Source organism: Hirundo rustica, chromosome 4 (genome assembly GCF_015227805.2).
Source record: "Hirundo rustica isolate bHirRus1 chromosome 4, bHirRus1.pri.v3, whole genome shotgun sequence".
Lineage (NCBI taxonomy): Eukaryota > Metazoa > Chordata > Aves > Passeriformes > Hirundinidae > Hirundo > Hirundo rustica.
The window spans coordinates 23,810,902-23,882,990 of NC_053453.1; positions in this window are offsets into that span (position 1 = coordinate 23,810,902).

Here is a 72,089-nt window from a genome sequence, read left to right on the forward strand (position 1 = left end):
TGAATATGATGCATAACAAGAGCAACCCAAGCTCCACCTAAAGATAAAGAAATAGTATAAAAATAGTTAAGAATGGGGAGAAGTTAGAGAAGACTTTATCATAACTTCTAGGATTGATCGACAGGTTGAACCAGTCTTCTCTACTATAGGGACACCTCTTGGATAAAACCCATGATGAATGATTAGTGATTAGAGCATGTCTGCCCATTGCTTTGAATATGTTTTTGCAGTTAGATACTATCACTAGCCATCTTCAAACCTCACCCTGTCACAGTGTTGCAACAAAGAGTTTTATTAATAAGAATCCTTCAAGGACACTGACATTCGCTGGCAGCAGCTAACATACTCAAATAAAAGTGTGGAGAGCAAAGAGGGGGTATCTCCTACTCCGTTGGTCTGTGTCCCCTAACAAGTCAGTCAAACTGTTCTCTGATCCAGCACATTCCTCGGTGGAGAGTCTCCATAACAGGAAGTTGACAGACTGGTTCTTGGCTTTCCCAGGGCACTAACAGAGTAATCGAACACAAAATGTTTGAGGAAATCTCCCCTTTCACATGACAAAGAAACACCCTGACAATACATGTAGCTAACCATATTTGCACACAGCATGAGCCAAAGAAGAATTTAGCCCTGTAGTTAAAGTTTTTGCTCTTGTAGGCAGAAGAACTACTTGTGTTTGGCAGCAAGCCAGACATAAGCAGTGAGACTATACAGAAGGGCTAAAGCCTAAAAGTCTCTGAAGATAGGTGGGACGCCTGAAAATTAAGATTTGCTGCTAAAATAATATATCTCTGTACCAGTTTGCAGTTGAAGTGTAATTAGCTGTGGATACATAGAAAGAGAGATATTATCATGCTCAGCTAGGTAGCTGCCACTTCAAGTTTGCTGGTCTTAACATTCCAAAACAGTTACTCAGAATCACAAAGATCATTGTAATCTGCAAAAAGTAGACTTTTAGAATAACATGCACATAGTAAATTATGTATTGGTATTTATCCATGTGTTCAGACACATAGATACCACCCATAGTTTTTCTGAAATAGCTGAAATGTTTGCATTGAATCTTTGCCATTTTTTAGTCTCAGTGTGTTTCAAATTTTAAAATTTTAAACTTCACTGTCTTCTTATTTTAAACTTTTTTTAATATATATAAATTTCCAAATGTATAACAGAGGTGTGTGGTGGTGCAGAACTGTTTTATTAGGTTTTTATAAGAAGTTTATGTGTGGTGGTTTCAGGCAGATTTTGGGAGAAACCCTCCCACGGGGCCCCCCTCCCCTCCTCCAACCGGTTCGGGAAAAAGAACTCCTCAGAGAGAAGTGGAAAAAACCTGTTTATTAAACAGGCAAAGCACTCCCAGCACAATACCCGATGACAAGAGCTTCGTGCCACTTATGGAGGGATAACAAACTTAAAGAAAGTCTCCTCTTGAGGGTCGTCACTGTGCTCCACCGCTCCGTCTCCGCTGACGTTGGGAGAAAAGGAGATGTGCAGGGCTGGTCTTGGTGGGGTGGGTCCCCTGTGGAGGCCCCTGGTGCTTCCCCAGGTCCTTAGTCTGGAGAGGTTGGAACAGTTCTGAAGAGAGGGCAAAAAAAAGCAAAAAGGAAGAAAAAAAGGGAAAAAATAAAAAAAAAAGAAAAGGGAAAAAAAAAGCAAAAATCTTCAGCTATTCTACAGCGTCTAACTACGCTAGCACTAACTAACTAACTGCCGGGGAAAAAAACAACAGAGCTTCTTTCGTCTTGCCGTGTTCCAACTCCCCCGCTTCAAGGTCACTCCGAGGAGCAGAGTTTTCCTGGGGAAAAACAAACCGCGCTTGCCCTCCCCTTTGCACCCAATAGACGACTGGGGATACACAGTCACCCCAGGACATCTGTTATGGTTCATTTCACTGTAACCCCAATGTTGTAACCCTTTTTGTGTTGTCTGTATAACAAGGTGTTTTGTGTCAGTCCTCCCACCCCACTCTCTGGGGCAGCCTGTCTATCACTTTGAGGAACCCTCCCAGGTTGCGAAATCTCAGGGAGAGGCCTTCAGGTGATAGGCCCCCTGGGGGGAATTCCTTTAGCTTTGGATTTTAGGGGTCCAAGACTTGGGGGTGGGCACACCTTGTTACCCCCTGAATTCCCTGATTTGTTGTCTTGTGGTACCCCCCTGGAACCCCTCCCCCGCTTATAAGGGGTAGGAGGGGGATTCAAAGCCTCTCAGCATCTCTCTCTCAGCGTCTCAGCCTCAGAGCTCTCAGCTCTCAGCTCGGAGCCTCTCTGCTCCTCAACTCTGGAGCTAATAAACATCTTTTAACCTGCTAAGCTGAGAGCCAGCCTTTTCTCTTCTGCTGCTGTTGCTGTCACAACACTTTTGGGGTCCAGCTGCTAAGCCGAGAAGCTGAAACGAACCGGGACCATTCTGTGGCTGTGTTGACTCGAGCTAGCCAGAGGTCATCTCCCGCCCGGTGCGGGACAGAACCAGACACAGAGGAGTAACAAAACCAAACATGGAAAACTTCAGCTGTTACAGTGAGCTTTTCAGAGTGCTAGAGTAACAACAGTCAGAGAACAAATGGAAGTTCCAACAGATTCTGAACTTTATTGCTTATTTAACACTGTAACAAGCTCATTTCAATTATCAAGTGGAGATCTAAAATTCAAAACAGCAACAAGAAATTCAATAGCTTTTAGGAATCCTCCTAGGCTATTTTATATCATGAGGCCATTAAAGTATTCCAGGTATGAAACCATGTGTTCACAATTCAGGTGAAATAATTTCAAGTACCTACAAAATTATAGCATTAAATAGAAATGCTGCAATGTTTTCTTATTAATTTTGTGTATAGGCAGAGCTCTTTTGTACAACCTATCATATATCATAAATTAATGTACTTCTGTATGAAGGAAAAATGCAGAAATCATTTGATTAACACTTTAGACTTATTTATGAAACTGTCATTGACTCCAGTGTTTATAATTTGTCTACCTCCATTTTTACTTAGTTATAATCTGACAAAAACTAAACAGGGTTTCCTGTCTTGCACTTTCACTAGGAAACATGGCTTCTTTAAAGCCTCTTTTTCTGACATTATAGAGAAATACATAAAGTCTAAGACATGACACAAATATTGCCAGTCACAGGAATACCATTAGGCTACAATCTTGTATCAGCCCTTTAAACATCTCTATTCATTTCCTATCTTCATTTCATTATAGCAACACCTTGAAAATAACGTGCCACTGAAGTCACTGTGTTGGTTTACAGAAACTAAGTGTAATATTAAAGTTGTTCCAAATGTGAATTTTCTTACGTCTGATTTGCAGTCCATTATGGAAGCACCTAATCTTCTTCAATGTATCACTGAGTGGACACTCAGTCAATAGATGAACAATAACTTACGGTTTGACTGTGTAAGGCCAGTGACATTCTAAATACCCAAGCTGATGGGATCTGAATATTGCCCGTTATGTCACACGGTCTTTACATTAGGCAGAACTAAGCAATGGATTAATGGCTTAATTTTATAATTTAAGAGAAAGCTAACTACATAACAAAGAAGCAGGTAAATGACTCACAGAGAGTTATTCATCCACATAGTAAAAGAAGGAATGAGATTCAGATGTCCTTGTTGTTTTACTCTACAATACTACATCTATCTAGATAAAAATATTCTTTGCCTTTTCATCTCTAAGGAATTCAAATTCTCTCAGGCTTTGCACTAGCCTGGTTTCTGCTGTCACAGGATGCAGATCCAATCCTTTGGAAGTAGAAAATCTGCTTGCAAGCTACAGCTGTCTAATACATGTAAAAGGTGTTCTCAGAGATGCCAACAACTGTCCAGCATGGCTCTGAATTTGTATTTGCTGCACAAGACTTGTAGTTAGCTCAGCTAAGAGATGCAGCCATCCATCATTCCTCTAGGAGGAAGCTGAGTCAGTTATTCTATTACAGAACGTATTTGCTTCTATTTATTCCTTCTTGATATATAGAATGTTATAATTCTGATACTCATGCTTTAGTGATCTATCCTTCCCCATAGGCTCACATGTATATACTTTTTCTGTTTAACTTTCTTTTTTCCTGTCTGTTTTCTGGTGGCTTTTGATAAAGTCAGACTAAAGTAAAGAAATAATCATTACTGCTTAGAGCAAAGGAAGAGCTCAAACACAGAACATTCCCAGACTCACTGCAGCGGTTTGCCTTCTGCTTCTTGTATTTATTCCCAGATTTCAGGCTCCTTCAGCTTTTTGTTTTCTCATTAATCTTTTGTCTTTTCTGTAGTGATGCATTCCATCTCATCCCCATAATCTGTCAATCTTTATTCTGTTTATCCCTAAAAAACCTGTCTAGTAGTCAAAATTGAATAGAAAATTAAAAAAAAAAATTAAATGCATACACTTCGGCACAAATATAATTGTTATAGCCCAGAATGGCCCTTGTGCACCTCTGTGAAATGCTTCAGTTAGGACTGGTCTCTTCAGAAAATCTTTGTATAGGCAAAGAGCTAAAAAGGCACTTTGAGAGCCCATCAATGGTGTGATTCTCTCTCTGGAGGTACTCCATTTTCTGTTTATCACAGGGAGAATGGTAGGGGTGACTGTGCAGTAGTAGTACTTCTGGCAATGCCTTAACCAATTGGGAGCAATCTAGTCTCATTCCTAGGTAAATGACAGGTTGAGAGATAAGGAGATAAGTAATATTGTTGTTTTCAAAAGAGTATCTTGCTTCTGACGACCTCACTAGTCCCCTGCAATGTGGTAGCAGAATTCTCATAAGCCAGTTTATCCAGCTAAGCAGAAATTTGCCTGGGTGTGCTTCCCTTTTGCCTTCCACATTTATGGAATGAAACTAACCCTAAGAAGCAGTCAAACCTGCATTTCTCCAGAAATATGAGCTGACAAATCATGTTTGTTTTTTGTTACCAAATTCAGAAATTAAAGTGGGAGAAAAGTAGGCTTGGGTACTTTTCAAAAACAATTGCTCAACAACAGTAGCAACTACATAGCATTTCTTCAGAGACTGAACACGTACTTGCATTCTAATGGAAAGCATTACGTATGTAACATACGTAACATTGCCATCTAGAGATATCAGCTGTAACAACGTGCTTGAGCAGCTCCCAGATGTACGCACAGCCACCACCAGTCACAATAACCTCCCTCCTTCTTCCTGGTCTTCATGATTTATTATTTGGCACTCATATTTATTATACCTTCTCCTACATTTAAACTGGAATTGCATAAGAACCTTTTGAATGGGCATCTAACACAATTTACAGGTTTGTCAGTAAATGAATAAGGAAGTTACTTAAGGAGGCTCGGAATAAGCTCACTTTACCTCTAGAAAAATGAAAAGGTTTGTTCTTATAGATTTTTGGTTGGATGTTACTATATCTGCTTGCTGTGGTTTACAAATTGTATTCAATTTAGTAGTCCCACTAAACCCAGCTGCCATTCATTCCCCCTCCCCCTCCAACTGGAAGCACAAAAGGCAAAGATTGTTGGTTGAGATAAGAACAGTTTAGTGGACACAGAAAAAAGATAAGAAGATAAACAATAATAGCAGTAAATTAGCAGCAAAAAGTGTGGGATGAAACAATTTACATGAAAAGCCCATGACAACAGTTGATTGGCTCTTCCCCACAATGTTTCTCTCTACAAGAAGGAACACCCTCTTCACTGGAAGTGAGAACCCCTTACTCCTGCCCCTGGCAATGATGTGAGGTGGAATAGAACTATCTCTGAGCCACGCCCCTCAACCCACGCCCCCTTCCCACCACTGAAAAAAAATTAACACTGTCCTGGACAGAACCAATGCATCATTTTGGTATTTTTGCTAAAAGTTTGTGGTTTTCCCCAAATCTGCTTCTGGAGAGCTTTCGAGCTTGTACTTAAGAAATAAAAATAAAATAAAATAAAATAAAATAAAAATCAAGGACTCAAATAGATCCTAATATTAGTCAGTAGTGGCACTAATGCAAATGGACATAAACAAGGGATATGGAACCATGTCACACCCATGGAATCAATCTCTTGAAAGGGACATAATTGCATGCTTAAAAAGAAATTGAGTTTGGGATAAGTGTAGGTTATAGAAGATGAAATACATCCTCTATCTTCTTAAGGATCTCCTTAGACTAGATGCCAAATTTTAGACCATAAGCTTTAGACAAACACATTTGCACACAGGAAATTGTAACAACATAGGCATTCAGAAAGCTCAACAGATCTAGTCTTCCTTAATATTTGGCCTCAGCACTCAATTTATTCAACTGTTTGGACAGCTTCCTTGACTTCCTTCCCAAAGTAGAGGGCTTTTCAGCATAGAAGAAAGAGACTGTGCAATACCTCACCTTCTCACACACAGCCCAGTGGTGCTCACTGGCTAGATGGCATTCTGGGGAAGCAGGCCCACACCATAAAGACATAATTCATACATCTATGCCATGATAACGACACATCTGCTCTTGTGGTACACTAAAATAGATTGAGAAAAATAGCAAAATATTACAGTAATTTATTAAGATATCTACTGGCTCTGTAGGTTCTGTAGGCCCTCCTATGACAACTTGATACACACAGGTGAAGGCATTTGTTCTACTCTTATATACGACAATTGAGGAAAGGTCTTGAACTTTGATGACATATTAATTATATGCTGAACTGAATGTCACCCCAAGTAATTTTCATCCAAGTGATTTTGGCTTTTTTAATTAGATTAATGTTTACTCACACTTTCTTCCTGTTCTGGAAAACACCAAAAATGCCTTGTACTTGTTATATATCTACCATTTTGAAAAATTTTTGATTGAACTGGAATAGGAATCATAATATCTGCAGAAGCTATAAACTCCTACAGTCTGTCTTAAAAGTACAGTGTGAGTGCATTGTCTTACTCCAAAATGTTTCTTGTTCCTCAGACTACTAGAATGCTAGGTAAAGAGCTTTAATTTTATGTTTAAAGAAGGCTTTTATATAAAAATGTACAGTTTCATAAGGCACAATTCTTGTGAAGAGCTAGCAACTTGAACTTATTCATGAATTGTAGTGCCTGGAATGTTAAATAGAACAGCATTTTGTTTGGTTTGCTTTATGACTTACAGGGACACTTTATGGAAGGTATTTAAAATGTCAGCTATACTTATGTTTCTACAGAAATATATGAGCATTTCCTTTTGTATTGACTTTAAGGTTTGCAAAAAGAAAAAAAACGCCAATCACAATCAGAGACTTTTTTATTAGAAAAGGCAAGTGCATATTTGCCTGATAAGTAAAAAGTACTGGGAGTTGATCTTGAAACTTTAAATTCCATTTCTTCCCATCAAAATTGTACCACGTGTTGAAACACACAAAAAAAAAAAAAAAAAGGGCACCCTAAAAATATACAGAAATTTTTGATCACAAAAAGTTAGGGGATGAATTACCATACATTGTGCTTTACTGCACAAATAAATGAAGTGAAATTAAAATAAATTAATAATAAGAGATACGAAAAATGTAAATGGGCACTTTTCCCTGTAATCTTTTCCGAAAAATGCTCCTGGATCCATTTATGGTAGTGATAACTTTTAGCTAAAGCAGCCAGCTTATATTCAGGCAATATTACCATTATTCAAGGGAGAGAATGATATATTCTGGGAATTGGAGTGCATTCACAAAATTTGACAGTGATGTAAATTATCAAGCCAATGTCCAGAGGGAGCATGCTGTAAATAGGAATCATATCTTTAATTCAATCCTCACTGGTATCATGGCCTGCCTCTAAAACAGATGAAATTAGAAATTTTGCAGAACAAAGTGAAAGTTTTAACTCTAGTCTCAAACAAAGGTTTGTTCATCCTCCACAATACACAGCAGTGTGCATCTACCTTTCTCAAGACATAAGCCTTGAGTGGATAAACACAAAAAATTAAGAACCAGTCTCAGAAACTTCCCAGTGAAAGAAACTAATTTAAACCTCTCTCCTGCCTTACCGGTGGATAATCTTCTCCATCCAGTGTCTCTTTTCAGCTGCATGGATGGTTTCTTTCTCTTCTAAACACTATCTCTTTCTTCTAATGTATGCACCTTCTTTCAGGTGTAGATGGTGGTTTTGGCAGAAAATCTTCTGAGGACAGCTGACAGGATCTGTGCAGTAAATATTGCATGACACGGAGGTGTTTCCCCCTGCTGACCATGACTAATGATGAATTTCAAAAGGTAGAGCAAAGAGGTAGGAACCCAAACCCATGAGTAGAAATTTTCTGTAATGATGTCCTGGATTCATGCACAATGCATTTTACAATTGAGTAGCTATATCCGTCTGTCTGCACATATCTACATGTAGGGTTATTTTTGTTCATTTATTGCAGAAACCCTTTGAGGCCTCAGTCAAAACGAAACCTCTCTCATACTGGGCATGATATTTGCAGCAGTAAATACTGTGAATGCAAATGTTGTCACAAAGACCTCCATCAGACTAAGAAAAATCAGCACTACTATGAGAATTTTACAGAAAGAAAATTGAGAAATTAAGTGCCTTGGTGAAGGCCTGCAGGAATCCTATAGAAGACTGTTTGTCCCTGAAGAGCACGTCAGCATGAAATCTCTGCAATGATGAAGCCCAGTCAGCTGACTGCACACTTGAAGATGTTCCGTGAATATGTTGTTCAAATAACACCTTTTGCTAGCTAAACAGTGATAGTGTAAAAAATTAAGCTTTTATCAGCTGTATATGAAACATTAATAAATACAAAAAGAAAAACTAGAAGAAAAATGAGATGGTTACTTCAAATAGTAAGTAGTTTAATCCAGAAAGACACTGACATAAATCCTTTCCTGAAAAATTCTGATGTTCACTAGAAATCAAGTTTTGTTTGAAGCCAGTACTATACATGTTACTTTAATAAATACCCACAGCAATGAATATTTATCATTTTGTAGCTTTAACGATCCAGAAAACATGATGTGTCCGTGCTTGCAATGTTATTACTAAAATTCACATATAACTACAGGCTTTACAAATAATGTTTTTGAAAGAACAGAACTCTAAAATGGTGCTAATTAAGGTAAGAATATTGTGTTGCTCAGAATAGAAGATTGTTGTGAAGTAAATTATCCTTAAGAAGGAAAGTTAATGTCTTAAAAATGAAATTATTGCAAAGGCAGAATAGAGAGAAATTGCCAGTTTCAAAGATAAGATACACAATGTCCAAAGCACAGCAGATCCAAAGATATTTTTGTTTACCATTTGGAGGTACAGAGTAACATGCAAATTCAGAGCAAACAGATTCCATGAATTATTAATTTTCTAGCTTTATGTACATCAGCTCTTCATTTTGCAAGGGTCCGGTGAAAAGGAAATACTATTGAGTCCTTCTCTGGCTGTCAGCCGTGCTCCAAATGATGGCTAATAAAATTACACCAACACTTGAGAGATTGTCTTAAAAGTAAAAAAGAATATTTTAAGGTGAAAATCTGAACATTTTATCTTAAGAGTTTGTATGCATCTAGAAGTTACTGCTTTATTACAGTACGAATGTTCTGAGGTTTGACTTACTTCCTATAATGTGTTTTCTGTTAGCTGTATAAATATTTTAATGTCCTGTTACTTACCCTTATGCAGTGCAAGCTATTCGCACATTTAAAAAAAAAATCAAAACCCAGTGTTTCTATGCTGAAAATATCACTGTGTGGTGTTTTGACTAAGTAATGAATCAAACTTTTCAATTGTGATTGGTTTTAATTGAAAAAGAAGTAGGGAGCAACGAGAAAGCATTGAAAGGATAATTAATATTAGATGCTGTTCTTTATTTCTTCCATTATAAATCTCATAAAATCATAGGAATTATGAATGCATCCATTCAATATCATCTAGCAGCAAAAAAAAAAAAAAAATTCATCAGTAACATTCAAGGATGATGGAAAAAAAGCTCTTCAATTTTTAGGTGCAAAATAGCTACCTTCAGTTCTTAAAGAAAAAAAAAAAAAAAAAAAAAAGGTAATTTCTCAGATTATCTTGTATAAAGGATTGTTGCAGAAAAATGATCCAATCAGTCTCCTAAAAAGCTCTGAAATAGTGGAAATTCATCACCATCAATGACTATATTCAAGGCACACAAGGCTGTCTACTCATTTTTTGATGCACATCTACTACCCAAGAAAAGCATCCCAGCTGTAGAAAATGGTTGATGACATAACAGCTAGGCTGCAGATCCTGGTATCCCTCAAATCAGAATTTTGAGATGCAGCAGGGAGTTTTCACATAATCAAATTAATGTCTCTGCAGTTTGTTATATTAGAGACTTCGTCTATTGAAGAAGCCCTATGGGATTCTGTGGGATTTTTGTGTTTCACTGATGCACCTACACTCCATAACAAATAAACTTTGTAAAAATGAAAACCAGAAGTGTATGGGCTTGTCAAATAATTAATCATGTCAGTCAAATGAGAATTTAAAAATCAAGCTCATTTCTAAATGTGTGCTGCTACTAATGTTATTTTCTTTAAATGTATTTTAATAAATAATCGTTGTATAGATAATTCACAAGAAGGAATGAAATCTATTTCACATCCTCATTATTTTCACATCAAGAGCCAGAAGAGCTACATGCTTGTCAGCAGAGTAAAAACCTGGAATGTAAATACATGGGAAGCATAATCATGTAGATATGACACTTCTACAGAGCAAGTGAAATTACAGTTTAGAACTGTACAGACATTAAGAATATTATGATTTTTTTTCTTGTAGTAGTAGAGCACCTTACTTAAAATATCCCTCTAGCCCCCATAACACTGTAAAACTGTCAAGTGATATACTGCAACATACAGTTCTGCAATTCTTTCTCCCTTTAATGAAATAAAACACTTGATTGTAAGCTCTTTAGCCTAGAAAAACTCTCAAACAACCTATCCCCATGAACAAATTAAGGGATTATCTCTGAGCAGCATGACAAACCCAAATGGCCAGGTGCCGTAATTGACTGAACTGCTCTCATGCTGGTGAAAAGCAGAGAGCTGAGAGTCACATGGGGCATTTTAGTAACACCATAACCTGTAGCTCTGTTAAGTGATAACATTTTTTTCTGTTGTTCTGAGCAGCACATTCATTTGCTACTGTACATTTTACATAGTGTTGTTCTCTTTCTGAAAGTGCCAGCAGTAAGAAGACAATGAGCAGGGATTAATGGCAGGGAGGCAGGTGGGCTGTATGAAGAAAAAATTCCATCATTGATGAAGAGACCTGAAATGCTAGAGCTGCATGTGTGCAATTCTCATCTCTTCTTGCTCCTGAAACAACATAACTCTAAGGGATACTTTAGCTGAGAAAACTAATATGAGCTAAAAGGAAAAGGAAGAAGGTACCCTAGATTGAACAGCTTTAATAGGTATGGGCAACAATGTAAGTTTAAACCCTTACCAAGACACATAACAGGATCTTATGTTAAATACATTGCTAATGTAGAAATTGCCTTTCTCCTATATTATTGTTTCTCTTTATTCATCTATCCTTTATCCCCTTAAATTTCTTTCCACATAAATCACTGGACTCAGTATTGGCAAATGGAAAAAATTAACATGATTTAAATATGTTCCTTTTTTATCAGGTTTGAAGAGTGGCTGAAAGAATTCATCTGTTTTTTTCTGGAAAAATTAAATAAGAAATGGTGAAATGGTTATTTACAGAAGCCATATCACACCACCTAATATTACTGTATCTTGTCAGTAATACTCCTATTTAATACAGCAGTGGCTGCGTCTTCTGCAGAGGTCAGGATATTTTCAGCCTCCCTGTAGAGGCTGAAATGAAGATGTGCTGATAGAGTATTCTCTGCATCTCTGAAGATGTACTACTAAGGCAGCCTGTGCTTTTGTTCTAGACCACACATGAGTTGTCATCATTCCCTGCATATTTGTCTTTTTAGCAGTGGGGGAAAAGATTGCAGCTGGCATATATTTCAGTCTAAATTTAAAACAATGTAAGCCTTAGTATTTTTACCTTAATATTTCATTTATTTTGAATTGGAAGATTCAGAAATTTTAAGTACCTGTCAAGATATTGTCAAAGCCTGTGGATGGACAAGGTTCAGAACGTTTACATCTGCATTTTCACAAAGCCTTCTGCTCTGTGACTTATCTTGTTGGTTTGGGCAGTGGTTTCTGTCCTGGCTGCTCTCTTCTGAACATGTAAATAGTCCGTGTATGGAGTTAGAGGTATGAAGTAACAGACGTAACAGATAACTTCTGTGATCTATTGATTCATGCATTTTAAGTATAAAAGGTATCACAGTGATGATCTAGTCCAGCCTCTTAAATGATGCAGGGCAAGGAGTTGCAGTGGGCAATTTCTATAAAAATAATCTCTCTTTGACTTTCACCATATATTTAAGTTATCCAATCTTACTTCTTCACATGATGAAGAACTCACCTTATCCCTTGCTGAGTTTTCCCAGTGATTAATTACTGTCACTATTAAAATTTCTGATTTATTTCTAGATCAAATTTGTCTAGCCTCATCTACTAACCACTGGATCTCATTTCACCTTCCCCTATTAGATTAAAAAGGCATCTACCACCAGAAATGTCTTTCCTGTACAGTTACTTAAATAGCATAATCGAGTCACCTTTTAACCTTCTCTTAGATAAACGAAACAGATTGAATTCAATTAACAAGCCTCCATCCTGCCTTCAGGGAAAAAGAGCAGTGGTACTCTTGAGAAAGGTTTCATGAAATAAACCACATTAATTCACCAGATTTTTTTTTTTCCCAAGCTTTCTGTACAACTGCACATGATTTTGTTTCACTTACTAATGTCTGGCAGAAACAGCAATAAAATGTCTTTTTTCTTTCCTCAGCTCCACAAAAGCACTTCTAAAGCTGGTTGTTCCCAAAGATAACTTTATTCAGTCATCTTCAGGAGCAGAATTTGTTTGACATTGCAAGTTGGACCCTTGAGATCTGGATGCTATTCAAGGAGAGAGTTGGACATGTAGAACTGGGGCTCAAAGACTCAAGCAAGCTGAGTAAGAAGAGAGACAATAGAGAAGCACATTTCTACAAGTTGGCTTTTAGCGGATTTGCAAACTTAGTGGAGACTGGGATTCTTAACCTGTAGCCTCTTCTGGATTTAGACATGTCAGTCCTCCACTTAGTCTTTGAAGTATATAAAACTAAATTCTCACTTCCAAGAAGAAAAAGAAAAAAAAAATCTAATCTACTACACTAGAGAAAAAGATAACATCCATTCTACTCTAAAGAGGATGAAGCTAAATATTCAAACTTCACAGAGGCTGAAAGAAATTAAATAGAGTATGTGCATGACTGATGGAGCCACTCATCTGGCAAAGAACAGTCAATGCCTTGTTTATGAAAGTTGTTCAATACAGGTTTAGTACAAAATGCTTTAGCAGGCTCAGAAGCAGAGTTAATTCAGAGATAACTGCCCTTGTTAAGGAATTACAGTGTCTTTCTCCTTTTCTGATCATGTATTTTCCTGTTGATTATATATTATATACATTATATATATACATACACAGTATTATAAAATTAAATTATATAATTGTATAAATAAAATTTGTAATAAATTGTAATTTATTAGACATAAATATAGAAATCTCACTTAAAATTCCACCACATCCTACTTTAACCACGTCAAATGCTTCTGTGAATTTTGGCAACGTGTTTTAAGCCAAACACAGGCATTTTTCCAGCATCTGTCATTTATGATCATCAATGTAAGCTGTGAGTACTTTTACGTTAGGTGAGTGTAATGCAAATCAAGGTTGCTCACCTAGTTGAAACTGATGCTTTTAACTGATGTTAAAAACTCTGTTTTGTTAATTTGAAGTTTATGTTTCTCCACAGAAATTTCATAGAACATATATGGTGCATGTCATCACCTTCAAACCCTCTGAAGGCCATGAGCATGCTTAAATCCTGGTGGAAGCACTATCAAAACTTCTGTCACAATGGTATGAAGCAAACAAAATAATTCAAGTCTAAGTGGTGCAATTATTTGGTTCCAGTTATAAGGTTCTGGTTCTATAGGTCTTCCTATGATGTTGAAATCAAAGCTTTTTACTATGGGTAGAAAAATCTATTAGACTAAGTTTGTCTGTAATCATTTATTTGTATACACCCTTGCTGTCCGTATAATGTGGCTGCCGACTACACAAATAAACATAGATATATTTTACTTTTTTTCAAAGAAAACAAATATGAAATTTTTCTGTATTGAAAAAAAGGGGTTTTTCTCAACAACCCAATTGATTTTGCATTTACTACTTGTAACAAGCATTTTTATTTGTTTTGTCATCTCTGGATATTTTAACAGTAGTGCACTTCCAAAATGTGTAGTCGATGCCACTCTTCCATTAGGATTAGAGTGTATGATAAGAAACTTTGATATTTAAGCATGTGGAAGTAAAACCAGGGGATGCTAGAAGGAGTGAAAAATAAGTTCAGAGGCTCTGTGCTGCATAAGTTATCACAGAAAGGAGAGAATGGTAGATAACACCAGTGTGTTGCTGATGTTCGTATCATGAAATTGAACACAGGTGGCAGATCGTTCACAGGGAAGTTACTGTCACTCTGAAACATGTATGACTGACTAGTGTTCATGAAGATTCCCTGGTAATGGATGAGATCTTGCAGTATTATGGAATAATATTTTCTCTGACTGTAATATTCCTAAACCCTATTGACTGGACTACACTTTGATATGTGCATCAGGAGCACTGGAACATTTGGGTATGTCATTCTTTCTGAAGACCACTGTGCTTTTCAAGAGTTGCAAGGGGCGGCCCATTTGTGGGAACCTGACTGCAAGGAGATTTGTACATAGCACATTGTAAAGGATTTGAGTGTGCTGAAATATGGCATAGTTGTGTTCAGTCTGAAGCAGCTAACCTCCTATTATTTATAAGTATTTCTGTACCCAGAAATGCTTGAGATGCCATCTCTTAGTGTTTCAAGAAAAATTTGCACTGAAATACATATATGACCTGTTGTGTTTGACAGTCAGGATGGTTCTGTAGAAGATGTGTCAATAAAGGATGTTTGGACAACAGGTGGCTCTTCAAAATGCTGTTTATTGCACAGACGACATTACAGCAGTCCTGGGTCGTGGGTGACAGAGCTAGGCCTAGAGCTGCCAGCTACAGCTTATAGGCAAGCCTGAGGCCATCTTAGTTCTGGTTACAATGCATTATATATTTTTCTTTGCTGAGCATCTTAATACATCATGGCCAATCAGCATCATACACAATACCTTTACCATTGTCTACAGCCTATCATAACTACCATGTTGAGTTAGAAGGTTACAGTTTAAGCTTAAAGTTGTTTTTCTGTTTTCTTGCAGTAGAAAATTTTTCTTGGTAAAGATATGTTTTTTGTTTGCCTGTGGTATCTTTTGTTTTTCTTAAGACCTGTTTCTGCTTAGTAAAAACATCTTTTTGTTTGTGGTCAACATATCCTTTGTTCTATCCACAGAATCTCCTTTCAGCTCAACTTAACCTGTGACTTCTTACTTGTCCAGTAACAACTAGTTCAGCAATCCTTAATTTAGACATCTTTTATTCTTCTATATCAAAACTTGCTTCTGTCTTTATTCCACTTTTAGGCTCCACATTCAGAGAGCCTTCTGCTAAGCATACATATCTATGAAACTTTCTTGTCAAACTTCCATCTTTCCCAACAGGCTCCACCAAGAAGATTATAATGGGAGCACAAGAGAGCCTAGGTACAGTGATTCTGAGAGTTATTAGAGACTATAGGATCTTTTTAGGTTTTTTCATGGTGCAAACAGTGGCTACTGAGAAGGGGGCTCAGGCTAGTTGCTGTGACAACATTGTCCATGGTATGTCCACTCACATTTTCATTCAGTCATCACTGACCACAAAACAGCAGGTACATTTTTTTTACTCCACAGTTATTTGTTCCCAACCTGTTCTTTTTTCACTTCCTGTGGACAAGGCTAATTCCTCTTTTCAAATTTTAGATAACTACTGCTGACATAGAGTCTTCACCAATGTTATTGCCAGAGTCAATGTAGAAAATATGCCAGTGCATTAGAAATAACTTGCATTTCTTTGAAAGTATAGGTCACATATACAGTGTATTTACACTGAATTTACACTGTATAGAGTCAGTCTACAAACCCTAAAGCTAAGCATTTGTTCCACACTTTTATTCGCTCAGGGAAGCAGTAGGACCCTGAGTTCAGGTGTGTTTTTAATAGAAGAACTTAATGAAAAAAATGTTTCCTAAGAGTATTACAGTCATTTGTCTAAATGTCATAGATGTTCCACAGATTGTACAGTCAGCTTCTTCAGGGAGGACAAAGAAGATTGACTTTTCAGATTATCATTTTGCCCTTTCTCTAAGATGCTCACATTAAGATGAATTAAATGATTGCCTAAAAAGCCCTCTGAAGCTTGGTGGAAGCAAGCATCTTCTCAGCAATTCTGTAATTCAAAATCTCTCTCCTTCTATACTGTAGCTTTAGTTAGTCCCATTATGATATTCAACAGTAATGGATTCAATTAGATAACTGGATGACCATGTCTTCTAAGAAAGTATGAATGTTTTCAGCTAAGACAACTGTAGGGGTTTTAGTAATTGTTCTTTTTTTTTTTTGCTGGGGGGGAGGGAGAGCTTAGGAGAAAAAAAAAATCAAAGCACGCTTAAGCTTAAAAATGAACAAAAAGTTTTATTAACATACACTAAAAGAATGAAAGAAAAAAAATGAGAAAAAGAAAACAAACTAAAACAGAACGACGCTTTAAAACACACTTCTCTCCTTTTACAGACTATTAACTTTCTTATTGAACAACATAGAAAGACACAACTGAAGATTTTCAGTCAGTTTCACTATTTAGACATAATTACTCATTACTATAGAAGAGTCTTTCTAAGATCTTTTATGAAGATGCTTGCTACAAGACAAAAATTATCAACAAAGCTTCTCAGTGTATTTGGGGTACTATTTACGAATACTTCTTCTAGTCTAAAATCATTTTTGTCTCAAAGGCTGAGACCTCCTTTTAACCCAGGAGTGGGAGCTTTAAAGTTCCCAAATAAATCTCTATTACATCAGTCCTTAATTTTGATTAGAATAGCATTCTACCCAATGACACTAAGATGCTGCAAAGAACAGTTAATTTCTCCATAATTTACCTTAGAAAAGCCCAGTTAAAAATGTCCACTTCTTCAATCCTATTCTAATATTATTAGTTCTTTCACTTCTAATCTAACTGACTTCATGCGGTGTCTTGTATGTACTCTCTGTTTTTCCTTCTTCTTTCTTTTAAGAAAGAATTGTGCTTTAAAAGTTCTCTCTTGCTAAGAAAGGGTTACATCCACCTGGGCTTGCAAGAACCACGTGCAAGCACTGAAGCTGCAAGTGCTGAAGAAAATGCAAAGCTGTGCTGATAGAAGAAGCTGGTGGATGCCCCTTTTTTCCACCCCTCGGTCTCATCCAGGGCAGCTCAGGTCAGAGTTGTTATGGAGCTGCAGGCTTTCTTTCTCTGCTGCCAGCAGCGATTAAGCTGGGCCATGGTTTGGCCCCTTCTGCCGCGGTTTGAGCACGTGGCCAGCATTGTTGAACTGTAGCCGATTTCTTCCCTGCTGGCAAGCAGGGGAATGAGCTCAGCCGGCCTAGACCCTCTCTGTGAGGGCAGTGGCTTTCAGGGGCCCAGCCAGGCCCGGCCCAGCCACCCAGAGGGGCAGCAAGGCCTGATCCGGGGCTGGCTCAGCCGCCTCCGATGATACCTCATGGCTGATTCCAAAGCGAGAGAGGCCCATCAGCAGCAGATTAGTTTTAAATGTCCCTTCCAAAGTTGCATTGACATTTCCCATTGGTCAACCTAGCTGCTAATATCCTGGACAGCTTTTTGATAGGTCCTTGTCCTCCTCTCCCTGCAACCCACTCCACGGTCAGGGCAGGGAAAAACATTTTATATTTCTCTAAACTAGAAAACAAAATTGTGCCAACCGATGAAAACAACCCATGTGCTGACTTTTTAAAAGTGAATGAAAAGGTTTCTAGTGGATTAATTCTTATGTATAAACTCTTGCCCTAAAATCTTCAATCTGCAACATTTATATGGAATGTTCACACATTAAAAATTACCCCAACAGTTTCCCTATAACTCTTCAGAATATTTTCTTCCCATACGTTATTTCAAACTGTATTTTTGTAAATGCTCCACAACATATAGTGCCTGTGCTAGTAAACGTGCTAAACTGTCAGCGAGTAAGTGACTTTGGAAATTAGTTGGAGGTTAATTTGCCTCATTGGCCCCCCCAAAGTAGCCAAACTGTAATTGATTCTGATGGCATTCACAAAGTGTCGTGGCCCATTGAATAATGAAGGAGCACTTACAAAGACAGCCACTGAATATAGCAACAATTATGCGGGGTATCAATGAGACATCATTAAAAGTTTAATGCTTCCGCACTTAATCAACTTTGCCCTACCTTTAACAGCTTTGTTGCTTTAGGAAATCTGCAAAGTTTCAAGTGTCAGTGTGTTGCACATGTTTTACATCCATCAATTCAGAGAAATGTTAGCTTAGGGTAAGCATGTCTAGTCCTGACATATTTAAGGAGCTGTTAAAGCATAAAAGAAAAATGATAGACAATTACTGGCGCTGCAAAAATGTCAGGCCATGCATGTGTGTGCTGAATGGAGCATTTGTCACTCACATGGTCACAGTGCCCTAAGGACAGCATCATATTACTCTACTTTTTGATTACTCACAGGTAACAAAAGAAATGTCAGGTTTTATTTTTTTAGTCCTAACAGATTCAGCCAATCAGCTATCAACTAATTAGTCTCCAGGATTTTTAGCTGGTTTATGCAATTTTTTTTATGATTGACAGTGGTGATTATAGCTGTGTCCTAACAGCAATTTAGTGAACTCTCTATGTTTGTATTAAATAACTACTGAAGTAGAAATTGTGAGGACTTTAAGAAGATAATGAACTTATGCTATGCAGTCATGATTTGAACACACTTGCTAGCCACCTCAGTCAATGTCCAAGGAAAAAATGCCTTATTTACCTTGCATGCAGCAGTCAACTAAACAGTAATGAATGGACACAGGCCACTAAAGTGACACTGCTATTTAAAAATACCATATACTGCAGAATGAGAAGGATTTTTGAAAGCATGTACAATATCATTCCTCTAAAGAGAGTTTTGTTATAGATCATTAAAGTTTTGGGATAGTAGCCCTGTGTCTGAATCCTGAGCTGTCAGTCCCACGTACTTCAAAAACCATAGCAATACCCCCCCGCCCTTGCAGTAAAAAAATAGGGTAAAGGTTATGTTTCCTGACATTAGCGTGGAATCTGGGATCTCTGTGATTTAAGCAAGGTGTCATCTTTTGTCAGACTAGGTCTGGATAGCTCCCCTCAGTGTTTGCTCTATACATCCCATTAAAAGCCAGGCCTTACCTGCATTTTCTGATACACTCAAAAAGTACAGATCTTGGCACTTACCATTTAGAGGTTACTCCAAGACATGTTTCTGCCTCTAGGAAAAGTACTTGGTCAAGATTCACCTATGTGTTCCTTTTAAAATTATGATCCTTTTTTCAGCATAATCCCTTTTTAAAATATCTTCAAATCCTGTAAAAACATGGAATACACCTCTTCTGCTAATAAAGGAGGAGGACTGAGCTGGATATCAAAATGAAGCAACATGACATGACTTAAAATACTTAGATCTAGTATCTACTACAGCAAACTTGTCTTGGTGAGAGCTAGCTGGAATGTGTACAGTACCAAAGAATGGATTAACGCATAAAACTTTTGAACCATTGAGTGTGGATTCTTGAATTCCATTTCTGTATGTTCTCCTCAAAGTCTTTAATAACCTTTAGCCTATAAATTTGTCAAAGGCTTTTTGAAAATCCAGGTATATTGTGTATGTGGTTCCTCTTTTCACATCCTGTGACACTTTTGAAGAACTCCAGTAGATCACTGAGGCAGGATTTCTTATTTTAACTCAGCTGTGATGCCCCTTTTCCCAGACACAATTTTATTCATGCATTCTGCTGCCATGATGTTTATAATAGACTATACCATCTAACCAGAGACAGAAGTCAGACTTACCAGGATGTAATGTTTAAGATTTCGTCTAGAGTACTTTCTGTGCCTGGGAGTTATACTGGCAGCTCACCAATACACTGACACAGTTGCTGCTCATGATTACAGCTTACACGCTTGGCCAACTGCTCTGCAATTTCACATATGAGCACTGTCCAGGTGAATATTATCCAATCCTACTGATTTGCTAAGATCTCACCCAAAAATCTGTTTGGCCTCATACTTTCTGAGTATTTGTTTCAAACTAATCTAACTGCTCTGACCTGTTACAAAAAAAAGTGCATCAGGTGTGGGATTCTCCTCAGATTGCTTCACCAGTAAAGGAAAAAAGCAAAGAATTTGCTGAGCTGCCTTTTTTTGTGATACTATAATCTCTGACAACAGACTGAGGTTGTTCTTGATTATTCTGTATGTGAGTCAGTCCATGGCCACGGGTCTTTTATCCAACAACCTGAAGAATTTAAGTCATCAATGAATGACCTTTTCTTATATTTACTTTATCAATCACTTATTCACAGCCTAGTAGAATTTTATTTCAGAAATATCTCTGTGAGTGCCTCCATCTGCTGTGGAAGGCTGACAATATGTTCACGCTCTTTCTCATAAAAGCCTGGATATATTGGATATAAAAAATGCTAGGACATCATTAGTATTTGGTGCTGTAGGATATTGTTTTTGTTTTGTAATTCAGGTCTTAAGTTTAGTGCAGTGGACCATTTATCTGTAAGTCTTTCTAACAGGTCAATTTCTTTCTTCCACAAGTTCAGTGGGGTGTAATTTTTCATATATTGTTGTCTTCATCCCTAAATTATCTTTTAAAAAATTTTTATTCTGCAATTTTTTCAAATAAAATAATTTCAAAGTATTGCTTAATGTTAAAGCTGAACATTTGGAATGTTTAACAATATTTTACGTAAATCAAATCAAAGTTATTTCATCTGTGATAGAGGGGAAAGTGGCAGGGACATAAATCAATAGAATATCAGTGATTTTCTGTTCTTTTTTCCTTCTATAATTCATCTACTGTTCTTAGTTAATCATAAAATGATAAACACAGAATATGCTAGAATCACACTTGAAAATGCATTTGATTAGAGCAATCATATCACAACACAACTTACAGTGTTTTCTTTCTGATGTCCTCTACAGCAGTTCTACTAGAAATGCATAGACTTAGTTAAGGAGCTTTTAATTTATTAATGTAATCTGCAATGATTACTTTCCAAATTACTGGGCTGCAGGCCTACTTACAAAACTGTGAATGTTGAAAACAATACCTTCTCTTGCCTCAGAGGTCAGATCTTTTATTTCTCAAGAAGAAATCCATTCCTGTAATAGTATTGAAGTTTTATAATGACATATTAAATAGATGCAAGGAAAAATCAGCAAAATACTTTCGAAAAGTCAGGATGGCTCTCTGCCAGCTAATGGTCTGTCATCAAGTGCTGAAAACTCACTTAAAATTTGCTAACAAATTTGCATTATTTTGTTGCCTCAGCAAGAGGTACTGAAGATTGAAAGAAGAATGTTTTGAGGCATATTTTGATGATATGTTTATTTGGAGATGGGATAGTCACAAAAGATCTCTGCCTTTACACAGGTTCATTTATTAAGGTATAGTTCTATAATGAAAGTATCCATAGCACCCTCATTGCAGAGATTTGGTTGTGGCAATGTCACCCCTGTGAGAATCTGTGGCCTTCCTTGTCCCCAAATAATATGATTGTTTATGAGGTTAAGCAAAATTATTGTGTTTGATACAGGTAAGTTCAAGAGGCCCTCAGTTTTAGGAAAATACTGAAGTATCTCTCGATCTCAGTATGTAGAAAATTTCTTTCACAAATATGTTTACTAGCAAATTGACTTATAAGAGAAATATATTAAAAAAAATAGGCTAAATTATATTTGGCTTATGCAACACTCATGACCCAGATACACTAGGACAAAATTAAGGTTCCTCTGGTTCAGGTACCTGTTAGTAAAGCTGTGAATAAGGACAGCTTTCTACCTTCTGTGGGCTTTAGCCAGGCTGGTTTGCTTGTATCTCAAGGGAGAGGGACTGAGAAATAACCTCATACCTAATGAAGGCTGTACTAAGCGCCTGGTAGCTAGGGGGAAAAAAACCCCACCTCTTTTGCAGTTGTTCTTCATATTTTGCTGTTTAATATCTGATATGGTGGGAAAACAGAGATTGGGGGGGGGGGAGCGGGGGCGGGGAATAAAACATGAGGCTTCTGTCCTCACCTAAGACCTGAATCTCTTTCCACAGTGTGGAAAATGTCCTCACCTTTTTAAGCAATTGGGAAATAGCACTTCAAAATCTACTTATCATCCTCTTTCAATAAGTGCCAGCTTGTGTTTCTCAGTTGCACATCTCTATCCACTCAATAAGGAATTAACTCCCTTTTCTTCTTTCTGACACTGAGAAGGAGTGAATCCACATGGCCTCTTCTTGTTGATAGAGTTCAGAACAGACAATGGCAAGAATGTGATTATAAATGTACTGCCTGAATAGATTGCCCCAAACTCTCCACTGAGAGGATGTTTGCCAAAAAAAAAAACCCAACTGGTAATTGTCACCCTGGTTTTTCTGAGTTTTTTAAAGCCTTTTGATTGTTCATAAAATGGAGTCAGACTTTTTAGCTACTGTACAATATTAAGAGCAGTTTCTGCTTTTCTCACACATGTAACATAAACAAATTCTTTGCTTTTCATTCTCTCTCCTTTGTTTGCATATTTCTAACCTGAAAACAATTGTAACTGACAGTTGGTCTGGCCATTTGGCTGGGAGGTGAAAACTCCAGAAGCCAATCCACAGCCAGACCCACAAATGTATAAAAAGTAAGAAATAAACAGGCAGAGGGGCTCTCGGCCTTGGCAGCCTTGGGGCTCTCTCGGAGGAACAACTCGGCCCTGCGAAATCTCTCGTCTCCATGTGATTGCTTTGCGTATCCCGATCACAGGTAACACCACAAGGAAATTCCCAATAATGCCGTTTGTTTAAGACAACTGTCTTTAAAGCACTGCATGGAAGGGAGACTCTTGGGAAAACAGGAAGTTTAAAAGAAGTGTCCAAGCATAAAAAATTCTAACATAAAATTCTGGTTGGAGGGAGACCACCCATCAGACACCATAAGGAGCTTGTATCCATCCAACTATAGGATGAACAGCACAGGGGCAACATGTAGAGACCCACATGTGGGGTGTTCTTATGTGACCTCATGGAGAGCTTTCTCCATGACCTTCTTTAGCAGAGGGATTGGAGTACACATAACAATAAAGCACTCATATCTTGAACACCGTTCTTTAAATAGGGAGAATGCGTGCTCCCAGGAAAGGCGTACATGCTTGAAATCCAGGTGCCCAGAGGTGTGAAACAAAGGACATCTGGGGATGCAATATGTATAAGATGGTGGTAAGGTTAGAACTTCATGAGACTAGTGATAGAAGACTGTTTAGAAAATTGTAGGTGTTCGATAACTTTTTTTAAGGGTCCACTAGTACATTTTTTTTTTTTCAGTTGTATTGCTGATATTGATCCTGGATGCACAGTTCTCTGATTGCTGGTTAGTTATGTGGAGTTACTTCATTTTAATTATGGTCTGACTTAGACCATATTAATCAAGCATTTTTTTTCTTCAGCACCACACAACTTGCAAACTAGTCTGTTTTCAAGGATGTGTTTCCAGCAATGGTGATTTATGGAGCTGGATTCTTCCCTTCATAATGTTTCCAACACTGTTTTTCCAAAGAAACTGAGATCATCTGGGATAAATGCTGAGTGACTAAGATTAGTCAGTGGAAAGGAAGAATCCCAGAGAAGGTCAAATTGCTCAAAAGTAGTGATTAATGAGCTAGAAGAGATTTGATGGCAGGTGGGAGTGTGTGTGCTTGTTGAGAAATGAGGGTTGACAGCTTTTTTTTCTGATAATTCCACACTGAAATATCTACTTCACTCTGTATCTATAATTTCATAGCAACCCAAACAAGCTAAGGGACTTTAAAGCATTTTAAGAGCCATCTTTTCTTGTAATAATAAAAGTTTCTCAACCTCAGTAACAGTATGGAAGCTATAAATTAAAACCTTCCTGATTATTTTCACTGCTTCACTGGTTACGTTTTCTACACAGAAATGTTGCAGTAAAAAATTACTTATAGAGAAGTAACTAACCAGTATAAGATCCTACATAAATCCTGTTTGAGCTGGATGATTTGTTTCAAGATCTTTAGTCAATAGCTGTATCCAAATTTATAGAGCTACATCACGTCTGCTCGACATTATTTTAAATGGAAGTCAGGTTTACATGGCACAGAAATTGTAAAACATTGAGGCTCCTGGAGAATTTTGCATAACCAAAATATAATTTTGCCTCTCTAATAGGAAAGTAGCTGTATTCAAGACCGTAATTCAATAATGGGGGAAATGAACAAGCTTTAAACTATTTAGCTTATGTACTGAGCATACTCAGGCTAATTTGCTTGCACAAGGAAAAGGAAAATTAGCCTGTGTAGAAATTCATGCTATCATGGTGATAATACTTAAAGTTAGCTCAGAGATCTCACCATTCCCATGGTGTCTATTGGGCAGACTTGGTCTAATTGGAGAGAAGACAGTTCTATTTTAAGTGTGGTGATTATCTAAAATCCCAGATTTCACATGCTCAGTTTGCTCAGTTTGTGTGAAAATTTCCATTAACATCACAGAACAGCTGACACAATTTGAGATATCATGTATGAATAAATAACAACCACTCATAAAGGTATGCTTGACAAATTGAACACTGGACTGGAAGTCCACCAAGAAAGGCCAATTGCCTTGCGATACTGGCTTTAACACTCATATTAGATCTGAAGTCTGTGTTTTCTAACTTGAACCTTCCCATGCTTGCTTGTCTCAGAACTGAAACAACAGAAAATAAGAAGTAAAAGACACTTAATTTTATTGAGCAAAGCATGCATTTCCTTCTTCACTGTAATACTTACACAAAGAATGCCAGCAGCTGAAGAGGAATGATTTGGGAACAATTCATTTTGCAGATGAACTCTTACAAAAGTTCCCCTGCCTGAGTCAGACTGGTGGAAATCTCCCCAGTGCTCTTAAGCTGGAAGTTAGCTTTCTCAGAGTACTGCATTTTGAGAAACTGATACAAGATGGAAAAATATCTCCTCTGGTACTGCTGGCAATCTATGTTGTGTTTGTAGAATTGTCCATAAAAACATTTTATAACTTGTTCATAGGTACATACGATATTTTATACAAACACAATAGCAATAAACTGCTTACAACCCAGTGACTGTTTCTAGCAGCAGACTTGAATTATTTTTATTAATTCTACTAGAAATGCAACATTTAGTTCAGGTACCAATTCAATATCATGTAATATCTTCTCAAAATACACTAATAATTGGTACCTATGTAAAATTATTCCTTTTACAATAATTTTATTTAATTTTTTAGCATCACATCTGATAGACTATTATATTACATATGTCATGAATTGATGTACAACATCTGAGTCATGTTGTGCAACACTTACTAATTACTGGTCAGGACAGGCTACCTTATTAACTGCACTTTCAAAATGTTACTCAATTGCACATAAGAGCTCTTCTTGCATTCTAAGATGAAAGAGGTTAGATGGTTTCAAATGACATTGTGAAATATTTCAGAAAGTCAGATTTCAGTTTATAAGACAGTGCTACAAATGTAGGTCCTCCAATCTCTAATAAAAACTCATAAATATAAATTCTGTTGGTGTGACTCAGCATTAAAAAAAGTTCTTTAGTAATCCCTGTCCCTATATATCAAATACATTCATGTATACTCATCACCATATTCATTATTATTCTAAACTTTAATTTTTATCTTGAAAATATGCAATCTTAAATATTTTCAAAAGAGTTGTAAGAATGGACTATTAAGTATTCTCATTTAGTAAGTCTCCTTTAGTCTCATGACAAGGGGAGGTATGTACTATACAAAAGAAAAGATTAGCCTCTTTTCCTGATATACATGCAGATTTCCGTGTCAGACTTTTAAGTTAATATCAATGATCCAGTGGGAAATAAAAAATGGGCAGAAAAGTCTATCAAATATTTTTTCATAAATCTTATACGCAAAGGTGAATGAAGAGCTAAACAATCAGGAAATAAATAGCAGGAGACAATTGGTAAACAGGAGACAATTTCACAAATGTAATAAAATAAACGCCCAGGAATCGAGGATGTGAATCAGTCATGCTGACAGCTAGGAACTCGGTGTTGGAAATTCACAACCCTAAGCATAGCCAATGAAACTGAATATGATGTCTCAGTTCAGAATATCAGTTAAGATGTGTACCGAAAGCCTTCAATATGCAAATATCTGTAAGAAGGTTGATTAAAAAAATCTTGCCAGTGCATGTTTTCTGGATAAATCTGATCTTCATAACTGGTGAATTATGAAGATCTTCTGGTGCCCACATTACAGACTGTGTTGCAGGTTTAACATCAGGCAGGAAAGAAGAAATTTTTCTAACAAAGATGGAATGCAACCAGAAAATCATAAGATGAAGATTCTTGTGGAAGAAAGGAGGCTTAGGGGACAATTTCCAATGCCAGAGTTTGAAGAAAGAGGCACTGTTTTCTTCTTCATTAGCCAGAAATGGTTTAGCTATAAATGGAATAGACTTGGAATTGTCAATGGAGACCAGAAATTCTCCCTCTTCTGGATATGATCCCACTTTGTCAGTCAACATGTAGCTCCCTGGGTGGAGCTCCCATGGTGGTAAAATGCTTCAGTATAGTTCTATAGGACTGCTAAGTGCCTCTATGTTGCCCCATTGTTTGTTTCTGTATTTACATATATCAATTCTGCCATAGTTTTTCTATGCGAAATCCTGCTCAGGATTTCAAAATAAACTGGGGGGCTGGGGTGGTATTTAGCACTTGATTTGTCCCTAGCTGTATTTATGAGTGGTGGGAACATGAATTACAAATTGCCTAACTTGGAGAAGCTCCAAGCAGAAGGAAGAAGCCATCTTTGAGGTCAAGGAAATTAAGGCTGGCTCTGCATAGGTGAGAAATTCCTCATCAACTTTAGCTCTGGAGGACAGGGAGTTGCCTTCAGGAGCCGTAATCCCAGAAAAATAAAATTTGTGTATTTAGCAAAAATTGCACAGAATTTTTTTTTTTTTTTTTTTTTTTTTTTGTTAGCTAAAAATTAAACCTTATAAAGCAAATTAGGAGACATTTCAGGCTGCATAATACCATTTGGAAAATTAGAAACAGTTGGAAAATTAAAAAATTTTAGAGGGTTTTTGTCTCTGGTTCCGTTTCCACACCGTGCAGGAGCTGATCTCTGGCTAGCTCTGGTCAGCACAGCCACAGAAGTTCCCAGTTCGGATCGGCTTCCCAGCTTAGCAGCTGGACCCAATAGTGTTGTGACAGCAATGGCAGCAGAAGAAAAGATTGGCTCTCAGCTTAGCAGGTTAAAAGATGTTTATTCAGGCTGGGCTGCAGGAAGTCCGCAGCCAGTCCAAACCTCAGGCCAGAGAGGCCAGAGACCCAGAGCTGAAGAGCTGAGGAGCCGAGAGGCTGAGAGCTGAGAGGATTTGAATCTCCCTCCTCCACCTTATGAGCGAGGGAGGGGTTCCAGAGGGGTACAACAAGACAACAAATCAGGGGATTCAGGGGGTAAAAAGGTGTGTCCACCCCCAAGCCTCGGACCACTAAAATCCAGAGCCAAAGGAATTCTCTCCGGGCTACCTATCACCTGAAGCCCTCTCCCTGAGATTTCGCAACCTGGGAGGGACCCCTGGAGTGATAGACAGGCTGCCCCAGAGCAGGGAGGGGTGGGGCAGAGGGGATGTTACAAGTCAGGTGAGGAGTGGGAGGACTGACACAAAACACCTTATTATACAGACAACACAAAAGGGATACAGAATTGGGGATACAGTGAAATGAACCATAACATAAACTTCATATAAAAACCTAATAAAACAGTTCTGCACCACCACAGGTTCTTCTATTTTATTTCAAAAGTTTAAGATCAGCATTTAATTGAACAAATTTTTTGACAAATAACTTATTAAATAAAATAAAATAATAAAAAAAATACAGTTACTTAAAGGTCCCCAAATCTTCCATCTCTGTTTCTTGCAAAACTACTGAGATAGAACTATTTGCTTGGGTTTATTATTGTGCTTGAGACATAAAGTACATTGTGATTTGTTGTTCTTCATAGCTAGATAGAATCACTGTGTATTTCAAAATATATGTCATTTACATTTTATTGCTGCCTTCCTTGCTTTACTTTGTCTAGTGAATGGGGATTATTTAAAGATTACTTCAATTTTTATAAATATATGGCTTTACATTCCCAAAGGTAAAATTTTGTAGACAGAGGTTCTTATGCACATTTATGTCTGGATTTCTATAGAACATGAGGTGCATGCATAGAAATGAATATCACTTTTTTGCAGTAGGGCAACAGATTCAGTCCAATAGCCCTCACAAGCTGGAAGAAAGAGGACGATGGCAGCTCCTTCAGTCCTGAGGCTGCAGTTGCCACAGCAGCAGCTGTTACATAATGTGCCCTTAGCATGGGTGAAACAAGTCAAGCTGAAGGCTGACTAGTCCTTGCACAGACTACAAAGTATAATGCCTCAGCACTTCACCCCTTTTTGTGGGTCAAGAGCACATCCCCTTTTGAATGTTATGACATGAGCTGCTGTCACCTATGGCAGAGTTCTTGCCTCCTATTGCAACAAATCCTTGTGGAAATGTCTCCCTGGTAACCACACAGCGGCCATTTACTGGTTACTGCTGCACAGCTGGCTCTGGACACATTGACTGGAGGAAACTGCACATCACATGTATGATGAAGAACTGCTGATGAGACAAGGAAGGGAGAAAACCATTTCAACTGAACAACACACTCCTTTTCTCCTTTCATCACACTCTGCTGCACTCAGCCTATTTCCTTTCTCTAGCATCCCATGAGGAATGGAAATGCTTACATTTATCACTTTTTACTGCATAAGAAGGTGGACTAAAATGGTGGAAACCAATGCATGAACAGAGCTAAAACAAAGCCCTCAGTCTCCGGAATTCCATGAATGAAAGCAAAGATAAAGAAGCAGCACAGGAAAAAAAAAAAAAATATGGCAGTTAAAAGCCAAGCAGGATTAAGGATATGGCTGCAGTTCTAGCAGAATTATTGGCTGGTCTTAGGACTCTGGGATATTTTATAGAATCAAGGACAATTTTAGAAAGAAATCTAATTAGGAGGCTGTTAACAAGCCTAGATATAAGCTAAGCTTAGCTCTAAACCAGAACAGCTGAAATGCCTTTGCTGTCATGTCACTAATTGGTCATTTGGACCACTGGGATTACCAGGATTGACACAGTGAAAAGGAAAGGCTATTTGTAACTCACTGATAAGTAAGGAGAAGTCATGGAAAAGCTGTTTACCACTGGTTTGGCAGGTTCAGAATATTAGTTGTGGCCTAGCAGCAGAAAGCAAAATGCCATACTGAGTTAGAAATGCATTTCTGGGACATGTTTCCACAGAAATTCAGTGCAGGGGACTGCTAAGAAATGCGGTGAACTGAGTACAGGGATACATTGGCTCTCCATGCCAGTGCAAGACAGCAGTATTTCATCACATAGAAGAAGTTCCATTTCACACTTGACTGAAAGCCAAAATATGAAGTCCCCAAATAGATGCCTTTTTTGGATTATGTCAGTCTGACTGGCCAGCATGTATTAAAATTGTATGTGACAGAAATGGCTGTCCTGCATATGTTTAGCTGGTGCTCATCAAATAACTTTCCAGCCTGCCATTGTGGTATAGCAAAACTAGGAAGAAATCATTATAAAGTGTGAACCTGATAATCTGAGAATATACTGGCCTTGTTAGTTACAAGAAGAAGATCCTGCCCACTGAGCAATCTCTGCAAGCTGTCAAACATCACCAGACATGACAGCCCTTGCCTGGCTCTGGGATACTATCCACACTGTAAACTATTTGCCTGCGGTTCTGCAGATAATGGAATTGAAACAAATGCAGCAAATGAACCTGTCTGTCTCACAGGATGACATCAGACTGGATTTCCACACAAAATACAAGTGTTATTATGGAAATTGCTTTTTGACAATTTGAAACAAGAAACCCTTCGAGAATATTTGGAATAAGTTTTCTAAAATTATTTTTCTTGAGTAGGAAAAAAACAAACACACCAATGGAACAGCAAGGATAAAATTGACTGTACTTTTTGTCTTTAGTCATTAGATAAACGTATTAAAAATGACTGCATAATGAAATACAAACCCTAGATAACATGTCAAGCACCATTTATGAAAAAAAATGTAATGGCAAAGTTAGTCTTTATTCACTCTGAAGTGTGTTTTTGAAGCTGGGAGTAAATAGGGTATAAATAATACTCAGGGTTATATTCAAATATGGCAACGCCATCATTTGCCACAGTAACCGCTTCAGTTCAGCTTCAGTGAAGACCTCTCCCAGAGTCCCCTCAGTTACTCTTATTTTCATGTAAATATGAGAGAGAAATGTCCTTTTTCCTCATCTCGCTAATCCACAGTCCCTGGAAGTCTGATGACTGATAGGGCTATTTCTGCCCTGCACACAGGCAATGCCTGTGCACCATCTCTGCATCCCTATTCCCATGTGGGAAAAGGTAATGATTTTCAGGACTGAGATCCAAGTGACGCTTCTTTTCTTCATCATCTGTACATAAATTACCAGCTTGCTTTCATGCACCAAATCAGCCTCTATCACTTCCTACTATTGCAAAATAAGAAATATTAAGAAGCCAAATGTGAGAATTTAGGGGTGCAGAAGATCATCCAGTGTTGCAACTGAGAGACTGGTCATAAAGGCAAGCTGAGAGAAGGAAAAAAATTGCTCACTGGATGTGATGCAGGTGAATTACACTTCTGAAAGTTAACCATTATTCAGAGGTAGCATAAAGCAACCCTTAAAAAATAGATAAGATGTGTGATATATGTCCTAAAGTTAATTCGTGTTAAATCTTATAATATGTAATTCATTCTCCGTAAATGTAATGATAACCATAAGGAGCAAGTTTTATTTCTAATCGAGTATACAGCGGGTTAACTGTGACTAAAACAGCACGGTGGGACACAGGAAATTCTCTGTTGAAGATTACACGGAGGGACACAAGGAAGCTATGCTGGGAATTACACGAAAAGGGACACGAGAAAACTTCTGCCGGAAATCGTTAGAGGAGAACACAAAAGGACGGAAAAGGGAGATGGAGAACCCAGAGGACCAAATGATTACACCAGATCGATATCTTATCCGTCCCCGCCCAACATTAACATCTCTACACGGTCCCTGGACACAGCAATCACGACATTGTTCTCCAGCGCAAATTCATTCAACCGCACCAGAACCCGAACGTGAATATCTAATGAAGCTGCCTCGGAAGGGCGAGTCTTAGGGTCCCGATTTTCTCTCAGCGAACCAGTGTATAAAAATCGGCAGCCCCAGACCAAAATGTGAACTGAGGGGGTGACAGACTGACAGAGTGTGTTACCGTGTTCACCCGGCGCCAAAACCCCAGGGTTCGACGCTGTCCCTTTTAACTGTGGCTATCGGAGACTGTTATTTTGTCTCAAAATAAAATTCTAAATTTTGATTTACTGAATTTGGTCTATCGTATTTATTACAAGATGTAAGACTTAAAAGACATGTTTCCATATGATCCAGTTTTATGGATTATTCCTAAGTGTATTTCATGCAGGCTGGAAAAAAAAGAAAAAGAAAAAGAAAAAAAAAATAAAAAAGGTAAATCAATGAATGTCAGATTAGAAAAAGGTTAACCTCAAAAATAGTATAAGTGGATGAATTATTGAAGATTTTTCATCCTACAGAAAAACAACAGCAGGGAAGCATCACGCATTGCTAGAACATTTGACAGTGTCTAACACCGGGAAAGAAATCAAGGGAAATTACTGACATCTGAACTATGTTTGGCTTTATTTTCATTTAAAGAATGAAAACTGTTAAAAGGAAGACAGTTTCTCAGCAAAGTATAATTACATTTTTTTGCAGGAGGCATGTAAATTGAGGAATGAAGCATGATTTTTTTTAAGCTCCTACAGACAAAAGAAAGAAAGATTGCTGATTCATACCTTTGGGAAACTGCTATTTTTCACTAAGTACATTTGTGAATTAAAGTAACAGAAATGTTACTGATGAAACTCTAATCTTTGGTGGGAACAGGATTAAGGTTTAAAATAAAGGAAAATAACTTGTTCCACAGTTTTTACACACGAGGATTAATCCTGCTCTCAGTTTTTACTGACTTATTAAAGAAATATGGGTATTGATCTAGTATCGATACCCAACTATGATGGACAAAAACTCTCTAACAGTTTAAAGTTAGAAAGTGTATGTTTATTACGGCCGGGCAGCACACGGGATATTTCCTAATTCACACTGTGAAATTCACAGGTAATTACAAAGCCTTTTATTTACAAAAGTGTTGAATACCCGAAATACAAATGCCTATTCATACCCCTGTCACTTCCCATTTCTCGCTTTGTATGCTAATTGGCAAAAAGGCGATAAAGCATGCATACTTAGTCTCCTAAAATGAGTCGGGGGTCTATTCTGGGGAGGCGTCACCCAAAATGAGGAAGTAAGATGAGTCTTCCTTGTCCTGACCTTTCTACCTTTTCAATGCATTCGTGACAAATGAATCCTTGGTAGAACTTCTAGTTTCCTGTGTTCAATGGGTCCTTTAAGCAGGAAGTCTGCAGTTATCTTATGTCCTATTTACCACATTTTGTTTTTCTTTACAAGCACAGCTACATAAACATAAAGCTGACAAGCAATGAGTTACTAAATCCGGGATATCTTATCTAAGATCTGGCTTCTGTTAACTGTGAACAAAGCTTACCTATCTACTTCAGCTAATTCAGCAACTTATTATCTTAACTTTCCTAAAAATCCTTAGTTCTTCAAAATTAATGTCTCATTACTACAACAGTTGTGCTTTAGAGTTCTCCATATCAGGTGATCCCCTTCTAAAAAAACTAAGTCAAGGATCTGTGTCCACAGAATGGCTTTTGTTTCTGGGACCAGAGACTTCCTTCAAGCAGAGGTATTTCTATCATAGAAACAAAAACCCATGGCTCCTTCCAAAATCAGTCAAAAGATGTATGGGGATCCAGAGTGATTCAGATCTCAGATGTTTTGTTGGTTTGACTTTGATATTTACAACCAGATTAGCCAATTAAATGTAAGTATACACCTCTGGGTCACACAGGTTTAAAATCCGCAGCTCAGGAAACTTCCTTTTCCCTTCCAGCCTCAAAGGAGGTAAGAAGGTAGTCCCGGCTCCCTCCTTGCCGGGGGTGGCCGTTCGGCCCAGCTGTGGCTGCCGGCGGGGGCAGGGAAAGGCACGGCTACTAACACCTAGCCGACTTTAAAACTGCCGACGCCGCAGACCCGGGGCGAAGGGAAGATGTCCCCGGGCCCCAGGGGACAGCGCTGAGCCGGGCTCACCCGCCGGGCCTGCCGCGGCCTGCCCGGGCCCGGGCTTTTCCCGGGAAGCTGCTGGGACCGGTGATTCCCGGGCCGGGGGAGGGGGAGAGAATATGCCCTCTCCCCGGCCCGGATGGGATTTCCAGCAGCTGTAAAGCACCCTCCCGCTGAGCCGCACGGGCTGAGCCTCCCCCCCTCCATGGACAGTCAGTGAAGGGAGAGTAAAAGGTCCTAAGTGTTGAGAAAATATGGAGGAGTGGACTCGTTCGGCTAGACTTTTCTTGTGAACCATAGAGAAATGCTGTTGGGGGGGGGATGCACTGCTCTAAAAGTGATATGAAGCCCTTTCCTCCTAGGGAAAAAGGAGATCTCTAGCTTTTGAGATGAAGATGATTTTAGAGATGGAAGAGGAGAATTTTGGTTTTACACTAGAAAAGGCATCTTTAAACAGTACCCTAAATAAGCCAACATTGACCCATTGCAGTGGTGGGAAAGCTACTAATGGGTGAGATTTCATAGTTTGCAGAGGTTTCTTTTGGGCGGCTGCAGATTTGTGACATGGGAGCCACCAGAGAACTGTTTCTCTTGTATAATGTCTCCATGAGACTCCTCTCCCAAAAACCTGATGAAAAATTATTTTAAATGGTGAAACTGATTGAAAATTACAGGTTTTGTCTCTTTATGTTGTATGAAGGAAATTGAACTGGCCAACTGGGAGGAAGAGTGATTTAAAATTTTCATTTTGAGTTTCATTTTCCCTTCTTTTAGTGTGTGTTAATAAATTTATCTTTATAACCTTTAAGTTTAGGCTTACTTTTGCTTCTCTCATAATCCTATCTCACAGTAAAATTCTAGTGGATACCCAAACCATCACATAAATGGTGCATTGGCTGAGAAATCAAAATCAGCAAACGCAAAACCTCTACACATATAAAGTCCTTCTCCCAGTGAGACTGTGTCCTGTCTAGCCACTTTGTAGGGAGTTTAGTAAAACTCCCACTTAAATGTTTAAATTACATTTGGGAAGTTCAATGATAGGATGAATCAAGGCTTGGGATGAATGCAGTAAAATATAAAATCTTGAGCTAAGCATCTAGACTATATCTATAAGGAAATCTACATCTACTAGCATCTATGAGGAAATTGAGAGACCTCATAAATTGCCTGATAACTACCAACTATGATTATTGATTGGCATATGACCTTCAGTAAGCAAAGGAGAGTTCAGAGAAAAAGGCCTGAACTTACACTTATTAGTTACCACTGAAAATGCCTCTTTCCACTAAGAATTCCCTTCACTTTTTTTTTTTTTTTTTTTTTTTTTAAGCTCTACCACTTTTCATCATGGAAAGCTGCTACAATTTGTATAAGAACTGAATACAATTTTTCCTTCTTTAAGGTACTCAAGCCTTAATGTCTTATTTTTCAGGTTAACTGTAGAAACCAAGAGCTCAATTATTACACTGGGAGAGACAAACACCTTGAATTTGTTATTTTTTTCAGTCCATTTAAATATTCATTGAGCCAGACAGGGAGAAGAAAAGCATCAAAAGGACTATATCTGTGCCTGTAAGCAGAGCTTGCACCCATAAGCAAGACTAAAAGAATAAAAAAGCCCTCCAAACAGATGACTTCATATATGCTGACTAGAACTATCAGTTCCTAGCCCTGCTGACTCCCTGCTGTCGTCTTAACAGACCATAAGCATTATCAAGGGGAGATAATGCTCCTTTTTAAAAGAAATCACACATCACCCATCACCTCCCACCAGTAGACAGACCCCGTGATTTTTGAGCAATAGCCACCTCGGAAGTTAGAAACCACCTCATCCTCTTTTTTCTCTACAGTTCTAATTGAATGAAGAATTCATATTGTTGACCATGACCTTATATGGTAGGAATAGCCCTTTGACTGATTCAACAGTGTGCTGCTTCCCAACTCCTTCCCAGCAGTGCTGCTTCCCAACTTCTTCACCTTCAGCCTCCTTGGAAGGTGAGGATGGGTAGAGTGGGAGAAAGAGAACTATTTATACCTGTGCAAGCACTCTTGAGCAACAGGTAAAGTATTAGTTTGTTATCAACACTGTTTTAGCCACAAATCCAAACCAGCAAACTATACAGGTTGCTATGAAGAAAATTAACTGCATCACAACTAGATCCAGTAGAGAGACATATTATGAAAGGGTAACACTTGTGGTTCTTGAAAAATAGGTATTCATCAATTGCCCATTTAACAAGCAGCACAATTCTCCGTTGTTCCTTCAGCTGAAAGTGCGGTGCTGGTGGACTAAATATTGGGGGGTTTTTCCCTCTGGCCCGCTGAGTAGCTATGTATTTTATGCTAATGAATCAGGCATAATAGTAAGTTATTAATATCAGCAAAGCTGCCATAAGTCATCTTAAGTCCTGATTCAAATAAAAAAGGTATTATGTTTCATACCAGACCATTAAGAAAGAAAAATGTCATGGGAGAGATTAGAAGCAGTTAATTCTTCCCAAAATATAACTTAGGATTTTTTTACCTTCAGAAATTAATTTCTTTATTAGAAAATAAGTCACCAAAGTGCTTAAAATATGTCTAGTGGTGGGTGGATGTTGAAATCTCCTCCTCAAGTTGTTCCACTTCCCATGACCTAGTTACATATTCATGGTAGGTGGGAGCTAAAGCAAAAGAAAATAAACAGACTGACATACAGAGCATAGTTAGATGTTGTTCAGCAACTTTGAATTTGCAGATTTTCTACAATGTAGGACTACAGTGGTGGGGAAAGGAAAGAATTCTCAAACCAACATGAACAGCAACTTGTGCTTAAACCAGTTTTCCTTAATTCTGCTTAGATCTCAGTATACCCACAAGAGCAAAGGAAAATCTATGCAAACAATACCTACCTCTAAAATGCTTTCCAGCAACTAGATTACAACACAGTATCACAATTCTTGAATAATCATTTGTACTGTGCAATAGCACACATGGCATTTTCTAGCTATCATTAAAATAAGACACACAAACCTTGTTTAAACTATTTTAAAAGAAGTATATCAATCACTGTTCCAAGGTAAATAAGGATTGATTTATTGCATCAAAGATGGACTAATACAGAAAATAGAAGTATGAATTATATTCACAAACTTCAATAGGTTCTGTGAAAATTTGTACTTAATGCTAAATTTTATTATACTACCTTCTGACCACTTGCCCAGCTTCTCCAAAGAGAGCTACTTCAGCTTTATATAATCTTCATTCTTTCATTCCTAAAAAAATTCCTGAGGGACATATTTAAATTAATAAATGAATTAAAATTTATAGAGCGAAATATTCATAAACATGATGGACCCTAAGAATAATGAATCAGGGATAAATAATTTATGGTATTTCGTTTTGTCACACACTGTCAAACTGTGACAATAACAGATTTGCTTATTTCCATGCAAATGCAGATCAAAATATGGCAAGATTGAAACAAACAACAAGCTGAGGAAAGGCACAATGATCATTCTGCTGGTGGAAATAATTTTAAATATGGTAACAAATAACAGATGTAGCCATTCAAACAATAACATTTCATTCATTCCACATTACTCAATCTCACTTCATTTGCTTTCGCCTAGAGTAACAGAATTTAGTGGCCAGAGGAATGCATGTTAATGTGGGCTTATCTGCTAAAAATAGCATAACTCAAGGAACTTCATCCACTTATTCTAGGTGGTCACTGATAACATTTGCCTTTTCAGTACAGCATTTCCTCAAGAACAGGTGAACATGGCGAGCTGGATAGACATTCTATTATTTTCTCAAGGTAGTAAATACTAGTCAGTTTTCAACCTGAAGCTCTACAGCTACATTAATGGGACCTTACACCAAAATTAGGAATGGACCTTCCTAGTGCAAGTTAGTCTACATTGCAACCAGCTCAGTCTGTACCTACATGTCATACTGTTCTGTATCTCTCTGCTGAATTAGCCACCTACCTTACAGCTTCTGGGTACAGGTGGAAAGAGCAGGTTTTTACCCACCTAATAAACTCTTAGCTGCTTTTCAGTCACTGATGGAGTCTACAATAAATTGGAAGTTGTTAATTCTTCTCACAATTAAAAATACACCTCATCTCTAATCTGATCGGATGTTTTCAGCTTCAAGGCACTGCATTTTTCTGTATCTTTCTCAGTGAGTTCATATTTAATTATCAATTTTTCATCTATCTATCTATCTATCTATCTATCTATCTATCTATCCATCCATCCATCCCTTAATTTTCCCTTAAGCAGACTAAAAAGACGAAGTTTCTTTAGCATCTCATATTAGGTATCATCAGTGGGCTGGCTAAATCCCCACCAGCATCAGACAGTGATTCCAGTCTCCAACAACCCTTAGACATCTTCTGTGTGCCTTTTCACCTAGTAAAATCTCAGCACAAACATCTTGTCTCATTGTAAAGTTACTCCTTTGTCATGCTTTCTGCAAAAATCTTAGGCTGCTGATCTTACATTGCTTCCTTATTTCTTTCTCCGAGTCGCTCTGCTGTCTCTTATTCTCAACAGAGTGAATTTGCCTTTTGTCAGGTCTGAGCTGCCCCAGCCAGATTGCTTTCGGTCATCTCATTAAAGCTTAATAGTTTTAGGACTATATGTATGTATTAGGCTGCATTAAAGCATTATATACTTAACCAGCACCTACAAAGTTATTATAATAGTGGTTTTAATAGAAATACCACCTACTCCATCTAGTCTAAGTAAGCAGTGATTTAAACCAGTGATTTAAACCAGAACATGTGAAATAAAACCAACAACTTCAATACATATCAACTATGTCAAATATGTATTACACCTGAATTATTATTATTATTGTTGTTGTTGTTGTTGTTGTTTTTGTTATTATTTATCCTTGTAGAAGTTTCCTCATGAAGCATAAGGAGCAGCGGATATATTTTTTCTATCTATATTCATGCTATGTTGAGATTAAAAATAAGTTGTCTGTATCAGTCTATGAGGGCCTGAGTTTTTATCTATGTATGTATATTTAAAGCTGAAACACCTTAGAGAAAAATTATTTGTTTTATCAGTTTTAATCTAGAATCACAGTTTATTTCAGATATGCACAGAGGCTAACAGACTAAGCATTTACATGATTTGAATAAATAGCCTTACTGAAAAGATTGTAGAATCCTATTTTGGAAAAGTGAGTGTGTAAATTTTGTGAACCGGTTCTCGGAATGGTCTGACAAAAAAACCAGCCAGCTTAAACACACAGCCATTTTGAACATGCAGGTTAATTATTTAACTGCTATTTTTTTCTAGGACACCCACTGAGCCAGTAGCCAAATATTTCCCAAGATGATTTATAATTTATTGTTCATGAGATATTTACATAGATGCTTTATATATTCTCAGACTAGGAAAGGGTTTCATTAACCAAGAAATACCAGTAGCAGGGCTGAATACAGGAAATATATATATCAGAGGCAGCAGAGTGGTTCTTATGCAGAACAAGAGACTTGTACCAGATTTTGATTACTTGAAAAATTGAGAGTATTTCAAGTAAAAGTAGACTTAATTAGAAATGCCATTTACTTGTTTATGATAACAGAGATGAACAGCAAAAAACAATATGATATGTTGGTGTTATGACAGGAGCCAATACCTTCAACAAAATTCAGAATAGTACAAGATTGAGTCAGCCACTCAGGCCATTGCTAAATTACAAGAGTTAAGTCACCTCACCACCACAAAATCTTGAAGCTGTTCAGATAAACTGGAAGTGGCATATGAACTTAAATACAGTAGTCTAACATACTTACTATCACATAAAGCTAAGCTCTTTCATACATACATAATTTATGGTGTGACAAAATATTACTGCTCTTTATAGATGGGAATCAAAACTAGACTTCTGGAACTCTTCAAATGTGAAAAGAAAAAAGGCATTTTAAATTAATATATTGCTCTTTAAGCAGTGGGGGGTGGGATGTTAGACCTTTTGTTTTAGCTTGTCTGTTTGGGGAATAAATGAAGAAGCTTATTGAGTTAAGAGTATCTTGTATACTTTTAAGGACAGACTTGCAAGACTACAGAATGTGTAATGATTATTGTCTACTATAAAAATAAAGCTATTCACAGAATTAATGTTTGACATTTGTAAAGTCAGATTAAATTGTTAAAAACATTGAATCTGATCTTGTGATCTACAGCAACCACTGCATTTTGCAAAATATTTCTGCACTGATCTCATAAAAATGGCTGACTTAGAGCTTTAAGAAATCCATTCAAGCCATACCTCAGAGTCTTGTTTGGTATATTTATTACAATGAGTACAGCAATAATTGTTTTCCACAAATGGGAAATAGTTTTCTTTGATTTTGTGATGTTCTGTTAATATCACTATGTTAGTTTGTACTTCTATCTAGAACAGTTATATAGGATCTATTACAATCATCTAGTCCAGCTGTTTGACTACTTTGGGGCTTACCAAAAGATGAAGTATGTTATTAAGGGCATTATCCAAACAGACATCGATCACCTCTCTGGGAAGCCTGTTCCAATGTTTGACCACCATCTTAGTAAATAAATGCTTCCTAATGTCTAATCTGATCCTCTTCTGGTGTTGCTTTGAACCATTCCTGTATATCCTCTCACTGGATCTCAGGGAGAGGGAGTAGCCGTCCCCAGGAAGCTGTACAGAGCAATGAGATCACCCCTCAATTTCCTTTTCTCCAAATCTGATAAGCCCAGAGTCCTTGTCCCCCCTCACAGGACATTCCCTCGAGCCCTTTCACCAGCTTTGTTGCCCTGCTCTGGATGCATTCACTCACGATCACATCCTTCTTAAGCTGTGGAGCCCAGAACTGCACATGGCTCTCCTGGTGAGGCTGCTCCAGAGTCAAATAGAGTGGGATACATAGAGTCACCCCTGTTTGCCCTGCTGGTGGTGATGCTGTGTTTGGTCAGCCCAGGTTGGGGTTTGCCCTCTTGGCTGCCCGGACACACACAGCTGCCTCACATTGATCCTGCTGTCAAGCCAGCCCCTCAGACCCCTCTCTGCAGGGCTGCTCTCCAGCCACTGCTCTTCCAGTTTATACTTGTGCCTGGCACTGCTCCATCCCAGGTGCAGAATCTGACATTTGGACTTGTCAAATTGCATCAGATCAATCACTGACCAATGCTCCAAATTATCGAGATCTCTCCATCCCTCAGAAGTCAGTAATTTTCTTATAAACATATTTACTACATATCTATTAGGCAAAAATGTGTAGAAATCCATCAGGTTGGTGTGCTTCTGTATTTTGCAGGTACATAGTTTTTATGCAAAATTGTACAGTATTATATCTTTTACTGAGAATAAATCCTAGCATAAACATCAACTTTGTCATTTTTGTAAAGATTTGAAATTACAGATTCATTATCATGAACATACATGATTTACAGAAAGCAGAGTTATTAAAGCATATGTTCTTCTGCAATCCAAGCAAGATATCTATTTTCTAAATTTCTGCTGTTTGCTGGAAATATTCCATGGCAGAAACCATCAAGGGTAGTACTTTAACTTATATTTACAGTTTTCTGCATCATAAGAAGGCTTAGAATAACAATTAGGTGGTTTTATTGACCATGCTTTCATTAACATGTTGCAAATCTCTTTATATTTCTGTGTTTGGGTCCTGGCATACTTACTGGAAAAAAAATTATTTCTGTGATCAAGTCAGTGGACAAATTCCATTGCTTTCTTTAAGCAATAGCACCAGCAAGGATGACTTTCTCATTTGTAAAGTGTTTTCATTTGTAAACCAAATTTATCATAGTCTCCAAATAGCCTAGCCACTTGAGAGCACGCTTTTCTCTGTATTTCACTATTATTATCGAGTGCGATTGTGATCTAATCTACACCAAGGTATGAAATTTAAGCTAAAACCACCATGCTAAAAGCATGTTGTAAGACTAAAAATAAAGCTAAATAGAGTACTATGAGAATCATTGTCTGAAGTTTGATTCCTTGTCTTTTTAACAAAGGCAGAAATGCTTTGGTAGGACTCATTTCATATAACTTTAGCAATCTAAAAGTGAGATATTTGGTATAAATTAAAATATTACCTTTTTTTGAATGAAACGTAGTGAATAACTAACGAAGATAATTCATCCCATCCTAAAAAAAAAATCTGAGATAGGCAGAAAAAATTTGCTTCTGAAGACTCAGATAGTGATCGCGTATTTCCAGTAGAGGTAGCCTAAATATCTCAATTAAAATGTAATAATTTTCATTCTGTTTTCTATTAGCTGCCTAAAATTTGAGATTCTTATTCCAACATAATTTTCTTAGCTTTATTTATAGTCATTAGGGATACAAAAATAGGATAGTGGGGGAGTTTTCTGCCTACCATAATAACCTAGATGGAGATATTGATACAGAATTGTTGGAAAAGATCTCTGAGATCATCATCTCCAACCATTAATCTAGCACTGCTAAGTCCACTACTAAACCATTTCCCTGTGTCCTGGGGTGACTGTGTATCCCCCAATCGTCTATTGGGTGCAAAGGGGAGGGCAAGCGCGGTTTGTTTTTCCCCAGGAAAACTCTGCTCCTCGGAGTGACCTTGAAGCGGGGGAGTTGGAACACGGCAAGACGAAAGAAGCTCTTCGTTTTTTTTCCCGGCAGTTAGTTAGTTTAGTGCTAGCGTAGTTAGATGCTGTAGAATAGCTGAAGATTTTTTGCCTTCTTTTTTTCTCTTTTTCTTTTTTCCTTTTTTTTCCTTCCTTTTTGCTTTTTTGCCCTCTCCTCGGAACTGTTCCAACCTCTCCGGACTAAGGACCTGGGGGAAGCACCGGGGGCCTCCACAGGGGACCCACCCCACCAAGACCAGCCCTGCACATCTCCTTTTCTCCCAACGTCAGCGGAGACGGAGCGGTGGAGCACAGTGACGACCCTCAAGAGGAGACTTCCTTTAAGTTTGTTATCCCTCCGTAAGCGGCACGAAGCTCTTGTCATCGGGTATTGTGCTGGGAGTGCTTTGCCTGTTTAATAAACAGGTTTTTTCCACTTCTCTCTGGGGAAGTCTTTTCCCGAACCGGTTGGGGGAGGGGGGCCCCTTGGGAGGATTTCTCCCAAAATCTTCCTGAAACCACCACACCCTAATAGGGTAATATCTTATTCAATGATGAGCTAGGGATCACAGTTTTAGGAACTAGTAGATTGAAGCATGGCAGAAAATTAAGTAGAAAGATTATTTATTTGGCTCATTATTATGTTAATTTTTAAATTGAGATTTACTAAAGGATTTTGTATTCAAAATTATACTTTCTTTTGAAGGTAAATTGTTACAGAAACCCTGAAATTATTTCTAGAAAATCTTTCAAAGTCTAGTGGCAAGAAGACCAAAGAAATATTTCTAATTACATGACTTGATAGATGTCTTCTCCTGGCAATCTGAAAATATTTTTATTTAAAAAAAAATTAATAGTAAATTTTATAGTCAATTAGTTAATACATGAGAGCATATAGCTCTCTGGAATCACTTGAATAAAACTTCACAGTCAGCCAAATCCAGCATCACTAGGCTCCTCAAAGACACTCCACTGACCTAAAGAAATGTCCATGATTTGCAGTAGTGAAGTCCTGATTGTGATCTCAGGTGGCTTACAAAGGTGCTTCTACTGGCTCAGTGGAACTCTGCTTAATTAGGATAAATACAAGACTAAATAATGTTGCTCTTGGGAAACAAAAATATATCAGTAAACATTTTTTTCTTTTTTGCATTAACAAGAATGTGATGTTGTTTGGTACAGTTTAAACCAACGCTTTAACATCCATTTTGGTCTGATCAAAAAGAAGAGTCATTCAGATCTGAATGCTGAAATAGTTTTCTCTGAAAATTCTGCTGTACTGAATCCTGTACATCCAGTAAGGTTTATCAAAACTATCCATAATGTGAATGGAAAGATCTGTAAGAGATAAAAATGGTGGTTAGTGCAACGTATGTTCAAAGGTATGGGATGAAAATAACCTCCATGAGCAAAAGCTGGCTTAAGATTTCCATTACACTGCTCTGTTTTAAATGCACATTGTTTTAAAAAAAGAAAATGACTGCCAAGTGCTGTATTGTTAGTCTGCATAAACCTAGCACAGCTTTTCCTGGGCATTCATTACAGATCTCTGCTGATTTTTTTCTGATCTGAAGTCAACAAATTAAAGGCAAACTTGTGCACATGTATTAGCCCTACTGAGCCACGCAAATTTCTTTTGCTCTGCATTTTTGAGGTGGAAAGGAAAATATTTTCAAGTTTAAGGATCACTTTTATTTCTACCAGGTGTTCATGAGCTGAACTTTTGATTACCTCTTGCTATGCCAGTGTAAAGAATGTATTTCACTTTTCCTGGGTAAGTAAATTAACTTGAGTAATACTGTATTTAGATTAATAAAGTATTGCAAGAATAGGTATAAGTCTACCTTCAAGTGCATTTTCTTCACTTACTTCTCCCACAGTGCACATGCCCTTCAGTTGATCCACCAACTGGCCAACACTGCCGAGAGGCAAATAAAATTGCAGTGAAGTATATGTACAGCCTCAACTCCACCCCTGGAAATCTCTTGTGGAAGGCAAGAGTGACATCTGAAGCAATGGATTACCAACTCAGAGAGACACTGAGAAACCAATATTGATGCCAGAATCTATCTGTGGGGAAAAAAAACAAAAAACAAAACCAAAACCAACAAAATAAAAAACAAACAAACAAAAAACCCCCCACAATATCAGTATCATCTACAAAACAAATATGCAAGAAACAGATTAAAGGAAAAAAATCTTTCAAGTACAGGAATTTTAAATTATTTTTCTTTTTAATTTATTATTGTGGCGACAGAATAGTCTATTGGAAATGTCATTTTGTTTTCCTTTGGGAACAATGTCATAAAGGATCTTCAGTGATTTGCTGTCATCTGTGCTAGATATGGAAAGACACACAACTATCAAAGCATAGTTTCTGAATACACTGAATAATCAAAAGTATTAAATCTTGCATTCAGAATAAAAAGATTAAAGAAGAAAAACAAAACTAAATTATAGCAAAATGTTTCTATATTGTATAAAAATCTTTCCCTATTTTTTTCTTAAAAATTCAAGAATTCTGCACTTCTAAACTCTGTATTAAATAGCTAATTTGTTTAGAATGGAAATAAAAACATGGAGAAAAAGAGGTTAAGGGTGTTAATTCTTTTGTATAGAAAGGCTCTGGAAATAGACTTATATGAAAATTTACGGAGATTATAAATGTAAAAATTTTTCTTTTAATTTCATTTAAAATTTAACTTTGTAAATGAGAGAAAGACTTCAGAAATATTTTGAATGTATCATTTAATCACATCCTGTTTTAACTTTTGTTTCCATGAAGGGATAATTCTAGAGGAGGTGATAATACCTCTAATTCAGTGGAAATGCTGCACGGTGAGGATTACTAATCTTTGATCACCATCTATTCAAATGTAGCAGCTTTGAATGGTAGATTTGCCAAAGCAAGTCAGGGTTTTCTAATTTTTATTTTAGGAGGATATAATTAAGAAAGAGATCACCAGATGGAAGACTCTGATCACTGGAGGAGTTTGCTAAGGGAGGTATCAGTCAAAGTGGAACTCGGTGGAAGGCATTCAGAAAGATAAAGGAAGATGAAGCAGAAAAAGAAACAGGAGAACATGCTTTCATGGTAGAAAAGCACTTGAAAGCAACAAGAGTGACGTGTATAATGGACTTTCAGGTAGGTTGTTCAACTAAAACCGGGGCAAATAATCTTTTTCCAGTGGATCTGAAAAATTATGCTGCTCTTTTTTTGCTTTTTTCATAAAAAAGCCAGCAAAAGCCCCAAAATTTAGCCTTATTTTGAATTTCCTGACTCCTATACATCTTCATGTTAAACACAAAACTTAATATGTGTATTATTCTTTAATACCTTTTTTACATTTTTACATTTTAGACTGATTTTGAAACTAGTAGTTCACATATCTCCCTTACTATTTTATGAATTAAACTCTTCATGGATTTCTGTATCTCAGTTGTGTATTTTAAGTAAATTTCCTGTTTGCTGAACTAATTTCACCCAGCCATAACCATATATTTCTCTTAATTCTTTCATTTTTACTCTGTATTATTTTTTTTACTCTTTATTCTAGCATGTTTAAATCTACTTTCTTCTGAAATTCCTGTGATAGGTGGGGTTTTTCACTGTCAAATTACCTTATATGGCATCTTTCCAGTGGACAGTTAACATTTAACATTATTTATACTTTTTTAAAAAAATAAGTCTGGTGATTTATTTAAGATAACTTCCTAACAAAATGAAGCAATTTAGTACAACTTGTATTGGACAAAAAAACCCATCATTGACAAACCTAAAATTTGAAAGCCATTACTCCCATACATCACAAAAAAAAAAAAAAAAGACAAAAGACAAAAAACAAACAAACAAAAAAAAAACACAAACAAACAAACAAAAAAACCTAAAATAAACAAAACAAAAAAACACCAAACCCAAAAACAAACAAACAAAACAAAACAAAACAAAAAAACAGGTTACAAATCAGTCTCTTTTTTTTTTTTTGCAGACTTGAGGTCATTGTGATGTAGAAGCACACAGCTGAACAGGAGCTTTTAAAGTTCCTAGGAAGGCAGGCAGTGTCACAGAGGGTCAGCACCTCCCGAGAAAGGGAAAGTCAGACAGCAGAAGCTGCAGATCAGAAAGCCAAGCCAGGGCAAACCAACTCCTACCTTTGTCTCCCATTCACATCTCAGTTCCAGGTGGATCTGGGAGCCCTGTTCACAGCTGCACTTGCCTAGAGAGACAAAAAAATGTGTTCTGGAGGGCCTTTTGCCACCATGCTGCAATCAAAACAAAAACCTAGTTAAGCAATTTCCCTTTTGCTCTCTATTTGGTTCTATTAAATCATCTCTAGCAGATTTGACTCAGCAGACATAAACCTAAATATTTTGCCTCTGGAACAGGAAAATTTGCACCAACTGCTGAATATTTTCAATACAATTTCTTGTGGGGTACAAAGTCCTCTACCCTCAAGGGCTGGACATTACTCTCATTAGCAAATAATTTTGGGTTTGTTATTTGATAATAACAAGTTATATTGTTTGACATTTTCCTTTGTTAAAGAAAATAATCTGTACTAAAAATAAAACACAAGTGAGAACCTTACTTTTGAGAAAATTGTCTCCTTAGGGGAAGCAGAAAGAGTCTGCCTAGGGTAAATTATTACAGTTTTGCACCTACAGTAAAAAAATTGAATTAACAATCTAAAATCATACAATTCTGTTGAAACCAATTTTACTTATTAACATAAATACAGGAAGACAGTTTTCTGTGCCAATAACTGGTGTAAACATTTTACGTTATATAATATTTTTACTTGCTTTCTGAGGAACATAAGCTCAGAAGCCATCCTGACATTTTTAAGTCTATGACAATGAATTTCAGTTATTTTAATACTTCTTTCCTGATTTTTCTCCTAAGCTTACTGTAGAATTGCAGCATTTTCAAATGAGGTGCTCCAAAGATTTGCAGAAGTATTTTCCTGAAAAGCAGGTGTTGGGCAGAGACGTAAGTGTGTCAATCTCAGAATAAGATCACAGTTTTTCATGAGTGCAGTTTTGGACAGACAAATCCAACATTTCCAAATATCAAAATTAATATTCTTGTCATGCTCTCTTTATTTTAAACTGATGGGAAAATTTAATTCATTCCTCAATTATGTCTTTTGAAAACAGGAACACCAGGTTCATCACTAACAAATGACAAAATCTTGTGGAACCTGCTTGCAGGAACCCTGGGAGAACTAACTCTTGCACAGTCTCCTTTCTACCTCTAATTTGACCTCTAATTTCTACCTCTGACTTTGACTTTGAAGAGTCACGCAGCAACAGCTCAGCGTATTTTCAAGTCATTCACCCAGTCTTGAACAGCAATCCACTTTGCATTACCATAATCTGATCTCAGAACCAGACAGTGATCTCAATGCAGTTTTCTTATGACTATCACTGATTTACAAAAATAGAAATACTCAATGTAAAGATGAGATCTTTCATTTTCACTGTTCCTTATTTTATTTCTGAAAGTGTATTCCTCAAACCTTTATAAAGAGTCTTGTGTCTACTAGTTCTCTGCAACATCTCTGCTTTTCTCATTTATCGTGTAGTTATTTCTCTCCTTATCACCACAGCTTCTCAAGACTTCAGCAGCTCAAGGTCTTTGAAGGACACAACAATGCAATCACATACTCATCAGCTCTTAGAAACATGAAATAGCTTTTTAGGAATGTTAAATATTTAAAACAGCAGTAGAAAATGCTATTCTTGTCTCCATCATGATCTAAAAGATTCCGGAACACAAAGTATGTTCTAGACTCAGGGGCAGAGCTGGAAGAGGAACTTTGAAGTGAACACGAGTATGAAAACAAGACTGGGTTTACTTTGCTATTCAGCACAATGCCTAGTAAATCGAGGTTAATTTGAGAACTGTATTTGTATAATACTCCTAGAAAAGACTGTGATGTACATACCATATTTCCATGGAGAGGATGCCAAGTTGCACCTTTCGGTGAACTGACAGCAAAACTGTGTGTCTGGAAGAGACTCAGGCATCCCTTCACCACCACATTGTTTAAGGCCCATTCTCAGGCTGTTCCTCTGTCAGGATGGACAAGCTCCTCTGTGCTGGCTTGCTGAGCAAATTATAGAGATACTGATGACCCAGTCCAAAATCAGGCTGGTTTGCAGTATAATCTTTTGATTGGATTTTGAGGCTTTTCATTCCAGGACTTTACATAATGGAGTTTTTGTCAACACTTTTTTGCCAAATTCTACGAAGCTGTGCAAAGTCTGCTCAGCGGTTTGGTCCCCATGTCTCCAAGCAGAATTCACAACAGGAAAAAAAGCATTAAACAGTCACTATGGCAGAAAAAAAGCATCAGGCAAAGAGCAAATAGAACAAAGAAGAGATTGAGAAATTATCTTCCTAACAAAATACTGAAACAAAAATTAGAAATTAGGATCTATGAGCATTCAAAGGTTAAAAACAAAGTCAAGAATGATAGCCAGTGCAACTGTTTGAAGTATAAAAATGGAAAGTAAATTTAAATTACTTTGAATAAGATTACATTTTCAGTTAATATAGGGAACTAATTAAAACAAGTACAACTTCAGTTTGGTAGGGCATTTTACACTATGTGGCACAAAATCAGACTTAAAGAATTAAACAAAATGAAACCAAAAAAGTATACTTTAATATGAGTAGTAGTTTGAAGACAGCTGATGTAAGGTAATTTAAAATGGAAGAGCATTGATTTAGGTGCACGGTCCTGTACCTCTGAAATTTTTAATAGGTCCATTTTTATTTAGTGATTCTATACTCATGCTCAAAGAGGAGGAAAGACAGCATACTAATCATTGTTAAAGGAAATAATTAACTAAGCAAACTTGTACGGGAACGGGAAAATACATAAAGGAATACTATCCATTTAAGAGTACTAGTGAAATAATATAGAAGATATAATTCCCCTAGGGACAGATTCTCCACAGGAATAATATTGATAATCAAAACAAAATAAAATTTCCATTCCTAGGGAAAGTTAAAAAAAAAAAAAAAAATTTTGGAGTTAATGCAGTAACAAATATGGTGTTCAGGATGTTTGGCCAATACTTTCCCACTGAGAGCTCAACTTAGACTTCAGCTGCCTAAGGGGCCTTGATCTTCTCACATCCTTGCTCCAGCACTTTTTTTCCTAAAACTGAGCTCGTTACTGACAGACATCTTCCCCCAAGCAAAGTTTGTTATACCTTTCCTGCTACATTTATGTGAGATACTCTTCCAGACACTGAAACACAAGTCCTTACTAGACTGACAGTATATATCCAATTGACCTCTGGCATGGCTTGTATTGTTGCTTTGCCCTGTGTTTTCCCTTGAAACAGAAGAACTACTTCTGGCAGAAGTTAAAATCATTTGTTTTGACAATGTAAAATTGGGGATCTGTCTGTCTTCACCTATTGACTGACTTAGTCCTTAACTAAACTATTCTCCAATGATTAGCTTACTGTGAGGAAAAACCATTATCTTCTTCCTGGAAGGACCATGTTCCAATAAGTCATAGTCTAAGTACATTGAATCATACATTTCATATAAAGCTTACTAGTCTCCCACTCACATGCTACTCAGCCACACAAAAAATATTAATAACTTTGTTTCATTCATGATACTTGTATCAAATGTGAATCCTTATCCAGTCTCTCACTGTTGCCATGAAACTAATCTTCAGTGCAAGTCACTTGTATTCACACATTCTGAATTAAACCCTCCAGACAGATACTGCTATCAGGTAGGCTAGAGCTAACTCAAATCCAGTGTGTAAGTTACCCTACTCTCACATTTTCCAGATTCAAACAGAAGTGGAGTGTCTTCTGTCACATTTTCTGAATCTCTATCCTACTTGTAAACAAATACCTACCTTGGAAAGCTCCCTACATGTCTGGGAGAGAGTCTGGAAATATGCTCTCTCTGTTGTGGTTTAAAATTCTTCATGCCCTCTGACACTTCTACTCTGGTTAATATAGTCCACATTTTGCCGAGAAATAGTCTTAAAAAATCGGATCGATACATTGATTGCCTAGATCTGCCCTGTACTGTACTAAAATTTGACAAATATTTCAGTCAGCAGCTGCAATCAGCAAAGTGCACTGAAATTAATACCTGAAAATATCTGGAAATATATCTAGCAAATCATAAGTTATATAGAGAAATAAAATTTGTATTCAGGAGAAAGCTTCCTTTTGGCAGCTGTTACTACTGTGTGGTGGATTTCAGCATATTTCAAGAGAGAATCTTTTTATAACTACATATTACTTCTGAAGTTTCCTTCTCTGTGGGACCATACTGATACTTAGCTTATGTTATCAAGTATAAGACATTTGTTTGCGCTATTTGAAAAAACAAAAATCATCAAATATCTGCCTTTAAAATATCTATGGACAACCTAATTTTTGCATATACTATTTTTCTGCTTCAGGAATAGGGTATCCAAAAGTACCAACCTCAGTTTCTCAGTCCTCATTTTCAGTTACTTACCTTAGCCCTTACACAAACTGGGCACTATTGTAGATATGTTTTAACATATGTTAAATGCATGTTCATCACATGCATTGAGTACAAATGTAAATTTTTTAATCTTCCCACTGACAAATATGTTTTCCCTTTCTTGCTGGTTAAATCACTGCAGTGCATGTGAGAGAAACACACTTGAATATCTTGTCTCCTGTTCCAGCTACACCATTTTCATTCTGTGGATACTACCTATAGTGGTATATTAGTTTATCTTTAGGTTTACCTTTATAGTAGTTTATCTTTAACCAAACTATTATGGGTCAGTCTGCTCCTTATGGTTTTCTGGTCACGCTTATCTACTTTTCTATGGAATAAAAGCTAATTTATGGAAACCAGCTGTACTTTTATCCCTAAAATTACTTAGATTTTTCTAAAACACAAAATGAGCATAGCTAAGGTGGCAGTTAAAGGAAAACTCTTGTAGTATAAATGTTTATAAATGTGTAACTTTTTCTAGGGTTCTCTATCAGACATTGCTCATTAATAAATCATAAAAATTATTTGGCATCAGAAATGTCTCACAATATTTCCTCCACTGAGGTTAATAAATATATTTTCACATATTCATGTATATTGCCTTGACTAAAATGTAAGTGAAGGTACCTCTTGTATTTTTTATTTCTCTTTTTCTAAAGTGACCAACTCCAAGAATCTTGTAATATAACTCTTGCTGTCATAACTATTTTAATTTCTCCCTTAGAGTAACTGAAGGTTGTTTAAACACATGGGATGACTTGGGTCTTCAGTTCTCCCTCATTGCTAAGATAAGTGTCTCTTGAAAAGCACTGTCTGGCTTTTCCTCAGCTCATGACTCTTTTTTCTGAATTTACCTTCATGACCTATATGCCTAGTCTTAGTGCTTGCTGCAATATCCATGTATCAGTTTCCATATTAAAATAATGAATATCCATTTTTCCCAGAGGTGAACAGTCCATTCATCTTCTGTCACAAAGATTCTATGAAGGGCTTCATCAGAGCTATCAAGAACCTCCTGTCTATGCTGTAGGTAATTTTTGATGCTTGCAGTTCTGACCAGCATGTATCAGATCAGGTCCTCTCACCTTTTCCCAGGAGTTTCAGGTTGTGCTCTGTTTTAAAATGGATGGTGGCTTTGTCTCACACTTGTTAGAATTTGCTGAGCACCAACAATCTTAAAAGCCTGGTTCAAATCTTCCTGCCAAGTGTTAATTTCCAGTCTAAGCTTTTGTTCCAAATATGGTTCAAGACTTATCAAAATCCTGTAGTGAGAAATCTCTAAAATGTTGGATTTATTTGTATTCTGTTGTGAAAAATATGTAACCCAGAAGTTTCATTTTTAACTAGAGTGCATCACTGTTCAGGTTCAAATAACAAAAATCTAATTTAAGTGAAGCAGAGAAATGTGAACAAGAAAAAAATTAATTTGAAAATGTAGTTCTTTTAAAGGATATAATGAAACATGAAACCACCTTCAAATTATCTGTTTCTGTACTAACATGAAAAACTGCTTGAAATTCTTCTACTTATCTTTCTTATTTCCAGGAATTTTATCTTTGATGAAGCCAGGACTGATGAAACATATCCTTTGTTCATGTTAATTTACACATACTCATAGTAACCTGTAATACTCGGGAGTTGTTCTGGTCATAAATTTCTGGGAAATAAATTCTTCAGTGCAGACAGTAGAAATTAGAACAGCATAAAAAACTTGGGTTTCTGTAGACCCTCCCCAAACTGCAGTGGCACCCACAAAGACTATTTTGATTTGTTGATGTATTGTAACTGCAAAATACTAGGGAATAAATAGGAAAATGAAAGTAGAGGGAGTCATTTTGTCAAGTGATTGATGTTTCTGCTTTTACTATAAGTCACAGGAAAGTAGTTACCATCATCATCCATAGAGCTGCTTTTAAAATTAAAATCTCCTATCTCAGTCATTATTATCCTTTCCACCCAACCATGGATTTTATCAGCATGCCCTTGTCTCATAGAGAACTCTTCTAAGAAAACAGTTTTCTTTATCCTGTACACAAGGTAGTACTGAGAAGATGTAATGATTTCAGGTTACTTAGCAACATAGGCAATAAACATTTCTCTTTAAAAGATGACAGACCCCCTTCCTAAGAAACATCCTATCTCAGTTTACTGCACTGGGGTTTGAGGGGCTGGATTCTTTTCTGTAACAGCATCCAACAGTCAATGACACTACTTTAGATATTGAATTTATCATAGGAGAAGAAAAAAAAGTATAAATCTTTAGAAAGCAAAATGCCTTAATGGCTTTCATTCCAGAGAGACCTTTCCCCAGCTTTTCCATATAACTATCAAGAAGCTAATGGAATGGTGGTTGAGGAAGCAGACAACTGAATGACAGCTTTCAGGGGAGCTATAGTGTGAGCTAGTGCTGTCAGCTGTTTTATAGGAATGCTCAAAATGGAGCCTCCTGAGGATGCCCTCCCACAAAATAGTTGTGCTAGGCCCATGACCCAGCACTATAATTAGCATGAAGCAACTTACCTGCTTGATATCAAACTATCAGTGTTTCTCTGCTGTAAAAATCTGTAAATACTGTGTCATTGCTGATGCTTTACAAACCGGCAACACACTTGACTTGAACTCACAACACGTGACTTCCTAGTAACCTTCCTGTTTTGCAGCCTTGGCCATAGCTTTGTCATTTATTTTTATCATTTACTTGTAAAAACTGTGTTCACATAAGTAAACTTGAGCACTAGTTGTCAGAAAAATGCTGAACAAGAAGTTAAACTAAAACAGTATCTCTTTAGTTCTATCATCTGTGACTGAAAATATTCTTGTTTCATTCCAGTTATGTGTCAGCAAAAATTACAGGGACAGTTTCAGTTTTGTATCATATATTTATACCATTTGATCCAAGTTCACTTTGCTTTCTTGGGGCCAAATTCAGTTTAATCTGGGACAGAGTATTTAGAAATAAGAGAAAACAACAGATTACAGAAAGATATGTAAAAGGAAAACCTGTCATTCTTGAGGAAAAAAAGGTGAAAACTATCCTTACAGATGCAGTCCCCACAATAGTCATCAAGAGAAAACCAAAAGATCCCATTCTTCTAAAGCCCTTTTTGTCTTTGCTATCTGTGATTCAGCTTTAGAATTAATTATGACAGGTTTTATGACTACAATATTTTAAAGCTAAAAATAGAATGGGAGACTGTTCTATCGTTTGTATTGCTGAACTCTTTGGTGCCTTATGAATGAAATACTGTAAAACAAAAGTTCTAGTAACTCTAGTAACTTCAGAATGTAATTGAATACCTACTTTTTCTCTCTCATGTATGTCATGACACTGTAAAAAGAATATTAGTCTGGTTTTGTAACTTTTGCTTGGTTTAATTTGATTTTTTTTTAAATTATAGTGGCTGCAAACAAGTATGGACAGTGTGTGTATATATATATATATATATATAAACAACAGTATAACTCAACCATTAGGATTTCCATGCTCAATGTCAGAAGTGATGCCATTCTGGGAATAATCCTAGCAAAACTGCCCAAGTTTTATTTCACACTTAAGCAGCATGGCTTATCTACAGATAGTCATTCCTACTGATCAAGGATCCCATGCAGCAGCATCAGTGCTGGGCACATATGGAGAAGAAAGAATGCAATTTAACGTTCACATTTGGAACTGTCAGTAGGATTCATCTGATCTGCAAAGGAGGCAGACAAGAAATGCAGCCATTAATAAAGATGATTCACCATGGTAGATGATCTTTGAACCATATACTTAAAAATATCAGATCTGCTTATATCTCTGAATTCTGCAACTATTTTTAAAATTTTATGGCAAGTAAGTAAGCTATTAAGATGTAATAGTAACCCAATAATTCAAACACAATTACACCCTAAAAATCTAGATATATTCTCTTGATTCCCTTGATTTACAGAAAGCCTTAAAAGAAATACATTAATGTGGTCTAGACTTAGATTTGTTCGGATAATATCCAGCTCCCTGGATTTCTAGTTAAGGATTCCACTGCTTTGTTGGATCAGATTTCAGAGGATGAGGTTAAAAATGCAAATTACTTCTTTAAATTACCAGTGGTCCCCAGAAAGAAATAGCTTGTGGGTTATTTTTATGAAAATGTTTAGATCCCTCAAAATAAAAAATTATGAAATACTGAAATTATGGTTTTAAAGAGAAGTTCAATGGCCTTTGCATAAATAGAAATAAAATGGACCTGAGGAACATCAAAGCAGTTTTCTTTCTATACATTAATCACAGTACTTAGTGTAATACTCAGTTGGTAGTAAGGGGCAGATAAACTTAAATGACTAACAGATCTGTGCAAAGAATACTGAAAAATTAACATTGTTTAGAAGTCTTAATGCAGATGTTTCCCAGATGCATGCTCTATGGGAAAAATACAACTCTGTGGGGGGTTTTTTATGGACCGATATACAAAACTCTTTAGTACTCTAGTTTCATCTACTGTAGCAGCAGAGAGATGGATGGTGGTTGCCGCTACCTCTCCCCAAAAAGCATCTCTTCTGGAGAAGCACTTGAGTGGGCACACAGGCGAGGCACTCAAGTCCACATACACACCATGGCGAGCTCAATGAAGAAAGGCAGGGAGGGTCTCCTGTGTAAGTTCCAGCAAGGTTTATTTTGCAGATTCACGCCAAAGGTTTCAGGGGCAGAAAGACCCAGATCAAAGGAATGTCCAGGGTTAAGTATGGGGTCAGGAGCCAGTGGTCTGAAGGGAAGGGGCGGTACGAGGGCAGGGCAAAGGGCAAGGACCTATAGAGGATATGGGGCAGACCATCAATGAAGCCACAACCAATGGGGAAATAGCAAAAGGAGAAACCTTCTTAACTGGGGACATATATGAACAATAGAGTTGACCAAGGCCCGTGGGCCAATGGGAAAAGTAAAACTGAGGTAGATTAATATAAAGTGGGAGAGCACCCTGGAGAGAAGCCTTTTTGCTCACCCTAGTGTATGAGGTATTCTCGAAGCCAATGGTAGACTCTTCCAGGACAAAGCCCTAGAAGTTTACCTGACAGGCTCAGGGCCCTCCACAATTTACCCTAACAATTAAGTTTTGGCTGATCAAGAAATCTCCCAGCATAGTTTGAATCAGACTCCAGCCCAATGGTAGCAACTGTGTACACTAATTACAGATTCATTTGTGGAAAAACAATGCAGCATTACTGGTGTTCAGTAAAACCCCAAGACAATTTTTCTATGCTTTGTGTTCATTCTTTGCAAGTTATCTGCTGTCAGTCCCCATCATAGGCAAGATGCAAGGCTTTTGGATTGTGCAAGTCTGGCCAATCTTACCTTAGTTTGAGACTAGAGGCAACTGCAGTTCCACTGAGGCCATTGGTGTGGCACTTGCAAAATACTTAGCATAAGAATGAGAGAAAAAAAAGTGTTTTGGCTGTAGAGTATTTTGTCAATGATTTTAAGAAAGTTTCCACAAACCAGAGCAGCATCCAAGACAAAAATATGAAATATTTTGTGTGTGCTGGAAAAAAATTTAAATTTATCCATCCACTTTGTATACTTTTTAAATTTTAGGAATTTTTTTAAAATTCTGTATGAGGAAAAGATGAGTATTTTTCTGAAAATCTGCACTGATTTTTATCATTCCCTGAATAGTTTAAATTAATCCCATATGTGAGCGAGCCATTTTGCTGGTATTCCTGCTTCTTGCTGTATGTCAGCACAGTCAAATACTAACAAGTGTGCAGCCATGTTTTTTCTTAATAGAGCAGCACAGACACCTGCCATCAAGGAGCAGACATTCATCTCTGCTTGCTGAGGATTTATTTCACTTTCAACTCCACGTACAGATGAACAGATTAACAAGAAGGAATAACCCCCTTGATGGCTTTAGGTCACCTACTCTATGGCATCTTACTTGGATGAATTTTGAACTTTTATATATATCTTAATATTACTAACCCCACTTCCCCTCCCTACTTTTTCTCATTTTTGTTTACTTTATCATTTTGCCTTTATCTTCTCTCCTAGTTTCTCATGACTCATATAATTTTCATTACATTACCAGTTCTGAAAACAGTGAGAAATCTGTCAAAGATAGATGTAAATGAGATGTAATAGAAGAACATTTGGGAGTTATTTCATCAATCTGTGTGATATTAAAGAGATAAGGAGGAAAAGAGAATGTTTGTTTAATGTATGGTAAAGACAATGCTAGACAAAGTGGAGAACGATATATAAAGACAATCTATTCCTTCTGAACATGGTCTGCTGAGATTAGCATATTCAGTCAGAATTTTACTACCTATACAATTGCACCAGCTGTGACATTTTTAAGAAAGGAAAGGCAAGATTTGTTCATTAAAATCTGTAGTTATTGACATTATTATATATTCTGAACAATTTATATGCTTGGTTTTTATTAAAGAAAGTAAAAGGCACAAATCTTGGCTTGAAGATTTTATGATGATGATGAACCTTTCTGCAGTAAATCAACTGGGTAGGTTTCTGCTGATGTTGTGTCTCCATATGAGGCCAGGAATCTGCTGCCACAGGCAACTTGCAAGGTCAGGTCTTTCTTAAAAATCTAAAATAATAAATTAAATAAACCATCACATTAATTTCAAAAGAATAAAAATGAAGACAGCTCCTCACACATATATTTTGGCATCTCTTCATTTTAACATGCAGTATTTTTTATATTTATATATATATATATATATATATATATATGGAAGTGAATATGCTTTACATTTCTTGCAAATTCAGTAGTGATGCTTCCACCCTTCAGCAGATTCTCATTACCCAGGAGTTTGACAGAGGCCAGTTTCCTTCTTATGAGAATTCTAATTCCTCATAGCTGTGTAACAAACAGTCATCAAAGCACAGCCCCAGCCAGAGCCTAGCAAACTTCCACACAGCAGGAAATTATGTAGGAAAGGTGCAAAAGTCTGGAGAAATCCTGGGTGGAAGAACAAGAAAGAACACAGGACCTGAAGTAAAACAGGTCAACAATATAAATGCGAAATTATTTGGCAGCAAAGACCTACTGTGCTCAATCAGATGGCAGGTCCATTACCAGAACAGACAACTTATGAACAAATGAATCATTAAGAAGCATGTGAAATATGTGGGCTTGAAAAGCAAAATTTGGCTATGAAGAATGTCTTAGGGTTACAAAGATGTATATGTTCAGTGGAATAAGGCTTGAGCATGAGCAAAGATAATTCCTTTCAAAGTCTTCACTAGTATGAAAAGGTTACTGCCCTTAAATAAGTATTTCTTTATTAAAGCAAAATCCCCATCATTTATCAACACCTTTAACTGTGGTTCTAAACTGTGCTTTCTGGTTCCTGACAATAATGCAAGCATGGTAATATTTCATTGAATTAGGCTGAAGATTAACAGAAGAAGAAAAAACAGTGTCAGGAAACAAAAAACAAGAGATAACACCAGAAGAATAATATTTATTTTATGGAAGGAAAGCAAAGAGCCAAAATACCTTCTGAATCCAACAGAAATAACAGTAGATTTAAAGCATTCTATGTAATACTGATAACTTTGCTTCAATCCTGCTGTAAATTATTGCTATATGCATAGAATAGAAACTTTCTTATATACGTATGAAATATGAATATTTGCATTTGCTTCCAGTTTGGCTTTACAGTAAGGAGAAATTCAAACGAATAGACTTGTGTCACATTGACTCAGCAATGTGCCAAGATTAGAAATATTGTTAATATTTTATTGTAAAAAAATTCTCTCAGACTCCTCTCTTTGTTTTATATTGATTGCCTTTTTGATTTTTCATGTTGTATTGTATACTGACAAAGAAGCTCCTAAAAAAATCATAGAATCATCAGACTCTAAGCTACTAATAACTCCTTCTCACCATAGTAAAGGTGGTTTTCTGTCTCCCTCTTATGTATCTGTCATAGCTTTTCTGTTAAAGAAAATTATCAGGAATTCAGAGCCCTTTTTATCTTCAGTGTGTAACCTAGTCATAAAAAATATTTGCAAACTGCCTATTTGAAGGTTCTGTGTCAGAGATCACAACTACTTTGCTATAAGGAGTCTGGATGTGGAAACCCACAGTAATAGCAATTCTACATTTCTCAAATCTTTATGCTCTGTTGCCTCAACAGCTGTGTCAGCCACTTCTCATGTGCAGTCAAATACAGCCTACACCACTCTCATTCACCATGTATGACATGATACCTCACTCAGCTTGACCTATAAGAGTTAGGCATCTTGCTCAAGCCTGCTAGCCTTGCTAATACAGAGAAATAAGCACACTGGCAGAATGGGTGCCACTATTTTCAGCAGCAGTTTTAGTAACGTGAACTGTCATCTGATAGCCCTTATCTTTCTCCAGCAGTTGCACTAGAAGCTGAAGAGGCTGACTTCTACTTGACACCCAATTACTGTTAATTAAAATTAACGAAAATACGATCCACTTCTATTAACAGAAAATGCAAGCAAAATGAAGTCTCTATGATTTCCCCATTACCAAGCTACTCAAAAGGAATTCTTCTCTTTTAACACCTCTGCTCAAGAGAAATTTGATAAAACTAAAGAAGACTATCCATTTTAGTATTGGATGTCTCTTCTTTATGGATTGACAGTGAAGAGCCTGTCTATAGGAATAAAGTAATTAGCATAAAAATACCACAAATATTTGTAGGTAAGATCTTACCCACGCTATTTTGATGGCTTTTAAGGAGAATAGACTGGAAGTGCACAGGCATGGTCTGATACTGTCCATACCAGCAAAATCAAGCCTATATAATAAATGGTAGTGCATAGGTAGTTACCTCCACTTAGTTTCAGTTTTAGAACAATAACAAAAATATGTTAACAGTTACTTTCTATAGCTCCACATTTTTAATAGATTTATACTTTTTCTAAAACTTAAATTTTCAGCTTCATAATGCTTCTTTAATATTGCACTTTTAAAGAGTAATGCAGTTCCTTAGGTGGAAAAGGCTTCTTAGAAAACTGGGGTAAATTTTTTCACTCCTACCTATCATGTCATACCATGCCGTACCATACAATTCCTATCATAATACAGTCCTCAATCCTGTGTTGAATCTTTTCCACATGATAGGCCAAATATCGAATGTTCAATGATTTTCTTTGAACTCTCCATGCTAAACAATATTCATACGCAGTAGAGCTACTTGCTATCCTTCATCAAATCATTTGCATTTTACCCTCTAGGGCTTTAATTTCAGTTAGCCAGTAAAGCTGAGATTTGCACACATCCCCAGTAAGCTTAACCCATCATTTCTCAGGAGACAGGAAAAAAAATTATTGCTGTACATGTATATATTCCAATTTCATATATCTATTTCCAATTTATACTCAAATCCTTTTTTCCCTGCACAAGATATTCCTAATCAGGAATTTGCACAGCAGAATAATTTAATCAATGAGAGAATTTTAGTAAACTAAAGGTAGGCTTACTTTGAATAACTTCCAGTATGTTGGGGTCTAAGTCTCCTGTAGAATTTTTTCCCCCCTCCCAAGTTGCTAGGAGACTAAGTGCTGAGTGCTTAACGTGGACAAAAGAACTGATAACTTAGTTTTGGGGGAGGGAAAAAAAAAAGCTCCCGGAGAGAGCGGAGGGTGGGGGGATCTCGCGGCTTTTCTTTCTTCTTCTGGGGGGGAGGACCGATCGGGCCACGGCTGCTGGAGTCCACGGTTAAGGAAGGAGTCTGGTGCTGGGAATTCTACCATCTGTTGGAGTATCCAGGAATTCGGAGTTTCTTCGCTGTCCTGCTGGATTTTGGGTGAGCCCGGGTCCCGCCGCTGCGGCTTCTCCGGCACTGCCACCTCTGCCTGCCGAGGACACCCCCTGCCTGCGGAGGACAGTCCACCACGCCCGGCTTCCAGCCATCAGCGCCGGAGCTTCCACCGTGTGCCCTCGGGGTTCTTGGTTCTGTTCTACTATTGTTATAATTGCTGTTGGTTTTTTGTCTGTCCTGTTATATTTACTAGTAAAGGACTGTTATTCCTTTTCCCCATAGCTCTGACTGAAAAGTTTTATTTTTTAATCTTCCAAATTATAATAACACGGAGGGAAGGATTCAAATTCCTCATTTCCTAGAGAGGCCTGCCTCTCCTTAGCAGACACCTGTCTTTTCAAAACCAAGACAGAATTTGGTGCCCATATCGTGGGGCATTGAGAGAAAAAGGAATAACAGTTCTTAAGTGCCTACATTGCTGTGCACTGGATATCATGTGGTCTGGCTTAACCTGGTTTGGGTGGCATGTGGTGGTGGCCGTATTTCTCCCATGTGCAGGCCCTTTTCTAAACATGGGCCCTGTAACTAAGGTTACTGTGGCTGTCATCAATTTTGCTATATGGGTTAACGAAGTGAGGAAATCGTGGATTTTTAATTTCCTCTGGAAGGCAGGCACATGGATTCAGGGCTATCATACACTAACTGTGTGTTTCTGGAGTTACTTTAACAACGGTACCTACTGTGAAGAAATGACACCAGGGGAAATTTTTTCACAACCCTTCACCAGCTCTTTGGCCCTACCCCACCAGTCTTTGAAGGGTTCAAATCTCTGAATGTTAATGACATCATACAGTGGCTGGTGTTGCTGGTATGCCTGTTCTGTTTAGCATTTAGAGATAAGGGGAGACTGACCTGGATAACCACCCTGATACCTACCCTAGAGAATAGGGATGCTGCCCCACAGCCTGAGCCCGTCCCACAGCCTGACCCTGCCCCACAGCCTGAGCCCGTCCCACAGCCTGACCCTGCCCCACAGCCTGACCCTGCCCCACAACCTGACCCTGCCCCACAGCCTGAGCCCGTCCCACAGCCTGACACTGTCCCACAGCCTGCCTCAGGAATAAACCACACAGATTTGGTGAAGGAGATAAGTGAGATGCTGAGGGAGTACCTTTCCCCTGTAGTAGCCTCATTAGCCCCAGCTGCTGGGAAACCCTCCCCCTGCCCCGACAAAGGAGAGTCTGATGGTGCAGCAGCAGAACCCACAGACGTTACAACCGTCCAGGTTCCAGCTGAACCACAGGGGCAGCCACAGCCAGCAGCAGTGGCCCCTGTGGAAACAAAGAAGTATAAGGTGAAATCAGAGCACCCAGGCAACAAGGATAAGAAAGGAGGGCCCTCACAACCCGGGGAGGAGTCAGAGGTTGAGATCATCACTGAGTCCCTGACATATGAAAGTCTCCGTAATCTGCAAAAAGATCTTGCACGGCGGGGACGTGAGGCTTATACAGCCTGGTTACTTCAGGTCTGGGACCTTATAGGTACAGGCGTGCAGCTAGATAGTAGTGAGGCAAGGAATTTGGGACCCTTGACCCAGGACTCAGGTGTGAATCAGGTATTCGTAAGGGAGCCAGGGCCCCTTTCCCTTTGGGAACGGCTTTTAATGAGTGTGCGGGAGAGGTTTGTCCACAGAGACAGAATGCAGGAGCACCATCATAGAATGCGCTGGAAGACCCTTGAGGAAGGGATCCAACAGCTGAGAGAAGTGGCGGTATTGGAGGTACTCTTTGGGAGGGGTGGACAGCATGATAATGACCCCGACAAAGTCAGGTGCACAGGGCAAATGCTGTGGAATCTGGCAACTCTAGGACCATCTCAATACGCCACATACATTGCAACAATTCATCCTGATAACAACCGAGAGACAGTGGGTTCTGTAGCCAACAAGCTTAGAAATTATGAGAGTATCATCAATGGCCCAATGCAGGCTCAGGTCTCTGCCGTGGCTAAGGAACTCAGAGAGGAGATGAGGGAGATGAGGGAGGAGGTGACAGAGAAGATAGAGGAGATGATGAGGAGGAACAGTTCCCATGTGGCACCAGTGCGAGTTACAGGCCCCAGAGTCAGAGCTCAACAGCCCCCAACTAGAGAGAGAGGGTACACCCCACGAGCTGACCTGTGGTACTTTCCGCGTGACCATGGGGAAGACATGGGAAGGTGGGATGGAAAACCCACTTCTGCCCTGGCAGCACGGGTGCGTGAGCTCAAGGAGAGAAACACTAACCGAGGGGGTTCCACTAAGATGAAGGTAGCCTCGACATCGCACGACCAGGCTGCCAGGTATTATAGAAGTGAGGATGATATGTCAGATCCCCGTGAAAGAACCTCTACCATGTATGCTCAGGAGGGGAATAATGACCGGTGCTAGAGGGGCCCTGCCTCTAGCCAGGGAGAGGCACGGGAAAACCGGGTCTATTGGACGGTGTGGATCCGATGGCCTGGCACATCAGAGCCACAGAAATATGAAGCTTTAGTTGATACTGGTTCTCAGTGTACCCTGATACCATCGGAATATGTGGGGACAGAACCTATTTCCATTGCTGGGGTGACGGTGGGATCACAGGAACTGACTCTGTTAGAAGCCGAGGTGAGCCTGACCGGGAAGGAGTGGCAGAAACATCCAATTGTGACTGGCTCAGGGGCCCCATGTATTTTGGGCATAGACTTCCTCCGGAATAGTTATTACAAAGACTCTAAGGGATTCAGGTGGGCTTTTGGAATAGCAGCTGTGGAGGCAGAGGGCATTAAGAAATTGAATAGCTTGCCTGGACTGTCGGAGAACCCATCTGCAGTAGGACTCCTAAAGGTAGAAGAGCAACGAGTTCCGGTTGCCACCTCGACAGTGCACCGCCGACAGTATCGGACAAATCGAGATGCCGTGATCCCCATCCACAAGATGATTCGGGAGCTGGAGAGCCAAGGGGTGGTCAACAAAACCCACTCACCCTTCAACAGCCCCATCTGGCCTGTGCGCAAGCCTGACGGAGAATAGAGATTGACTGTAGACTACCGTGCCTTAAACGAAGTGACTCCACCATTGAGCGCTGCTGTGCCGGACATGCTGGAACTCCAGTACGAGCTGGAGTCCAAGGCAGCAAAATGGTATGCCACAATTGACATTGCTAATGCCTTTTTCTCCATTCCTCTGGCTGCAGAATGCAGACCTCAGTTTGCTTTCACCTGGAGGGGCGTGCAGTACACCTGGAACCGACTGCCCCAGGGGTGGAAACACAGCCCCACCTTCTGCCATGGACTGATCCAAGCTGCACTGGAAAAGGGTGAGGCTCCGGAGCACCTACAGTATATCGATGACATCATTGTGTGGGGGAACATGGCAATGGAAGTGTTTGAGAAAGGAGAGAAGATCATCCACATTCTCCTGAAAGCTGGTTTTGCCATCAAGCAGAGCAAGGTCAAGGGACCTGCCCGAGAGATCCAGTTCCTGGGAGTAAAGTGGCAAGATGGATGGCGGCAAATTCCCACTGAAGTCATCAATAAGATCACTGCAATGTCCCCACCAACCAGCAAAAAGGAGACACAAGCTTTCCTAGGCGCTATAGGATTCTGGAGGATGCACATTCCTGAGTACAGCCAGATTGTGAGCCCTCTCTACCTAGTCACCCACAAGAAGAATGATTTCCACTGGGGCCCTGAACAGCAACAAGCCTTTGCCCAGATCAAGCAGGAGATCACTCATGCAGTAGCCCTTAGCCCAGTGAGGACGGGACCAGATGTGAAGAACGTGCTCTACTCAGCAGCCGGGAACAATGGCCTGTCCTGGAGCCTTTGGCAGAAGGTGCCTGGGGAGACTCGGGGCCGACCACTGGGATTCTAGAGCCGAAGCTACAGAGGGTCTGAAGCCAACTACACTCCAACAGAAAAGGAAATCTTGGCCGCCTATGAAGGAGTTCAAGCTGCCTCAGAGGTAATTAGCACAGAAGCACAACTCCTCCTGGCACCCCGACTACCGGTGCTGGGGTGGATGTTTAAAGGAAAAGTTCCCTCCACCCATCATGCCACCGACGCCACATGGAGCAAATGGATTGCCCTCATCACTCAGCGCGCCCGCATTGGAAACCCAAATCGCCCTGGAATTTTGGAGATAATTACAAACTGGCCAGAAGGTGAAAACTTTAGTCTCATGGATGAAGAGGAGCAGGAACAAGTGACACGTGCTGAAGAAGCTCCACCATACAACCAACTGCCAGCAGAAGAAACACGCTATGCTCTTTTCACTGACGGTTCCTGCCGCGTCGTAGGGATGAACCAGAAGTGGAAAGCAGCTGTATGGAGCCCCACACAACAGGTTGCACAAGCCACTGAAGGAGAAGGTAAGTCAAGCCAACTTGCTGAACTCAAAGCTGTTCAACTGGCCCTGGACATTGCTGAAAGAGAGAAGTGGCCAAAGCTCTACCTCTACACTGATTCGTGGATGGTGGCCAATGCTCTGTGGGGTTAGCTGGACAGGTGGAAAAAGGCCAATTGGCAGCGTAGGGGAAAGCCAATCTGAGCTGCAGATGAGTGGAAGGACATTGCCACTCGGGTAGAGAAGCTACCTGTCAAAGTCCGCCATGTAGATGCCCATGTCCCCAAGAGTCGGGCTAATGAGGAGCACCGAAACAACGAGCAGGTAGATCAAGCTGCCAAGATAGAGGTGTCAAAGATAGACTTAGACTGGCAACACAAGGGAGAGTTGTTCCTAGCTCGATGGGCCCATGATGCCTCAGGTCACCAGGGTAGAGATGCCACCTATAAGTGGGCACAAGACCGAGGGGTGGATCTAACCATGGACAGTATTTCTCAGGTTATCCAGGACTGTGAGACGTGTGCTGCCATCAAGCAGGCCAAGCGGGTGAAGCCCCTGTAGTATGGCGGGCGATGGTCCAAGTATAAGCATGGGGAAGCCTGGCAGATTGACTACATCACCCTTCCCCAAACCCGCCAAAGCAAGCACTATGTGCTAACCATGGTGGAAGCCACCACTGGATGGCTGGAGACCTACCCTGTGCCCCATGTTACTGCCCAGAACACCATCCTGGGCCTTGAAAAGCAAATCCTGTGGAGACATGGTACCCCTGAGAGGATTGAGTCTGACAACGGGACTCATTTCAAAAACAGCCTTATAAACACCTGGGCTAGAGAACATGGCATTGAGTGAGTGTACCATATTCCTTATCATGCGCCAGCAGCCAGGAAGGTTGAACGATGCAATGGCCTGCTTAAAACCACTTTAAAGGCACTGGGTGCGGGGACTTTTAAGAACTGGGAGAATAATTTAGCAAAGGCCACCTGGTTAGTGAACACTCGAGGTTCCACCAACCGAGCAGGCCCCGCCCAATCTGAGCCCCTGGGAACAAGAGATGGAGATAAGGTTCCAGTGGTACACATGAGAGGAATGCTGGGAAAAACTGTTTGGATTAATTCTGCCTCCAGCAAAGACAATCCCGCTCCTGGGGTTGTTTTTGCTCAGGGACCTAGCTGCACATGGTGGGTGATGCAAAAGGATGGAGAGACCCGCTGCATACCCCAAGGGGACCTTGTTTTTCGGTGAACACTGTGACTGTGTCTGTATTTATATTCACATGTATATATATGTATATTATTTAAAGATTTAAATTCAATATAATATGTTGGTGTGGGAAAAAAATTCGGGGTAGATAATGTTGGGGTTTAAGTCTCCTGTAGAATTTTTTCCCCCCTCCCAAGTTGCTAGGAGACTAAGTGCTGAGTGCTTAACGTGGACAAAAGAACTGATAACTTAGTTTTGGGGGAGGGAAAAAAAAAAGCTCCCGGAGAGAGCGGAGGGTGGGGGGATCTCGCGGCTTTTCTTTCTTCTTCCGGGGGGGAGGACCGATCGGGCCACGGCTGCTGGAGTCCACGGTTAAGGAAGGAGTCTGGTGCTGGGAATTCTACCATCTGTTGGAGTATCCAGGAATTCGGAGTTTCTTCGCTGTCCTGCTGGATTTTGGGTGAGCCCGGGTCCCGCCGCTGCGGCTTCTCCGGCACTGCCACCTCTGCCTGCCAAGGACACCCCCTGCCTGCGGAGGACAGTCCACCGTGCCCGGCTTCCAGCCATCAGCGCCGGAGCTTCCACCGTTTGCCCTCGGGGTTCTTGGTTCTGTTCTACTATTGTTATAATTGCTGTTGTTTTTTTGTCTGTCCTGTTATATTTACTAGTAAAGGACTGTTATTCCTTTTCCCCATAGCTCTGACTGAAAAGTTTTATTTTTTAATCTTCCAAATTATAATAACACGGAGGGAAGGATTCAAATTCCTCATTTCCTAGAGAGGCCTGCCTCTCCTTAGCAGACACCTGTCTTTTCAAAACCAAGACACAGTATTACTCCAAGAGATATATAGAAAGTCCCTCTTCGCAAAGTACAAAAGTATCTTAAAAGAGTGTTACCCTGAGAATACTTGCTATGTAGGAAGTGGGTATAAAGCAGAAAGTCAGCAGACACTATGTATTAGCATAAAATAGTTGCTTTGGGGCACTGTAAGGAAGGAGTATTTTTTTGTTTCTCGTAAAGTTACTCATCTCAGACAATTCAAGAGATGTGTAAGTAATCTGTGTACATACAGAAGTTCTTGCAGCCAAAGAGAATAATCATCTTCACAATTACACTATGATTCACATTAGGTTCAGGGGAGCTCTTGACTTTCTCATGGATATACTTTCATCTTATTTCTATCAGCTGAGTCCATACGGTGTTTTTTGGCTGTCATTAACAAGACAGTTCAAGAAAGCAGTTGTCAAGTGTATGTTTCCTGACAATTTTCATTTGCCACTTCATTGACAGACAGGTTTTCCTGCCCAGACAAACACATTTCTGTATTTTCTATCAAGGTCTTTTGTACTTGAGATGTTTAGTTTAAAATTAAAATATTCAATATTTGACAATCTTATCAGAAACCTTCTCAAGCCTTGTGTTTACCCAAGATGTAAATCAAGGTGGTTTTGATTTTAAATCAATTTTGGGCTTTTAACTGGCACTATATTTTACAGTAATTTTTCATCATCCAGGAAACATCACATTTGCCACTCTGGTAGAAATGTTTTCTTGGTGCATTTCCTCCTCCTTCACCCTTTTAATGTAGTCACAGCTGGCCACTGGCCATATAATTTTACAGACAACTCATAACTTACCTCATATGAAGGAAGTAAAAATAAATGCAGCTACTAGTTTGCTGTGTATTACTAAAAACAATTCTAGTAATTGCAATCAGGGAAGGAACTAAAATCCTTTAGTGTCCTTTTAAGAACTTAGTGGTAGTCTGCTGTCTACAAAAATTATCCCTTAAAAAACAAAGAAACCCCTTATAACTAAAGTGAGATTTCTAAATTAATATTTTTTTGGAAGGAGAATTTAATGTGGAGAAAGGAGGCCAGAGAAGGAAACTCTGCACAAAAATGTGTTGTAATGCATTAATTTGGTTTATTTGATCGGATTTGTAATGTTTTTCCTATCTGTCCTTGCCCAGCAGTGCCCATCCCCCACACTGAAATGTAACCTAACTCTGTTCCCTCCCACTTCTCCCTGATTGTGTGGTGCCTCTGGGCCCTGGGCCCTGCCCCCTGGGGGAAAAAGCCCCAGCCGGGGAGGGAACACCTTTTTCTGGCATGGGCGAGTCATCAGGAAAGGTCTCAAGCAAAGCAGAGCAGGACTTGAGAATAAATGCTGTAAAATGCCACCTGGTGCCAGAGAGCAGACTCTTACTTTTGCCAGCAGCAGTCGCCTAGTCTTGTGGGGAAATACTACAAAGATGTCTCCCACAGAGTGCATTTAAGCACATTGTTCCCATTACAGAATATCTGAACTAATATATGGGCTTGGGTTTTTTCTTTCTGACATTTAGTTGAATCAATGCTGGACACATGTATGAGAATAGATACTTCAGACCTGCAAGCTTTCCTGAGGTTATTGATCAAATAACCAGAAAAACCTTTCAGAACATTAATGTACTATAACTGACCTTTCAAAAAGCTTCAAGCTTCAAAGTTACACCAAACACGATAATACAGCGCTGCAGAACTGCATCTGCTCTCAGAGTACTCCCTGTCAGAACTGGAATCCATTGCTTCAGTATCCATCCCATGACAGAAATGACAGCAGGTCAGAACTTGGAGATCATAGCTTGCTACAAGACACCAAAAATGTCAAACAGTATATTTGCATTAATTTCTTTTTGTTTTACCTGGAATGTAATAAAGAAAGACTTAAGTTTCAGCCTTGAAACTGTCCAGATGAAGGAGCAGTAATTGCTTTCTCTCACTTAAAACAAATAGCTTGTATTGTGCTGGGAATCTCTAATGGGTCTAGAGGACTGATTTAGTAGGTCATAATTGCTATGCTTTGTATAATTCTATCTCATATCCTTGGGCTTCCTTCTCAGAAAATAATAATGCATTATAGCTTTGCTGAAGAATGTGAGTATCTATTCTGGTTTTTTACTTGAAAAACTAATTCATTTCATTGCTACATTACTGACTACCAACTAAATATTAACTGGAAATACAGCTCTGTGAATAAATACCTAAGTATTCTCTAGGGTTAATAAGAGCCGTTCCTTAATATACTACAAGCAATGACTTTTAAATTGTTTCTCTCTCTGTTGAAGTTAGTTACCACCACTTTCTTTTAAAAGTAAGTCATGTACTATAAAAGGGAGCATAAGTTATACTATGAATTTTCCAAGTGATCAACAGTAATGTTCTGTAATTCTTATATATGCACTTCCTACTTTCATGTACCATGATTGGAAGATCCATATTTTTGGTCTAAATCAGATGTTAACTGAGTTGGTGTGGGGGTGGCAATGTTCACGCTGTACTTGGCACTGGTGATGCCACACCTCAAGTACTGTGTCCAGTTTTGGCCCCTCGCTACAAGAAAGACATTGAGGTGCTGGAAGAATTCCAGAGAAGGATAACGAAGCTGGTGAAAAGTCTAGAGAGTGAGACCTAAGAGTGGTTGAGGAAGTTGTCATTATTCAGTCTGGAGAAAGGGAAGCTCAGGGGACACCTTATCACTCTCGATAATCACCTGAAAGGAGGCTGTGGCCAGGTGGGAGTTGGCCTTTTCTCCTGGGCAGCCAGTGATAGGACATGAGGAATGGTCTCCAGCTGCACCAGGGGAGATTCAGGTTGGACATCAGGAATATTTCTTCACTGAAAGGGTGGCCAGGCATTGGAATGGGCTGCCAGGGAGGTGGTGGAGTCACCATCACTGGAGGTATTCAAGAAACGACTGGACGTGGCACTTAGTGCTATGGTTTAGTTGACATGGTGGAATTTAATCAAAGGTTGAACTCGATGATCTTGGAGGTGTTTTACAATCTCTTAATGATTCCGCTATTCATCCACTATAATATAGAGCTAATTTCTGAAAATTCTGTACTCTATCAGCAATTCAAAAGTTAATAAATAAATAAATAAATAAACCAACAAGTGTGCTCTCCTTAACTGTTGCATAGAAGGAAAGCACTTACCAGTCTTCTAAGGACATCAGCAGAAACAGAAGCAATAAAACCTCATCTTCTACAGATTCAAATATTTTACTGAGAATGTAGCTTAGTGAAAACCCAATGGGCTGTTATCACTTTTGATGCTGTAATGTTTGTGTGCATCTATTTATTTTTAAGACTCCATTATGCTAAGCACTGTATACACACAAGGGAAAAAGTGTGATCCTTGTCATCAAAAGAGCTGACCTCTAAAATAAATTGCTACAGGAATTTCAGCAGTCCAGAAATGAGATGAGAAGACACAGAAATAGAAACAAAGTTATTGCACAACATGATGGTGAGTGATAAAACAGTCTCAAAAGTAAAAACGGAAGCAAGGAGAAAAGATCTCTTAGCCTAAATCTGTTTAACACATTTATGGTCTTTGGCACAGAGGGGCACACCTCATTTCCTGCAGGATTTTCTTCCACTATTAAAGACAGTCAGCTCAAAAGAATCTTTTTTCTGCTGTCTTAACCCAAATGATGAAGCAGAAAAGTGAGACTAGGAGCTGGTCTATCTGGGGAAAGAGAAAGAAAAAAGACAGCATCCTTCCACCACAGTTGCTTCACAGAGTTTACTTACTTGGATTTCATGTTACATCTTCTTTACTTGGGAAATGGAGCTGCTTGTTCATACACACTGGAGAATATAATACAGTAAATACAGATTTTTACACACGGTCACAGACAAAACCACCAGCTGGACAAATACTGAAATTCTTTGTAAATATTTCTAAATATCTCTAAATAGGAATCACACAATGTTTTCCACCTGGTTTATCTCTAAATGAATTTAAAAGTGCTAACATGGGAAAAGAAGCTATTCTGGCCAGAAAACAATTTTTTTCCTACTTTTCTTTAATATTTTTGGTGGGGTTTTTTCCCTGTCTCTTGAATGATATTGTGAGCTAAAAAACAGTATGTTAGTAACAACTGAAAAAGAAATCTAAATTTATAAACTGACTTCTATTTTAAAAAGTTGTTACAAGACAATCTTTTTATCACTATGTGTTCTCTACTGGGAAATATTCTCTTTGAGAATGGGCTGCAAGTTTTCCATAGGGCTGCACACAACAAAGGAATAACTCATATTTAGGGAAAAATATCTGCAATCAATCAAGTCTCTTAGCAAAAATGTGAGATCTCAATCCTCAAAGGCTTAAGCTATTTCCGCTGTTTTTAAACAAATGTGAAATAACTATGTATAATGTAATTTTGAGGTAATACCCACTGTGTTTCAACATATTGTTTCAGGCTTAGCAACAGTAATACCATTCACTCAGGTTCAAGTGAGTGAAAAATGAGGCTCACATTCAGATATCTGCAAAGCCCCATGTAGACAGATTCAACTATGTTTCTCAGTCCTTATCTCTTGTTTGGTTGACTGGTAGAGAGACTGTATATTTTTTCCTATATGAAGATAAAAAGATGTGCATTTTCTTGCAGGTAAAAAAAAATACCTCCCTGTCAATTAATTGAAAAAATACATAGCTCATATTGACTGAACTTCTTTTTCTGTGTCAGAAAAACATATAGACAAGCTCTCTAACAAGTCAGTTTGGTAAGAATAAATGAGACTATACTTGAATGGGATTTGCAAAATCACCTTTTTTCCACAACTTCAAAAGGTGAAAACTCCCATATCCTCATTATTCCTGTCAATTCATGTTTTGTCTCCACACTAAAGTACTGAAGAAGATATCAACATTCCCTTACAAAGATACCACCCAACCGGACATTCACATAAGCAGAGTACCACTAAGCCAGTTGCAGAATTATAACTGGCAAGTTTAGTTTTGTCATGCAGCTGGAAAAGGCAGAAATTGTTTAGAGAAATTACAGGATTGCAGAACCATTATTCCTAGTAAATGCCAGGAGAGTTTTGGAATTCCTAGATACCGTAAATAAATAATCAACTTTAGATCAGGAAGGTTTGATTAACATTAAACATATTCAAGGTTGAGGGCTGGAACATCACTGTCGTCTGCTTATTAGGTTAGTTGTGACTTTTATCCTCCTTGTTAATTTCATTTTATTTTTCATAAAATTATAAATTAAAAACCACATCAATCATTATAAGC